The 57,174-nt window shown below is 43.9% G+C and overlaps 2 protein-coding genes across 2 annotated transcripts; one reads left to right on the top strand and one right to left on the bottom strand.

Annotated features, from left to right (window-relative positions):
- Positions 1-3,949: 3,949 nt before the first annotated feature.
- cpxm2 (carboxypeptidase X (M14 family), member 2) lies at positions 3,950-35,439 on the top strand. Its single transcript, XM_008290440.1, has 14 exons — positions 3,950-4,950; positions 7,755-7,856; positions 13,562-13,671; positions 16,360-16,499; positions 23,116-23,200; positions 24,745-24,895; positions 25,675-25,763; positions 27,965-28,088; positions 28,267-28,463; positions 30,300-30,479; positions 31,397-31,694; positions 32,030-32,169; positions 32,724-32,823; positions 34,478-35,439. The coding sequence occupies exons 1-14, from the start codon at positions 4,665-4,667 to the stop codon at positions 34,732-34,734; spliced, it is 2,259 nt and encodes a 752-aa protein (XP_008288662.1). The 5' UTR covers positions 3,950-4,664; the 3' UTR covers positions 34,735-35,439.
- Positions 35,440-47,481: 12,042 nt separating this feature from the next.
- On the bottom strand, positions 47,482-53,166 carry LOC103363607 (G-protein coupled receptor 26). Its single transcript, XM_008290439.1, has 3 exons — positions 52,499-53,166; positions 51,528-51,641; positions 47,482-49,300 (listed from the first exon to the last, which is right to left on the bottom strand). Exons 1-3 carry the CDS (start codon positions 53,164-53,166, stop codon positions 49,075-49,077), a joined length of 1,008 nt encoding a protein of 335 aa, XP_008288661.1. The 3' UTR covers positions 47,482-49,074.
- Positions 53,167-57,174: the final 4,008 nt, after the last annotated feature.

Raw genomic sequence — 57,174 nt, 5'->3', positions numbered from 1 at the left:
TTAATCCTCATGCAAAAAAAAAACAAAACAACAAAGTACTCCATGTTTTAAAGTCAGTCTGGGTTCATTAGCAACTTTAATTTATGTAACACGGCGTCTGGAGCAGAGTCGAGCCAGCGTCTGATCTTGAATTTGCTTTGCTGTCTCATTTTTTTGTTGTAATTATCGCTAGCTGCACGTTGTTTGTCGGGGGAAACTCGAGCAGTACGAAACCACTGCACTCTCCATCCTCAGCTTCTCTTCGCTTAAATCAGTCCCTCCTTTTCATCAATTACGAGGCGACGGAGCAGCGGCAGCAGCAGCGGGGAGGTATTTGCCATTAAACCTCTAACCTGTCACTCTGGGCCACTGACGTCCAATTAATGAGAATTCAGCCGGGGATTTTCTCACCATAAGAGATTATGGAGAGAGGCGGGAGCCATCAGTCTCCTACCTTAGGTGTTCTTCACTGAGAAAGACAGCCATTGTCACAACATCCCTGCCTCCAGCTGCTCTGCTTCACAGCCTGATAAGCAGCTGTTTGATCCTCCTTCCTCAGACTATAGCAGGTGTTTTAATGCGGACACTGCGGCTGTTTCAGGGGTTTAACAAATCATTTCATGCTTTAATAAATGTTGATCTTGTTGGACTAACCTCTAAGCTCCACTATATATGCCCATGCTTCTAGCTGCACAGGTTACCGATCACATAAGTGGGGTTCTGAGCTATCAGGAGGGTTTTGTCCTACAGAGAGTCAATGGTGTTAAGTTCTAAGCAGTTTGGAGGCCAAGACGCCACCATGAAGTCTTGGTCGTGCTCCTCAAACCATCCCTTAGGGCATTATCCTGTGTTAGGCGACCACTGCCATCAGGGAATACAAATACATGGTCTGCAGTAATGCATAGGTGCTGCATGCCAAAGTAACTTAGACTGACTTTATTACTCACCAGAGGAAAATTCAGGTGTTACAGCAGCATGAATGTTCAACAAAGGGGGTAAACACAGAATATTAGGAGAATAGAAAATATAATATGGAAACAAAATTTACAAGAGAGATCCAGAAATGTGCAAATGACATATGTAGGTGCAGATAAGTTTACAGACATAATGAATGGATGTAAAGTGTCTGGTGTGTACAGAGGTTTCATCAGAAGGTAAAGTGATAGAGCCCTTGTGTGATCTGCCTCTGAAAAGTCTTATTACTGTCAGGAGGAATGGCCTCCTGTAGAGTTCCTTGGAGCAACGGGGTTGTGTCAGTCTGTAGCTGCTCCTCAGATTGTCCAGTGTTTTATGGAGGGGGTGGGAGGTGCTGTCCACGATGTCCAGCAGACCAACGTCCACATGAATGCCAGAAGAATGCAAGGATTCCCAGCAGAACGCTGCCCTGTTCTGATGCACAGGTGCACATTGGCATTGGACAGGGTTCAGCGTGGCTAATCTAACTGGTCTGTAGCTGGATGGTTTCAGACGCAGCCAGCTGCAATGCAATGTCTATCTTAGAGGTCCTACATTGTTAAAACTAGTCTTTATTGTTCTCGTAGTTAGTTGACTAGTTGGGAGTTCCAGATGTTTACATCCTTAAGGAGCCCTAAGGAACCCTAATGAACCCCATGGTGTCAGGGGGAGCACTAACGACTCACATAATGAGGGGGGAGGAGCAACAAACCACCAGTTGAAACCGAAACTCAGGTGTTAATGGATCCTTAAGGATACCTGGAACTCCCAACTAGTCAGTCAGAGCTGATGAAGCCTCTTGGATGAGAGGTGGAACATCTTCAAGGAACTCAAGCAAGTCCAGTTGCTACCATTAAACTACGAGAATAACCACAACCTGGATGACTGAGGATCTTCACAGACCAGTTTTCATTGTGTTTTGTAATTGTCATACCCTTTGAGGTGCAAAACAAAAGCTGTCAGGGCATCAAGGTGTTTACTTCTGCTGTTCCTGAAGACTAATTGGCCTCCCAGCCTTACAAGCCAATAAGAATTTAACCAAGGTGCTGTGAACATCTAGCTAACTAATAGTCACCCAGCTAAAGCTACATGCAGAGAGTGTTTTCTTCCTGAAGGGGGCGACAACAGCAGCAGCTCATTGGTTTTCAGAGCAAAAGTCTAGACAGCTCAACAGTGAACCATCTTTAAAAGCTGAAAAACATACTGTGTGAAACTTTGATTAATTCCCCGACAATATGGCACAATACCAGACCTTTAAAGTTTTAGAGACGCACTAAAACAGTCTCTAGCCATCACGATTTGGCCTTTGTCAAAGTCTCTCAGATTCTTACATTCGCCCATTTTTCCCAATACGTCAACTCCAAGCGCCGGCTGCCTAATACATGTCACCCCTTGACAGGCTCCATTGTAATGAGATAATCACCAAACATTATCTGCTGCAGAACCTCTCTGGTTTTTAGGGGTCAGACGGATCATTTTGAAAGGGAGTGAAAAACAACCTATTTTGTCCTTTAAGTATACAAAGGAACCTGTCAGAACTGCCTGAATAGCCCTGCCCAAGGATATTAGAAACGTTTTAAAATGCACTGATAACCATTGAAAAGATGCTAAAATGGTTCTTTTTTCTTTTTTTTTTATTCGCAGCATTTTGCAAAGAAGGCAGGACACAAATGTTTGGCTGAGTAAACAGCATTGTCTCATTAGGGTTATTTACTGCTAGCGTGACTTTTGTTTTTTTGAGATTAGTAAAACCAGTAATAACTGCATTTCAGTTGGAGTTTTGTAAATTGGATGAAAACAAGTCGAGTAATTTAAGGATGGATGTTACGATCCAGTTGCAGCACAAAGCATTTAACCAAATCTGTCATATCAGCATCTTTGATTTGTGGTAAACAGACAGGAAGCTTTGTTTTAACCCTATAACATACTATAAAGTAAGGGCCCTGTAATGCACCTGTCTGCTGGAGGCAGTCGTGCACGTCAGAAACCTAACGCTGAGGTTGTTTTAAGGTGCGCTGTGTCTCGAAGCTTTTGCAGTCAGAATCTTACAGTCCTCTCATCCCTCCTCCTCCTGTTTCCTCCCTCTTTCTTCCTCCCAGACAGTTCAGGATGGGTGTAGTCTGGATGAGGAGTGGGCGAGCAGAGAATGGCTGCCTAGCTGGCGAAGGATCGTGCCAGCTGAACACACTGAGCGTTGCAGCTCCGAGCTGTCCACCCACTCCTGCTCCTGCTCTGCTGCGATTAGCCTGCAGCCTCGGCCCCCCTTTAGCCTCCGTTCAGACGCTCTCTCGGTCTCAGGTGCGAGTCTGACTTCCACGCAACCTTTGATAGACTTTTTCTGTATGCGATGTCCGTCTGCATCAGTTGTGTTTAATGAACCGGTGCATTTAAATTGGGCAGCATCCAGGCAGGCCACCAGGCTTGTTAAGGGATTATTATCCATGCCTCGGTTTGTCTTGCCTCAGGTTGATGAAATGTCAAAAGCTGTACTTATTAGTTGTGCTAGTACTCGGTGGAATCCCCACTCCTCATGACTAAATCTTTTAAGCCCGGGGCTAGACTTTTCTTTGCTTAGCAATAACTTCAAATTCTTCTTAAATACCAGAGATGACACGCTGGGAACCTTACGATTAAACTTTTGTCCTTTTTTTGTTGTTGTTTAATTTAACACGAAGAAACATCTCTTTTAGCTGACGAAAATATGGTTTTAATCAGGACTGTCGGTTTGACTCTGGCTTTAGGCTTTGTTATTGTATTCTCTTGAAAGTGAGGCTCCGTCAGCTGCCGTAGTCGAAACAGAGAGAGAAAGAAAGAAAAAAAAAAAGGGAAAAGCTTCACGAGGAACAGACAGTGCTGATGTGATGAGCAGTGACACACAGGGCAGCGTTTCATCCCTGTGTTGAAACATGCCTGGATGCTCCACAGAGAGTTTGTTTGGTTGAATTTCAGCTGCTTGTTAATGTGTAAATGACTGCAGAGTCCACACACGTCTTGGCTGGAACAAGTTCAGCCTCAGCAAAAAAGGCAGGAAGAGCAACAAGTTAATCATCTCTGCCAGTAAAGGGATATTATCCGGTGTTAGCTGATATAAAACCTCAATAACTCGCCCGCCGATGCAGCTACAAAGGGGAAGACGTCTGCCGCCGTTTGTTTGGGGAATCCAAGTTTGGACGTTAGCTTCTGCCTGGACACAGGTCTGGTTAGGAGCTGTTGAAGTGCCCGAGTTGTTACCCAGGACAGAGGAAACTTTCAAAGCAGCTCCTGCCCCAGACAGAGTGGGAGGAGATGAAGATGAAAGCAGATCCTAACTGTGTCAATTTAAGTCTCTATTTTACTTCTACCCACACCAATAAAATGACTCGGCAGTGTGTCAGCGCCCTGGACTGGTTTGACTCAGACAAGAGATTTCTTTTTGAGTCACCTGCCAGCATCTGAAGAAGACGACTGCACAGTCTGTCTCCCTGCCTCTTCCCTCTCTGCTCCCTCATCTCCTTGCTCTCTCTGCTTTCTCCCTCCCTCACTGCATTTTTCCCAGGCTGAGGCGTCCATGGACCCTCTGGCTCCGCTGCTTTCGTCAGTGACTTGGAGTGCTCCGAGAACTTTGTGAACTCTTCGCGTTGGAGTGGGGAGGGAGAGGAAGGCGAGCAGTTGATGGGACGCAGCCCGGCAGCAGCAGCAGGCTCCTCTGGAGACGGCATCGGGACTCTCAGCTGGAGATAATCCCCCAGGTCATGACAAGACAACGCCTCAGCCTCCTCACCCCCCTGGCTCTGCTGGGACTCCTCGTGGGGTTTGCACACCTCAGCCATGGCTATGTCGCTGAGGATGAGGATTACTACATGCAGGAGCTGCTGACGAGAGAGCAGTACAACCAGGTCCAAGTGCTGGACAAGCCCGTGGCCTCGATACCTGACGGGCGTGAACACTCTAGACAAAACCCCGTCAAGAAGATGCCAAAGGGAAAGGCGGCAGACAGCAGCAAGCAGACAGATAAAACCCCGGCTGATGCAAAACCAGGTAAAAGCGTTGCCGTCTCTGTGTGGGACAACTTGAGAAAGTGTTGCATTTCTTTTAAACCAAAAACTCCATCAGATTCAAGCTGTGTTGCATATACAGCAGAACAGCTTGCTCCAGACAGCCTCCACAAAAGCATCTCAGCGTTTGTTAGGTCAATCAGTCAACAATATGGATTTTTGAAATGCTACAGACTCAAGCTGACAGTTTGTGTTGCTGCAACATCTTGGAAGACAAAACTAAACTTCTGCAGAAACTTTTAAGTAAATCCATAAGTTGGTTTTCCCACAAGACGACAGCAAATCATTCAGATGTTTAAGTTTTGTGTTTTTGAGTACATGAGAGCACTGCATGGATAAAAAAGTTAGAATATGTTTTGGAGAATAAAATAAGCATCGCATTAAAAAATAACACCTGTTTATGAGGCTGTTTGGAATTTGTGGATGGTTGTAAAGTGAAAAACAAACGATTTTTAAAAGAAGTTGCAGCATCATATTGCCTGCAAGGCAACTCTTTCAGTTACTTTTTCTCAACTAACCCCATTTGATTCATGAAAACGGAAAATTCGAGGCATCCGATTGAACCTCGACGTGACTCTAAAGGAGCAGCTGAATTTAATTCACACGTTGATGGATGTGAGGAGAAAAGAAAAAACACACACAACAACAACGACCTTGTGAGGTAGTCGTCCTCCTCCTCCTCACTCCCCAGCATGCATAGATCAGACCCGTGCTTGTGTGTGGCGTCTGCACAGCAGCAGGATTAAACGCTTTGTGCGCTGCAGAGGTCAGGACTGCGTTACACGGAGGTGCCAGAGCACATGTGAAATCCACGCTTGTGGTCCGTGTAGAAAACGCACGGCTCAGATCTTTCACCGGGGGAGTCTCGGCTTATGCAATAGCAGGTTTCGAAGGTATGTTTGAAATGCAGCCAGCCGATTGGAGGATAGTAACGGGCACGGAGGGTTCCTATTGGCCGGTGGCAGATAATGTAGAGCAGCTGTGTCGACAGTGACCTCATGTTTTAGGTATGTGGCTGCACGTGTTTCTGCAGCGATACCTGCTGCAGGTGGAAGATGATAACATGCAGAACACACACAGGTCACTGCTTCCATTTGATTTGTGTGTTTTTTTGTGGAGGGGGGGTTGTATTTATGTTGACATCACTCGTTCTGTGTTAAATGGAACATGAATAATGACTACAAGCACTTTGAGATAAAACATTTTCCAGCATCTTAGTTGATGATAAATGTGGGGACTCTTAATTATCACAAACAGATTAATTAAAACATTGTACTTAAAGCTGCACTAATCTACTTTTTGTTATATTAGCAGTGCATAAAATAACCATATCTAATTTAATACTAGTGACACAAAAACTATATATACTTGGACTCTCCAGTTCCCTTCAGTGATACAGAACATTTTAGGGCTTTTCTGGTTATAGTTTTGGTTTTTACAGTCCACAACTTTTCTTAAAGTACGCATCTTTTTTCAGAAAATATAACAACTCTCTGCTAAACTGACAACCTTTCCAGTGCAGGAAGGCAAAACCCCAAAGGAACTATAGGTGAACAAGGTGTAGCATCAAGCGCTACGAGCTGTTTGTCTCACAGAGTTCCTGCAGAAGTGGTGTCAGCTGAATTTAAATATGCACAATGACAACAATGCACGGCCTATTTATAGCTCCTATCACTGCTCCCAAGTGACCCAAAACACGATTAGTGCAGCTTTAAGTGCAGTTTTTTGCTATTTGGACACATTTGCTGAAATACTTGTGTGTCAGTTTTGAGTCAGCTTGATGATATGATTAATATTTCCACTATCTGAAGAGTTTCAGAGTAGCAGTGTAGAGAAATAGTTTAGTTTATACGGAGGAGAATTTAGCCTTTCGTCTGATGTGAAAGAAATAAAACGGTGGGTTCAGTAGTTCACATACCCACACGAGGAAAACCTTGTAGTTTCCAAAGGTGAAGCTGAGGGTGAAAACCTTTTTCAAACAACACGCCGGAGAAGCAGCCGTGTCGTCGGAGTTTAGTGTTAGACATAAAAAGAAAATCTTGAATGCATTCGCTGGAGTTTTTATTCCTGCTGTGCTGAGCTCAGCTTCTCATCACCGTGAGCGCCGCCTGCACCACGCCAACATCCCAGTGACCATATGTCGGTGCTTTTCTAAATCTGCTACGCCGAACCACATGTGCAGCTCAGAGGAGGATTTAACCTGTCCCCAGAACCACGATAAAGACTTTCAGATGTGAGGAGGGAGGGGTTGTTGTCATGTGGGGGCCTTTCGTGACCTGGAACTCAGTCAAATAAAAAAAGCACGCGTCTCACTTCCATCTTCGGTTCCTGGAATGTGACTCCCTGCCCCCCATCCTGCCTCTCGTGCCGGGTGTTTCCGTGATTGATCTGAACCCAGAGGCATTTATCTCGAACGTGTTATCGCCGCATGAATCCATTTAGTCCCTTCAATCTTTTCAACGAGGGTGCAAATTATTGAGCTAATGTGAGCGGGAGCCACGCTTTAGCTGAATGAAAGGAGCACAAGAGTTAAAAGTTTTCAAATTCTGTGCCCAGAAATTATCTCTTGGTTCAGTCCCCGATCTTGAATCCGTCCATATGTGTAGGACTGAATCCCATCAAAGCTTCTTTTTCTTTTTTTTTCTTTTGTCAACACCATTGCTATTCCTCTCTATCCTGGCTGCAATGAATCAGCACTTTAAAATGAGATTCAACCTTTTGTGGTTCCATTTTCAGGAGAAATGTATACATGCGCTGTTTCTGTCTTAATGTCATTTCTGTCCTCAGCGAAAGCAGCCAACAAAAAGGCGGAGAAGAACAAGAAGAGCCCGCTGAAAAACCCAAACAGCGTCTCCGAGGGCGACGGACATTACAACTCGATTAAAGAGGGTGAGCGAAAAACCAGTGACACTCGCTTGTTATGGGAAATTCATGACCTCATAAAAATTCATCTTTTCTCCGACGTGCACGGCTCGTTTCTCCGCTTCCACAGGAGCCGTTATGATGGGAAAAAAGAACCAAACTCTCTCAGAGATGACAAATATTTTGGAAAAGAGCGAAGCGTTTTCAGAAAGCATATTTTCCCTCAGAGGAAAGGTCTGGCAGCGTGAGATGATGCTCTCAGAAGTGGAGTCGAGCCACCGAGGCACCGATGTCCTCCTCCTCCTCCTCGCCCGTGAAGCATTGTGTTTGGTTTCCATGGATCACAGTATATTTGCTAAACTGAAGTCAGGATGCCCCGGTAGCCTTCCTGGCCTGTCAAATGATAGATTAAACCCGCTCGACTGAAAGCATGATTCAGTGCGAAGCTTTCACCTCAGACTTTCCACCGCTGATACTGCCCTTGTTAGACTTATTTACACAGTGTAAGACAGTTTCTAGCGTTATGAGAAGCTGTATTTAATAACGCCGACGAGAGATTAAGAGCGGCCACGGTGGCCAGCTGCGAATTTATGTGTTTATGTCGGAGCTATTGTAAGGAACCTAGTGAGACAGACAGAGAGGCTGCAAATTTTTTAATTTGGCACCGGGGGAACCAGAGCAGAGAGTCGGTTATTCTTGCATGTTGGAAAACGGGAACTCGATGCCGACACGCCTGACGTAGCTCACACAGTCAAGATGTGGAGGGCTCAGGGTTCCAACATCATGTTTTCATGGCTGACTCAACACCGATGCGATTTCCAAATTTGCCGCACTTCCAGGGCTTTGACGATGTAAAGACACACACTTTCCACAGATAGAGACGCTCAGGTTTATGAACTGTGCCACCTCCAAAGCGTTGTTTACTTGGCTGTTGTCGGAAGTGACCATGAGCAGCTGCCACATAAACAACTTTGGGTTCATTGGACAGTAGATCTAAGAAGAGCGGGCATTTTCAAAGCTTCCACCAGAGCATGCTTAAACAGCCCAATTCATTATTCCCAGAAGATGAATGTGACAGAAATCTATTGAAAGAAGATGTTTTAGATTAAACAGTCCATCATATGCGTACTGTAACGCTGCAGGCGCTGGGTTTAAAAAAAAAAAGCTTTGGACAACAATGGTTGGAAAGAGGCTCCGTCTACAAATATGATTTAGGGTAGAATCTGTCACAGCTAGTTATTAAATGATTTAAATGGTTTAAACTTTGGATAAATGTGTAACTGACAATGCTAAAAGTTAGTTACGTGTCTTTTACACGTGTCAAAAATAAACATTTTAAAGATTTTATTAAGAAAAATAAAGTGAAATGGTGACTGGAGAATATTCAGAAATGTAGGAAAATTAAACATGACTAACGACTAACCTTTGTGACTTTTGCTGCTCTTACACCAAACGTGACATCGTTTTACTTTGATGTTTAAAGTTTACAGAACAGCGCTTCTGTTTAATTTATTGTTACAGGGCTTAAAGCGTTTCCTCCAAAAAAAAATAAAAAAAATAAAAAAAATCAGTGTGTCCAATATAAAACAGTCAAAAATTCTTTGTTTGGAAGCAGTTTAAAGCTCATGATCCATAAACATCACAATATGAATAAATCATACACCTAAACTATTCCAATATTGTACCACCAGATGTGAAATAGGAGCTCGGGACTAAACTCTGATTCCAGAATTGGTTTTGGGCCTCGGCAGCATCGTGGCAAGTGGCCGAGATAGCAACAGATGAGGACCTGACTGTGTGTTTTGTCATTTCTATTACAGTTTAGTGTTGAAACCAGATGCTGTGTTCCTGTGTGGGTCCTCTTGTGAAGGATTGCGTGCAGCTGGTGATGATAATTTAGGGCTTTGCAACATGGCAGGCACCCATCTACGCTTTTTTTTTTTTTTTTTTGGTTCTGCTAACCTGGATCCCTCGGGCTGCTTTGAGATGCTCGGGCTGTCCCTAATACGTCGTGATCGCTATATTCAGAAAGCCAGCGGGTTTACAGTCGGGAGAAGACTGTAAATATAGGAACACAGGGTCACAAGTACAGCAACACATGTTTTATTGCTGTATAAAGTTACTGTGCATACGACACTAACTGGTCTTACCGGCGGTTTTCCCGCCGGCTTGTTAATCAACTTTTACGCTTCAGTTTTACAGCAGGAATTAATTTGGTTTCAAGCTATGTTAGCTTTATGCACCAATCATAAATTGTCTCACGCATGTGTGGATTTTGGATGCTGATCTTTTCTGTCTGTGGTTTCTCTAAAACTCTACGTGATTAACGATCTTCATTGTCTCATACATATCCGGAAGGTACGCAAGGCCAAGTTTCTTTCTGAATTAAATATATGCTTCACTTCAGGACCTTGTGTCCGACTTCACATACATAGATTTCGTAAAAGCGAGTCCAGAGCCGCAGTATTCTTCAAGAAAAATCCATTTTTTTTCATTTGTAAAGGCTGTCCTGGCTGTGTGACAACGACATGTGCAGCATATGCTGCATGTACAAACAACCCGGTGCCCATCGGAAATTCTTGCTCTGAACTTCCATTGCTGTGGTCCAGGGAAGTCTGCAAACAGCTTGATCTGACCCGAAGAGCCGCTGGGCAGCGGAGACTTCACACGTCAACTGTGATTAGTCCATTTGGCCCCTCACTGGACAATATCCCTTGTAGTGTAAAGAGATGAGCCAATCTCATACAAAGAGCTCTGTTTGGTGAAGAGTTTCTGCAACCACTTAAATACAGGCATGAGTTCAAATGAACTGCGAGCCCCCTCCAGCAGCAAATGAAAGTATTTTTAGTGATGTGCAGCTTTGTTGTTTGAAGAATGTGATTTGTGTGTGTTTTTCTAGAATAAAGTGTCTGGAATACGAGTGTTTTCCTGCCAAGCCGTTGCTGCAGCATGACTGGGTATTACTGGAAAGTTGATGGAGTTAATTTCAGCCTGATTATTCATTTTGATGGCTGCTAATTGGGATTATTGACACTGCTAGTAAATGCATTATGGGAGATTATTTATGTTCTCTGATCTGGGCTGTAAGAATAAATGCACAACCATCTGTGATTTAGGCTCTAAATGTTTCTCCATAAATGATCAGTAAACAGGAAAAGTGGCGCCAACGCCGTCCAGTTCCAACAGTTTTTGCGATCGGTTTTATTTGTTTGAGCATAAGTCAAACTGCCTGAATGAAGAAACTTGATTTAAACTGCAGCCAGGCTGATGTTGGATCCTCCTGAAAGACTTTAAATGGCAAAACTCAAAAAAACTGTAATTAAATGAAATGATCCATGTTAAGACAAATACAAATCAAATTGTAGCATTTCTGCATGACTAAGGCCACATCATCACTAATACCGTTCCAGTCTCCGTGCATAGCAGCACGCCTGGAAACACACATCATGTAACAGCTGACGTACGCGTGTGCCAAAGTACACGTGAAGCTGGGAATTGGTTGCTTAGTTGTGGACCAACAGTGGTGAAAAGTGAATCCAAAGATTTTATAAAGTGCACAACAGCTGCTCGCATTGACAGGAAAGTAATAAGAAACATGTTTAACTCGATACCCGGTGCTGAGTTGAGTTCGTTTTCTTGTGATATGAGTCTGACGCATCAGAAAACGACACCTAATGACAGTTAGGACCCAATCAGGAAGCAAACATGGGTAGAAAATGAGTTCTCAAACTAAAACAGCGTCTGCAGAGTTTCCAAAAGTCTCCTTTTCAGGGATCTTACAATGATGAAATTTGCCAGAAATACTCAATGTCAGTGTGGATGCAACCTGTACATGTAGCCACACAGCATGCCGACGAGATCACGTCGACTTCACACTGCCACCGCTTTATGATGGTAGCTTCACTCTGACGTCACAGAGGTTGCTACGCATTCTGAGAGCACGGCTTCACATTGTGTGTCTTCGCTTTGCAGAAAGGCCGAGAAATTAACCCAGATGATGTTGTCAAGGTTATTTTGGCTGTTGCTTAGAGATTTAAAAAAAACAGATCAGTGTGCATTACAAACTGACGAAGTGTGGCTGTAGAGCTGCCATAGACTGTATAAAAGATGGACGTAGCAACCGGCCCTGAAAAATGAAGCCAACCCGGAAGTGTCAAAAACCTGCAATATCACTACGTCCGCTAGCTGCTGGCTCCACAAAGCCCTGGCTCCCATAGACTGGAATTGGAAAAGAAGTGATCACAGATCACCAAATACTGCATTCCTACAGCTCAGGATTTTGTTCTTATTAGTTTTCATGGTCAAACCCAGAGATCAGGTGGCCAATCTGAAAATAAATCAATACTGAATTTTTAAAAAATCATCAACATTGTGCGGGGCAAGGGGCGTGGCTGGCTTGATTGACAGTCGGCAGCGACCATACAGATGAAGCGAGCAGAAGGCGGTAAATGTGGGCGGGGCAGAGAGGGCCCGCCTCTCAATCCGTCTGACCAATCGCTGCTCCTATAGCTCCGCCCCCCTCCCACGATTTTTGCGTCACTGGCTCCAAAAATCCAAGATGTCAACCAGGAAGTAGCAAAACCCTGGCTTCATTTTCTCAGTGCAGAAACCAACGGGTGACGTCATGGCAGCTACGTCCATCTTTTGTACAGTCTGTGGGAGCTGCTGGGGAAGGGGAGGGTGGAGGTTGCATTGTGGGAAATGTAGGATCCAACAAGTTAGGCTGTATCAGGCCTTGATTTTGACCTATGTGCCCCCCAGCTTTATGAACGTTTAGAATCAAGCTATCGATGGATGATTGTTTCGAGCATCAAAATGAAGTTAAAGCAGGTGATCAGGATTCTCTAATTCTGCAGCCTGTGGCGTCTCAAAAACAAAATCCAAATACGAATCATCTGCAAACTCTGTTACATAACACACAGCTCTGGGAGGCCTTCCTTTGATCACATCCTACATGTCTTTTACCTCTGAAACGTGCTTGACAGGTTAATAGACATGGCTGCAGGATAACGATGTCGCTGCAGCCATTTCAACTATTTAATCACGTATTCAGGGTGCCGTTAGATGACTCTGATAGGCGTGCAATGCAAAATGACGGAAAGCAAGCGTTCATAGCGTGCAGTCATTAATCACCCGTGAAGCTTGGCACAGTTCAAAATCCGCAGCAGTTTAAACATCAAAGCCGCCATCACACCGGTAAACCACATTGTAATACCTTTTGTGGTTTGATTTCCCAGATTATGACAAATGAAGCTGTTTACACACAAAAAATGCTCAATGCTGGATGCGTACGAGCTTGTTTTCATTAGTCCCTTTCAAGCTCGATGTATTACGAGGCGATCGAATTAGCTGCAGACCTGCTTGATGAAAGAGTTTACGTGCTGAGGAGGAAACAGCGAGGCTGCAGTCGTCCCGCTCTGCTTTTAATTTGGCATTTCACGTTAGCAAACTGCTCACTGTTAACTACATGTGTCGACTGCGTTGGGTTTTCTCTATAGAGTGGCTATTATTAGATCTTCTCGGGTACAAACGCAGAGTGCCGTCTTCTTGCTTCCCACGTTTGAGCTAACTGTGCAAAGTCTCGCTTGCTCATTACTGTTGAGTCAAGCTATTAACAAATGCATGGCCCCTGACCGAGGAGCTCCGGCACACTGCGCAGGAAGCCGCTCTCCCGGAGCAATGCAACATATAACATTACCATCACAAGCCAATTTGTCATTCTCGTTACCTAGAATGCCCTCCCATGGGACTGGAGACATTGAAGATTGATGATTTCCAGCTCCATGCTTCATCTACAAAACGCTACGGCCTCGGTGCACACAGAGGTCGCCTCAACATTCAGGTAAGACGAGAATGCAAAGTGTTGGCGTAGCTTGGGCAAGCGTTGGAGCTTGCATTGCACCCCGGGCTATGTCGCCTTTAACTGTCTCTTTTCTCCATAAAGCAGCATTTTAAGAGGAATATGATGGGGAGATAGTATCTTTTAATTTCAGGATCAGTTTGAGTTCATGTTTAAGCCTCTTGGAGAGCTGCTGGCAGCCATCGCTGGCTTTTTCTCCGTTAAATGTGGACGACATTATTATTCTGTTTCAGCTCACAGCATATTTTAATACTCTGAAGCCAACTAAACAGAGAAACTAATAGTGCTGCCATCAAATCAGGGGCATATCCCCAGATCTAATAAAAAAGGACTGGCATCTGGGAGAAGAGGTATTTCCTGTTAGCGCAAGCTGTCCTTTGAGGGTATCAGCCGGCACACAGGCTGCAACAAGCCTTGTGCAGGCTGCAGCGCTCCAAAGCCAACTGCACCATTAATGAAACGCACAACACATGCTCTTAATTCGCTCAAGACGGAAAGACACACCAAACAACAAATCCTTTGTTTTGTTGTTTGGTGTGTGTGCACCAGAGATAGTGTCAGAAGGAACAGGAGACACACGTAGAAGGCAGATGTTGCCTGTTGAATCGGGCCGGCGTCCAGCAACCTCGGTTTATTTCCACTTTTATAGCTGCTGTCGTTTGTTTAAGTTACAGACACCAACAGTACTGGAATGAATTTAGCACTCGTGTGATACCGAGGGACGACAAATCTGGCGGGAAAAGCTGAGCAACTGACGCACGAGAAAGAATCGAGATGACACACGCTCCGTAGATCAGCAAGAATCTGAACATAAACGCTTCAAAGCTGCGTTCCTGTTCTGTAAACAGAATATTTAGGGTAATTCCATCTCAAATAATCACATTTTTAGAACAATTTCTGCTCAAGTATCTCTAATTTACTTTTTATTTTTATTCAAAAACTATGGATTTTTAAAGTGGTAGCTGGAAAAATTTGGGAGATGATGACATCAAGTACTATCTAGCATATTTTTTAAAATTTGTTGAACCATTTTTAACCGTTTTTAAACTCCAGAACTCAGTTTAACTTGAATTCAGTTATTAATAATAATAGTTTTTGTTTGCCTGCTCAATCTGTTAGAAAAGTTCACCAGAAATAACTATTTTTCCTGTTTTTCTGACCAAATATTTCATTTTAAAATGCTTTGTTTTGTCTTATTGGGACATGCAGCTACATATAATTCAGAAACTGTCACTAGTTGACTTCTGCTTTATTAGTGGGTCATCGATGGGACATTTTCATGACAGCTTTCGTTTATTCTCATATTTTAAATCACCCACAATCACAGACTATTTGGTCTACTTGTTCAATGTTTCAGATTCTGAATTAAATGAGAACTAACGGTGAAATTTTCAGGCTTTTATCTACAATAGTTCCTCAGATATAATCCAAACATTTAGATTTCAATGTGAGAAAGAACAAGCTGAAAGTGGGTCAATTCATCTCAATAGGCTCCTGATGTATCAACCTAAATATCACCGATTTCATGGAATATCCAAAAAACAATTCAAGCCAGTCAGAGATGTTGGAGCAGAAGGCCCCTGATGGTTTGAGATGGAAGAACCCTGTAGTGATGTTCAGTAATGGGATGTATGTGCCAGATTTTATTTTTTTTCCCCCCATTAAATTCAATTCAGGATCTGCACCTGGATGATCTGAACTGGACACAAATTCCTCAGCCAAAACTTCTCCCATTTTTCATTTCTATTTTCTCCACAAAGACACCCCCCGCTAGCTGACAGACAAACAGAATATAAAACATGTTGGCCGGCTGCAGATCTCATCCATCATTGAACAAAAGAACCTAGAAATGCATGAACCAGGACTCAGAGCAGCTGAACACTTCTGTTTTATGACTGCATGTGAATAGCATTTAGACGTGTACGGATCCAGCAGAACATCAGATGAACCGTTCAGCTTGTTCGACTCACACGCCGACCTTTGACTCATCCTCGAGGTGAGCGTATGTAAATGCGAACGCGTCGAGTCGCTTTCCTCTGTTTGACTGATGAACTGTTCGGCGTAAAAAGGGGCCTAATAAGAGTGCTGTGCTTCAAACAGGCTTGACAGTTATGATAAAGAGGCAGCGATATTATGCACTCAGCATGTATAGTACAGTATGTCACACTGTTTGAGTTGGGATGAGGAAGATAAACAGTGCGGCCTGTCAGCGCGTGAGTGTGACTCTTCACACGTCTCTGGCTGAGCCAAGAGCGTCAGCTGGTACAGTACAGGCTCCATACAGTGGCATTTATTGCATTATAATTAGTTCAACATTTTCAGCTGTCAAGTGAAACGCTTCCTCGCATTACGCTAAAGTTCACAAATGCCTGGGATTTGGAAAGAAGCACTAGACGGCGTTTTACAGATGTGTTCGTTCCTGTAGCTCAGATTCACCGGCTGCAGTTTGAGTAATGCACCTGTATTAAACATTTACAGCCGATACGCTGCCTGATCCTGTCATTTATTAGCTGATTCCTATCTCGACAGCAGATTGTTTTGTTGGCTTTTGCATGCCTCTCTGTTGTCATCACTTAAAAAACAACATCACTTCCCCATACCATACTCAGACTGCATATTCGTGTGAATGTGTACATCTGCAATAAAATCGCTGCTATTTCCGACCTGCAGGCTGGCATTTATGAAGACGACCTCTACGACGGGGCCTGGTGCGCCGGGAGAGACGACCCGCTGCAGTGGTTCGAGGTGGATGCCAGGAGGCTGACGAAGTTCACCGGGGTCGTCACACAAGGCAGGAGCTCCCTCTGGTCGTGAGTAGAAACCCTGCAGACGTGCATGGAGAGGTGCAGATGGTTGCACAGTGAGAATGAGGATTTTCTTTCCTGGGCTCGCTTTAAAGGATGATGTCTGGTGGGGGATTGGCTTCGTGCCTGTTTGGTGCTGGTGGTGTCGTTCTGAAGGTTTGTCTGTGGAGACTTAATATGAAAAGCAACCTCCAGTGAATCTTCTTTTCTTTTTTTTTTTCCCTTTTCTTCTTTGGTTTGCTGTGCAAAGGTTGGTCAATGTAAAGATGACCTGTTGCATTAATCACGCGTCTTAATTTAAGTCCTATCATGAAAAAAAATGGCTTCTTTAATGCTTTGAGTTCTACTAATTACCTGGAATTTGTAGGGAAACTAGAAGTCTCCACAAGAAAATAAACCCCCAAAGAGCTTTATTTTTGCTTTACAACTGTCATTGCTCTGGCTTAATTAATATTAAATCAGCACTTAATTGCAAGCACAGTCTGGCAACGGGTAGCTTATATAAAAACAAGACTCTGACAGCCGTGCCAGTGGGTCTGTTAAACCGCTAAGTGGCTCACAATAACAATAAACTGACCCAGATAGAATTTCCCTTCCTCTAAAAATGTTCTAACAAGGTTCTGCCAGGTTCTAGTAATGTTTTCAGCAGGTTTATTTCTCTCTCTCTTATAAATCCTTAAAGCTTGGATAACTTTAAACAGGTTCTCAACATGTTTGGTGATGACGTTTAATGATCATTATTCAACACTGCAGAGAATGTCTGTCTATCTTGATCACGTAACGCTGAAATAACGTTTTATAGACAATATGTTATATCAGCAACATCCCCAAAACATCCTCAGAAGGGTTCTGGCTTTGGAGGCCTCGGTGACATCTTGAAAACATTTTTTGAATATTGGTTCGTGGTGCTCTTTCTTTGTCATCGTGTTGCATAATGTGTGACCCTGAAGACATCCTCAGAACATCCTCTGAATGCTGCAGTTAAAATTTTAACCTCATAGGACCTTTATTTGATATCATAGATATATTCAAAACTCGTCTGTGATGTCTGCCGGTGTTGTGGAAACACTCGCTGGGAACAAGTTGATGCCTAGCAGGTCTAGTGCTGCACAAATGCTAACATTAGCTAATTAGTACTAAATAGAACTGATACTGATTGGACATGAACGTGCTGAACCCTTTCACTCAAAACCCTAAACAATCCGCCTGATGGTGGCGCTGGAGGACATGTCAGGGGATCAAGTCAGCGGGATTCATCCTCTGGAGGCCATGAATAGAGAGCCATCACACATCTGCTGAAACAGAGTCAGACCAAAGTGATGGAGACCAGCGTTGCCATCGGTGGAGCCACGCCGCCGACGCGACCCAAACACGGTAACCAGCCAAAAAATCTGATTTCATATGGCACAAGTTTCAATATGACTCCAAGGAAAGAAAACTGGAAGTAGACAGACAGCAGTAATTGTTCCAGAACAGACTCTTGGATTTTCCTTTAAGCCCATCTGGAAAATCTGACTTCACAAATATAAACAAAACAAGCTTTTCAATCTTGTCCATGTGGCGCTGAACCCTCCGCTGGTGTTTGCCCTTTTCACGAGTCTTCTCTTATCCCTTCACTGTGGGATTAAGGGTTTATGAATTTGATTGATTGGAGTGCAGCCTAATTCTTTCATATCTCTTTAAAGGTCACTACATTATGAAAATAACGCTGGAGAAACAGAGATCGTGCAGCACTGTGAGCTCGGCCGTCACACCTGGATGAAGAGGGCCAAAGTAGAGATATGAGAAGCAGGGATTCATTTTAAAACTCGTTTAATTATACTTACAGACGATGGTTTGCTTGTAACAGCGCTTTAAAAACAAAAGTATCATCAAGTCTGAATGGCATCGTAAGTCCTTACAAATAATGTTAACTCCCAGCAGCACATTAATCTGTGGCAACACATTTTTTCAAAATTGTTTACTCTAAATTTAGAACCCATTACCCTAATTACTGTTTAACAATGTGTACTGTATTTACCATCATGTTAAAACATATATAATCAACAATCAGAATTGTAGAGTAGCACCTGTAATGAGTCTCGACTGCTACGGTTGTGATAGACGTTATAAGATCAAGATTAGAATAGAATAGAACTTTATTGATCCCTTTAGTGCAAACCTCAGGGATTGACCTCAAAACAAAATTTTAGTGTGCATGTGATATTCAAAGCTGCAAATGTGCACACACAATAAAAACACTTTTATATAGAGCTTGCAACTGGGTCAAAATAACCAACTGGGTGTGGGTAAATTAGCCAACAGTTGTATAAAACTAGATTTACCATCTTGCGGTTGGACGCTTCTGCCAACTTGTGAAGTTGCAGTCGTGTCTGTCCAGACTCATATATTATGTCTAGTGCAGGAAAGAGACAAGAGGGCTCCTTTGATCAGTGTCACCGATTCAGTATTTGACCAAATGTGAAATCTAGCCACGATCTCTCCTGTCGCTGAGTTACGGAGTTCAAAATGGCAAGAAAAGTGTTTTTGCAGATAATTAAGACGTCACAGTGACGCTAACCTTTGACCTTTAGGGTGTAAAATGTCATCACTGCATCTATTAGTATATTAATATACAATAATAATAAACATTTGTAGAAAAAAATTATACAAAAAGCAAATTAATTCTTGAGTTGTGGCCAAAAATGTGTGTGTGACCTTTGACAACCCAAATCAGTTCACTGTTGAGTCCAAGTACATATTTTTGCCAAACTTGAATAAAGTCACGGCAACAAGGTGTGCAGACAACATGGAGACGCAAAAACACTGACGTTTAGTGGCGACCCGACACTTTTTAACTGGAGAAAAATGTTCTACCCTTGGGTAGAGTTAACCCAGTTCCCAATCTGTTTTTTGCATTTTGTGACAAACACACACGTAAAATATAATCGGTCTACATATTTGACTCCACGAGCTCTTGAGAAGTTTCCTTGACCTACAAAAGGAACAAGTGTGTGTGTTTTGCTGTGGATGAAGCTACCGAACTATATGGCCTTGATTTATTAGAACAAGACTGTATTTTCCATCATGTTCTTATTGTGTCAGTCAGCAGCAGAGCAAAGGCCTCCTAACTTTGGGCTCCTGACCTAAATTGGATTTTGGTAATGGCACTTTAAGAATGATTTATAAGCCGCAATTAATAGATTCATTAACGTCCTTGAAATCATTTCCTTTTGCTTTGGAAATCAGCGATTATCCATTAGGAAGAGCAACTTAAGGGCCACGTTATGCCAAATCCATTTGGCTGATGTTAGAAGAAGACAAAAAAGTTTGAATTTTAAAGACCAAAAACAGTAATTAAATTAGTTTCCTAATTAATAAAGTCAAAATACTGCAGCTACACATGCAAGTTAGTCATTAATAAAGGGTTCTTCAGCAACAATAAGGCTGTTACTGTGAGTGTTAAGACATTTCTTCTAAACTTTAAGCTGTAAACTGTCTTTTGGATGAACATTATTCAATAAATCATTTAATTTGTGTAGCACCTGTCAAACAACTGACTTATAAATCACATATTTCTCCTGTAATACCATATAAAGATATAAAGATATAGTCTAAGTGTAAATAAAAAACATAGTCATGAAATTGCAGCTACTGACGATTCTTTTTTCAACCTGGCAACCCAAATGGGGTGTTTCTAATCCATTATCCATATAAAATCTTTCCCTTTTTTTTGTTATTAGAATGACTTTTAAGAGGAATTTTGACAGCAACAAACCGAGCAGGAGAGAGCAGCCTCAGCTCACTAAAAAGATGAACTGCTTCGCTCCACCGTCTACCTCCATCGGCTTTACTCTGTGATAATATTTGAGAACTTTTGGCCTTTGTACTTCGTAATTGGAAAGGGTGACACAGACTTCTGGAAACTGCAGCGTAGTTAGAGAGGGTGGAGGGGAGATCCTTTATCAGGCTGTGTTTGTAATTTCCCTTCAAGGCCGACGTGATCTAAAGGCGCAGAAGACGCCGACGCCTGAGACAGAGTTTCTCCGCAATTAGCTCTGTAGGGCATGTAGCTGTCTGCGGTGCCAGCTCAGGAGCTTCTGTCTATAACGGTGCTTTAATTAGCAGAACTGGGAATTCTTACCAGGCCGGACCAGCTCAGCACTGATGTCTTTATCCAGAAGCACGGGATTCACTGCCAGCCTACATAGCGCACACTTTGGGGTAGAGCTCTGCCTGGGATGATGGGATGTGAAGTCATCAGTGGATTCTTTTAATAGGCAGAAGAGCATCGTGGTGACCGATGCTTCACCTCTCTGTGTTCCACATGAAGCACTTCTTTAGCTCCTTGTTTACATCCCCATTATACTTAAAAGTGTGTTTGCTATTTTACAATTCATGCCGTACCTTTGTTGCATTTCTTTCTGATTTATTTCTAAAGAGTGTAAAAACATTTCGTAGATTTTTCAGATTTTTCTTGATTCTTTTTGGTCGAGTGCTACATCATCACGGCGGAAGGCAACTGGACTCCTATTTTTGGTTTCTGAAAACGTTTCACCTCTCGTTCAAAAGGCTTCTCCGGTTCTAGCTGATCGATGGACGGTCCAGATATGATCATCGAGCGATATTGCTAATGGCCCGTTAAAAATCCAGTGAGCGGCGATAAAACTGCCGGGTCGGGGATGAGGTGTTAATGGCTTTGAAACTCGATGGGGAGATAGTTCAAGACTGCATTATAAGTACCTGATAAGTGGTGTCCTAGACCCTGTCCCCGGCTGTACCAGATGGCCTCCATCACTTCTTACTAGAACCACCCGAATCTTTGTCAAGAATGTGAAAATTGCGAGTTATTTAATCTCCCCTATGTATAGGTCTGTGTGCTCTTTGCTGCATTGGACTGCAGTTCAATAAAGTGAGGTGAGACATGATCAGGAATAAGAAAGAGAACCCAGTTGGGGTTTTATGAAGCTCTTAGGATGACCATAACCTCAGTGACCAAGAATCTGCACATGCTGGATGCAGGAAAGTCAACAGTGTCCTTCATGACTTCTGACTGTTGCTGTTTTTAAAACGTTGGCACCGTGTTCTCTGTGATGGGTTGAACAGCTTAGATTCCTTATGGAGATAATTGGAGACTACGTGATGCCTTGAAAAGTCAGAAATGCAGCTCTTAACATACACGACACGTTCAGTGATGTACCCTGGGGTCATTGGGTGTTTCGGGTCTCGCACCATCACACACCGTCTCCCAGGCAACCCAGCCAGGGTTGATCGGGCCCCAACTTGTGTCTGAGAAGCTTGTGTTGTCCACGGATCAAGCTGCTTGATCCTCAGCCATCTTGACGCCTTTTCAGCGGCGTCTGTGATGTTCCTGATGGCCTTCCTGATGTGCAGTCCCTTTACTCCAAGCATCCTGAGGGGCCCTGATGAGGGACTGGCCAGCAAATCCTCTGAACTCCACCTCAACGGGGTTGCACAGAGTCCTCCAGCCCTTGCTACGGCATTCGCCTGCCCAGCTCCTCGTACTTAGTAGGCCTCCTCCATTCGGTCTTCCCAGGGAACAGTCACTTCCAGCAGGACCACTTGCATTGATGTTTCAGGATGATGTCTGGCCTTAGCGTGGTAACTGCAAGGTTTTCTGGGAATTTGAGCTGTCTCCCTACGTCGACCTTCATCTGCCAGTTCCTTGAAAAGTCGGAAATGCAAATTAAAACGATTAAAACGCAGCACGGTTTTAAAACACGAGACCCATCTACTAGCTAACGTATGAACTAATGCTTTGCCTTCATTACTCATTTAATAAAAGTAGACTTCCAGTGAATCTAAGTTTTTTGGCTGCTTGGTGATCCAACCATCCTTCACAACAACCTGGTTGAAACTCGGTAAAATCTATCGTGTTGGTTTAGTTTAGACTTTGTTTTTTTTAACTTAATTGCCAACAGTTAGATAACTCTGGTCAGATCGCCAGGCAACCAGCCTGAGTTATAAAACACAGCTCCCCATAAGGTTTCTCATTTTTACTGTCTGTTCTTTGCACAGATTAAAAAACAAATTGGATGTAACGTGTTAATTAGCTTTCAACGCGCTGCTGCTCGACTTATTTTTAAAATTTGGGTTCGACTTTTGTGCTCGTACCGAGCGAGTGTAACAGGCTGCCGGCTAGTTTCACATTTTACACACAGCCATGAGAGGCCTTTCAGTCGTCTTTTAACTCTTGGCAGGACAACAAGTAAGTGTGTTTCTCAAAATGTTCTTTTAACATTTACTGTCAATCTTCAGAGGTGGAATAAATTACCCTTAATTGGAATTCATGTTTGTAGAACGCTGAATCATCCGTCGCATTTCTGCTGATTCGAATGAGTCAAACAAACAAAAAAACAAAAACTTCATCACGATCATCGAGCTAAACTCCTGAAATCCTGTTTGAAAAGCTCAGGTGACACGTTGGATGTGAATTCCCTGACCTCCACTCCAGCTGTGCTGTTTGTTCCTCTGAGAATTTAAATGGCCTGGATGTGTGCCAGCTTCACAGTCACCTTGGTGCTGCATTTGCATTGAATTCAGCCTGACAGGATATTCCTTCCTCCCCCTTCCTCCTCCTCCTCCTCATCCTCATCCTGTGATTTTCTCATGATGTTAACAGGAGTGATTGGGTGACCTCGTACAAAGTCATGGTCAGCAACGACAGTCACACCTGGATGACGCTGAAGAACGGCTCCGAGGACTTGGTGAGTGCTTTTAGAACCAGAATCCCCTCACACACACATGTCTACAACGTGGGCAATTATAACCACACTGAAGCTTTTGAGCTCAAACATTATTATTTTTTCTCCTTATTAACCAGCTACATGAGGAGTCTCGTTGCGTGCGTCCCCGGTTGACTGGAACCAGATAGAAAAATGAATTCCTGCTTGAGAGCAATTAAAGAGGGAGATTTAGATGTCTGCTTATTTCCAAGCTTAATGAGCTGAGAGGCAATAGTAAATAATGATGATCCTCAAGCAGATGGGAATCTCATCTTGGCCCTTTTAATACTTGGGCACTTGATGTAATTGAATAGACAGAAAGCAAACAGAGCAATGCCTCGACAGCAAACTGTTCACTCATACATTTGGCTATTTTTTAAAAAAGGCAAAAAAAAAGGGTGAAATATTAATAATCCTATCATTGATGAACATGCAAATCTGATTAAGTCGATAGTTTTTTGAGGAAAATCCTACCCTCGCCGCTCCCTACTGTGGTTCCCGTCCAAGTTAATAACATTTCGGTGTAACTGTACACTCCCTCGGCTGGCAGAGTCACTGATGTGGGAAATGATACCCCTACAGCAATTTAGTCTCTGCTACAAGCTTAGCTCTCACCCACTCAGCCACCTTTTGTGCCAAATGCCAACCCACTGTGTTGGTCTTTAAAAAATGTCAAAAGGTGTAGAAAGGGAACTCCAACAGCGCAGGCTGAAATTTGCAATAAACTCCCGGTGATATCAGGGTTGAATGACGTTGCGCAGGTGCCTGGATGGTTGTTTAGTGTAGGGTTATGAAAACAATGCATTTTAGGCATGATTTGCAGCTTTTTGTACAAGCAGAGCCTGAATACATACTTGTAGATAAGGGAAGACGACGTTTAGGGAATAAGGAGAGAACTCTGGAGGGCTCCGCATAAGAACAAAAAGAGGATGGGCAAAAGACATGTGTTTCTTTTTATAGGTTTCGTTATTAAATAGCTAAAGGGAACGTGTTTGCTTTTATGTTGGTTCTCTGGGACTGGGAAAAGGTCTCGGAAGACAGCCTCAGCTGCCGTTCACTTTACCGAGGGCCTGCAGAACTCGTCCGTCTATGTCGCTCACTCGGGTGTTGCAACATATGATGGGAATTTTGAATTTATTTAAGAATGAATAACCTTCATTGTAATCGTGCCCCACTAGATGAGTGCTGACTGTTTCACCTTCGTTCCCTAAACCTCCCTTCTTGGTCCTGCAAGCATGGATTGGTATTTCCTGTGTTCGTACCTTAAACATACTCTGTAAATTTGGATTAATTACACCAATCTAAAGCTGTTTCTTCATTGTCCGATGCAAGTTGTAGCTAAATTTGGAGTCGTAAAGCCTCTTAAACATGTCCTATGTATCTTCTATCCTTTTATATTTGTTTTTTTAGCACATTTCTTAGCATCTAATGAACAACACTTGATAGCAAACAGCATTCGATAAGCTACTTTTCTCTTGTTCTTGACTGTTTATTCACCATCCCGGTCCACGTGTTTGCCTCAGTAGATATTCAGCGGCAACAGGGAGAAGGAGATCCCAGTCCGGAACATCTTCCCAGCCCCCGTGATCGCCCGATACATCCGAGTCAACCCTCGCTCCTGGTTCGGCAGCGGCAGCATCTGCATGCGGGTGGAGATCCTTGGCTGTCCTATGCCAGGTGACGGGTTTGTATGGACAAAGCAGACGGATGTTAGAAAATAATGGCTAGCTTTGTAATTTCCCTGGAACGTTTACATTTTTAAAACAATAGAAGTTTTGAGCAGAGAGGTCGGTAGAAATTACCCACAGTAATTTGGACACTGTTTCTGGAAAGACGGGAGTTATTAATGCACAACTGTTGAATGCCAGGGACACAAATTATTTAATTAGAATGAATGGGAGAAAATACACCAATCAGCCACGATGTTAAAACCACTGACAGGCTGAACACTGATTATTATAATGCAATGTTCTGTTAGGAAGCCCTCTGACAATCATGGACACCAAAAAAAAACTGCTCAGGAGCAGATCAAGGAACTCTGTAAAGAGCCTGAGGTGCTCCAAACTCCCCGGATCCCCGTCCAATCGAGCATCTACAGGATGTGCCAGAACAAACCGACCCACGGAGGCCCCAACACCTATGACCCCAAGGATGTGCTGCTGACGTCCTGGTGCTAAACGCCACAGGACATCCTTAGAGCTCCTGTTTCCATGCCCTGATGGGTCAGAGCAGCTCAGATCAGAACAACACTCCCCAGGTGGTTTTAATGTTGTGGCTGCTCTGTGTATATTTCTTTGTGTTTTTGCCTTAATCTGGAGGAAACACTTGACATCTCTGGCAGCACCTGGTGTGACTGATCATTCCTTTCCTTCGGTATCATTGCACATAAAAACCAACTAATCCACCTCTTTTAATCTCTGAACATCAACAACAATATGCAATTTTATTCCTCACAGACCCAAATAATTATTACCATCGACGCAATGAAGTCATAACAACGGACGACTTGGACTTCAAACATCACGGCTACAAAGAAATGAGGCAGGTGAGTCACAGCGAGCACATATCAGGACACTTCAGAGGCTCTCCTTTCCTATCCAGCGAAGACGACCAGAGCATGAAGCAGTAAAACATTTTAGTGCAAGCGCGAGCCGACACCAGTCAAGTTGTGTCCTTTGCAAGAACAAAGCGTTCAGCAGAAACAAACGAACCGAGCGCTGCCAGTCGCATAAAGATGCATAAAGCATCTCCGGGGTTGTGTCATTACTTATTCATATAGTTGTCATGAACAGAAGCCTGTTTGTACTGAGGAGGAGGACAGCTGTATTTGTCACCGTGTTCGCTGCGCCTGAGTTGTTGTGACGCCACAAGTGCTGTGAATTGTAATCTCCTGTAACGTAGCAGCACCCCCTCGCCACACAGTCGACTACAGGTGTCCCCGACTGCTGCTTAGCACACCCACGACCAGACGTTCCCCCGTTAACGCTCCCAACGTATGCCGACTTCTTCCTCTGACGTGACAGCACCGAAGCGCCGCAGCAGGAGTTATCAAAGCCACTTGCTTCTCTTTTCTTTACCTTTTCTTTACCTTTGAGGCTAATGCGTGTCACGCGGGGTGTCCAGCCTCAACGGGCCCGCACAAAGAAAAGGACTATTTTTAAAACTCCCTTTTTCTAAAGCCTATTCACCCCTGACATTTCGCTTCTCCACGTAGACGCCGGCGTCTCCCGCTGCATCGGTTTAAATAGTGCAGTGGCAGAACTTTAAAGTGGGAGAAGCCCATTGTGGCTTCTCAAATGAAAGATGGGCCCCGCGAGAGGAGGGAAGAAAATTTCCTCTATCGCTTCTTAAGAATTTCTTAACTTATTGTGATGCTGATATTGCCAGAGTGTAGGCATTTTGGCAGACTTTATAAATTAGGAATCATTCTTTTTATTGCAGCATTAGCCTATACCTACTACATGCACATTAAAGCTTCTTCTGCCCGATTCGGTTCTACGAGAATTAATAAAACACAAAGAAGTAACAGGTGGGGTATGTAAAAAGGTTAATATCCCACATTGGGTTTGGTAAATAACACGGTCCAGGTATATTTGTCAGGGGAACGTCGAGCTTTATTAAACTGAGAGCAGGAATTTCACCGCCGTTATCAACAAAACCAGACATTTGTTTAATGATTCACTAGAAAAGTCAAGATTCAACCCAGTCGTAATTAAAACCTCCTTAACGGCTCCTGGAAGAACGAGCAAACACAGATTTGTGACGCAGTTGCTTCTGCTAACATCTGGTTAGGCCTTTTTTTTTTTTTTCCTGATGCGCTTCTTCTTCTTCTTCTTGCGCTCGTGCCCGTTTGGGTAGATGATAATTGTGACTATTTTAATCAGCCACTCCATGAGGCCGTCTTCATAATTGCCTCGACTGCTTGTGCACAGCCGCCCTCACCGGCTGGAGTGTTATTAAATAAGGTCCATGACACGGCGCCGGCGATATTGTTTCTGAAATTTCCAATAAGGCGGAGGTTGTTTTGTCGTGTTCCGAGGCTACAAGTTCCCACTATTAAAAGCAGAACTGCAAAACTGAAGACTGAAAATGAAAAAATCTGATGTTCATGACTAAATAAGCGGCGGTTACTTACATATTATTATTATATAGTGTAGTTTAATCCTCAAAAACAAGTTTCATCTGCTTGTTCAGATTTGTGGTTGGTGGTTTGATCAAGTCTGACTGATATTAACCAAACAACTCACCTCATCAGATTCAAATATTGTTAAAAACTGAGCGTATAAAATGACTTTTTCCTGAATTAAAGTCTTCGGATGTGCAAAAAGAGCATAAGAAAAAAAAAAGAAGCAGAAATCTGTAATTAAAAATGATCAAAACTGCTCGAACTTTGGCAGAAAATTGCACAAAGAATGTTCTGGTTGACTGATTAACCAGTAAAATAAATGAAAAATAAACTAAGGTACGTCTGCTCACTTGTGTCAGATCTCAGTCGCTGTCCACTTGTCATATTATGATAAATATTCAGACTTTCTGTTGTTCTGAGCTCTTTTGTGACCTCATAAATTGCATATATGGCTCACTGTGCTTTTTATTGTATGAATAAATGTATATTTTGATATTTTCTACCTCTCTAAGAGTCTCACGTTAACCCTAAAGGTGATGTAAATGATTCAGTGTAGTTTTAATTTGAATTTTACACATTTGATCAAAACCTGAGCCTTCTTTTTTTTTTACCTCCTGCAGCTGATGAAGGTGGTGAATGAAATGTGCCCCAACATCACCCGGATCTACAACATAGGGAAGAGCCACAGTGGCCTCAAGCTGTACGCAATAGAGATCTCCGACAACCCGGGAGAGCATGAAGTCGGTGAGTGTTCCCTCGACGCAGCAGCAGCGTGGTTCAATGCAACAGGACATGATCGCACAACTCAATGTGAAAAAATAACATCAGAGACATCACACGAGACCGTTCTTGCAATGACTGTATAATTAATCTCCCTCCATCTCCCCCCTTGTCTGTCCCTTCATGTGAACCTGACGACCAGGTGAACCAGAGTTTCGTTACACCGCGGGTTCCCATGGTAACGAGGTGCTGGGACGAGAGCTGCTGCTCCTGCTGATGCAGTTCATGTGTCTGGAGTATCTAGCTGGGAACCAGCGGATACGGCACCTGGTGGAAGAGACCAGGATCCATCTATTGCCATCTGTCAACCCTGATGGGTATGAGAAAGCCTTTGAAGTGGTAGGTCTGCAGGACAGCCATTAGTGATCCCACATCACGAGCTGGCCTCTGGTGAAAACAGCAGCGTATCTGCACGGCAGGCCTCTTCCTGATAAAAGTGCACGCGGCGCAGGTGCACACCAGAGAATTAGCTTGGACGATCCGGTGGAATACATAAAATTAGCATGCTGTTGCTTAAATCATTTGCAGGCTTGAGATTAAAGGAACGACATTAATGAAGCACAAGCAAATAATAAAGACGAGTCAGAGAGTTCAAAAACAAGTCTGACGGCGCACAGTCGATGAGTTCATGCCGTTTGGAGACTGATGTGTGAGTGCACTATACATGCTGTAACGCTCTGCTTCACAAAAGCTAATGACATGTCTAACAACCGACTTCCGTGTCAGCCGGCGCTTAAAAGTGCGCGTACATGAATAGTTAAAAGAGATGAGCCTGTTCAACCGTGTGAGGCCTATTGAATTGCGGCAGACGGACCATTTTTAGCTCAAGTAATCACATTCTGTGAAGGCTGATGTAGTGATTAATGCTTCTTCTCAGCTATATTCTTTATATTTACTTTTATCAGGTGGCTTTCTGTCATTTGAAAGGGTCAGTAATAGTGCTAATGGTGCTGCACCCACTCAGAACAAAGCTTCGAGCCTCTGCCAGCTCATTGATTTGGTCCTCTGGGTGCACAGAGGCTTTAAAGTTGAGTTGGCTCCCACCACCCTTAAACCCCGATGAAACCATCGCCGCTTAGTCCGAGCAAATATCAAAGTGGACGCTACCAAACTGGCCACACATGGCAAAGAGACAAAGTAAATTGCTCCGACAAGCGAAGGACTCAGATGTGTGTTTTGTCTCTGAAACAGCTGAAAGAATATTGGGGCTTTGCCGGCCAGAAACTGCTGGGTGTGTGCATGAGCTAAAAGTTAGCCATAACAACGGGAATAGCCAGCAATCTGTCCTGACAGATGTGCTATCAAGCAAGATTGTTGGGTTAGCGAGGTGTGTTGAGTCTAAAGCCTGATGCTGCATCGCTAACCTGCTCTGGAGGACTTTAATTGGCTGTAAGAAGCATTTAGCATCTCTTTTCCTGATCATACACTCTGTGAATAACAGATTGTATGAGGAAATATATACGCTTTCAACTGGTGATGTTCATTTATTCAAGCAATAAAATGAATTTCGCTCTGATTTTAACAAGAACTAAACAGATTTCAATGTAGCTTTCATTACAAGAGTGCCCTTGATTGATTATCATGTTTAAATGTAGCTCTGGCAATGAGTCCCAAAACAGCCACATTCACTTTCACAAGTCAGTATTCTCTACCAGCATCCCTCTCTTGCTTCATTTGCACTAACAGTTCTTTTTACTTCAGTAAAATGTTACATTCCTCATAGCTTTCCATTTTAACAACCTCTTGACTGAAGCAGGCAGCATGGGATCAACCCATTTTTTGGCAGAAGAAGAGTCAGGTGACATGAAACGCTTTGTTTCATTGGTACAACGACTGGTGAAGAAACCATGGCTTAACAAAAAAAAGTTGGGTTTTGTTGAGCCAGCGAGCACCAAAAGAAAAAGCCTGGCTATGTCAAACTTGCTTCCTCGGTCCATTTAATCACTCCAAAATGAGCTAAAATTACTTGAAGCAGCTTTTTGGTTGCTGACTTTCCTCCATGTTCCTTGTTTGCATGCATTGCTGAGCTTTGCTACTGGCAGGGGGTCAGCAGTATTGTCATGTCTCTAAATGCTGCTGAAGCGTCATGCAGTCTCTGCCCTTGACGCCTCGGCTGAGGACGCCTTTCATTTTCTCCAGATTTCCCACCAACTGCGTTTCTTTTCTTCTGCTCAGGGCTCAGAGCTCAGTGGCTGGTCCCTGGGTCGATGGAGCAACGACGGCATAGACATCCACCACAACTTCCCCGATCTCAACTCCATCCTGTGGGACGCGGAGGCCAAGAAGTGGATTCCTCGCAAAATGTTCAACCATCACGTGCCCATCCCAGCGTGGTACCTGTCCAAAAACGCCTCAGTGAGTCTTATTGACGCTGTTAGATGGACTGTTTGTGTTGTGTGTTGAGCTCTGTCCAAGTGAAGCCTTGTAGGTTCCTGATGAGGGTTTACAGCAACGCCTCATATCTGTTAGACAGGACAGGAGCACTTTATTTTACTCTTAGACTCTTCTGTGTCTACTTACAGCTTTCATGTGACATTTTATCCTCCATGTGCTGCAATAATGTGATTGCCATTTAGTTTCCAGTGTTTTCACCTCCACATGACAAACTGTGACACTGTTTTCTTGCCCTGCTGCTCCTCCAGCGCCACAAACAAATTTCACAGCAAAGACCGTCAGCCTTTTGAAAAGGGTAAAACAGTCACGAGGGCATATCAGCGACGGCTATTTCGGGAGGCGCGGATGCGTTTTCTATGTGTGACGAAGAGGCTGTGAGCGAAAATATACCCAGCAATCTATTAAAAGCTCATCCTCACGAGTGTTTTGACGTTAGTGGGATCCATGAGTGAGTCACACACAGCCTCCAGAATAGCTGCTGCAGCTGCAGAGCTGGGATCCCCATCTGTGCTCACAGGGCTGTGAACACCATCCTCGCCTGCCTGGCTGACTGGTCTGACTGGTTTGATTGTATGAGCCCGAACAGCAGGGGCAAGTTGGGTTTTTTTAATCAATTTCTCGATTGCAAATACAAGCCTGCTTCCTGTGTTCCTGCTTCTTGATGAAAATTTCCTCACTTCTCAGAATAAATATTAGGCGAGAATTCATTTACGGCGCGGATTCTGTGAACAGCCTTTTCGATAGCTTCGTCATTTTCTCCTGAGAGCGCGTCGCAGTGAAATCACTTTCAGCGCGAGGGGAGTTAATTTTGCAATTATAGTACTGAGATGATTGCCTGAATTATATTATCCTCCCCTCTTCTGTGTCCCCCGCCGCAGGTTGCCTTGGAGACGCGAGCGCTGATAGCATGGATGGAGAAGATGCCCTTCGTGCTGGGTGGTAACCTCCAGGGAGGGGAGCTGGTGGTGACCTTCCCGTACGACAGAACTCGCTCCCAAGGAGTGACCAGGGAGCAGACCCCCACCCCGGATGACCACGTCTTCCGCTGGCTGGCATTCTCCTACGCGTCCACCCACCGTCTGATGACTGATGCCAACCGACGGGTCTGCCACACGGAGGACTTCGCCAAGGAGGACGGCACCATCAACGGAGCGTCCTGGCACACTGCAGCCGGCAGTGAGTGTCCAGATCTGCTCGGGTGTTTTCTGACTGATCCTAACACTGTGTTCTACAGGATTTCTCTGCTCAGCTCTGAGCCCCCTGAGCTGTAGCTTTGTTTAGCACATCTCCATATTCAGCACTGAGCCCCCTTTGGCTCTTGCAAACCTTCTAGGTTTTTAGCCCGAAGCGTCACGAGAGAATTCAGAACACAAACAAACAAAAGGAGTGCTTCAAATCCATTTCGCTCTTAATTATCACCACAGTCTCGGCCAGTAGGTGCACTAAATCCTCACCTAAGTTGATGCTGGCCTACAGATATGTCTCTCTTTTTTTTTTTCTTTTCTTGGCAGGTATGAATGATTTCAGCTATTTGCACACCAACTGCTTTGAGCTGTCGATGTATGTGGGTTGTGACAAATTCCCTCATGAGAGCGAGCTGCCTGAGGAGTGGGAGAACAATCGCGAGTCTCTTCTTGTCTTCATGGAGCAGGTACAGAGGCGAAGTAGCCCCCGCAGCTCACACACACACACACACACACACACACACAACCTCAAACACATGCTTTTTAAATGTTATTTGAGCAACATGGTTCCTGCTTCTTGATGAAGTACTTGCTTAAAAGTGCCTCATCGATACCATGAGATGAGCACATCCTCTACACGGAGCCTACTGAAGGGAAGCTTAATTGTCAAACACTTCAGTGGATGTAATGAAATTTGCAGTAGAAGTTTATAGGAGCCTAATTTAATCGCTAAATCCTCTGAAGACGAAAAACACAAAGCTAAATATATAAAAGTTATGCTGTACTCTCTCCAGTAAGGGTCTGCAGAGGATTGGGCCCCATGCTGAGCTTTTTATTTAAATATTGATGCTGGAGAAGGAGGAGGAAATATATTACAACATCCTTAACTGAGGATCATACATGGTCATGCATTATACATCCTTATCATCTCACCATGCATTATTTATTACATGAATTTATGCAGTAAATGTTGCGAAAATTTAGGGCAGGATTCACACGTGGCGGCATGTGTCGTGCACAGGTGCATCGTGGGATTAAAGGCGTAGTCAGAGACCTGCAAGGCCGTGCAATAGCCAACGCCATCATCTCCGTGGAGGGCATCGGACACGACATTCGCACAGGTAAGTTCATCTGATGTGTGATATCAGCTGTAAATGGTCAATCAGAGCCAAATAAACACGTTCGCCTCAGAATCCTGCTCAGTTTGAGATCGTCTAGACGCCAGCGTTTGTCACCGTCTGCACACATTTTTCCCTTCATCTGAATTTTTATGTGAGTAAGCTGAGATTTTGTCATCGAAGCAGAAGCAGCAGTCTCGGAGCGCGCTGACTTCACCGTCTCCACACTTCTTATTCCTCAGCAATGAGTCACTCTAGCGTTAAGTTAGCGTTTCAGTATGAGACGGAATGGAAGGCATAAACAAAAGCAGGTGATGTGTTTTAGCAGAACCGCAGGTCGGAGTCTGACTCAATTCACAGTCAGAGCCAGTGTCTGTCAAGGCCTCCTGCTCTGAATTTGACTATCGATTGTGAGCCCTCAAGGCTGATGTCTAAAAAAAAAAGAAAGAAAGAAAGAAAGCAGCCTCCAGAGCCAAAGTAGTTTTGTACTTAGAGCGTGAAATCAAATGTCCAAGAGGACATTAGGCATTATTATTCCTGGAACTAAGTATAAGTCACTGCTTCCACTCACAAACCCTCGCTATTCTCAGTTACAGACAGCGAAGATTGGAGGCTATTTATTCTAAAAGTTGTAGCTTTTTCATCTGTTTCGAATTTGCCTTGGAACTGTGAACCTTGAGAAGCAGACGTTTGCGAAAGCAGTTTTTCTTTTCATCAAGATGAATCAACTGCAGTCACAGAGAAGCTTCGTTCAGCCGACACACAGACATGTGAAAGGTGTTTTTCCTCAGTGAAAATTAGCTGATTAGATTTTTACACGTAAGCAGTTCAGGAAACAATCGGATTCCCTTTTCTTTGCCGTCTAAATATGAACAATGTGGATGTAAAACGTTGACTGCAGCAGAGACAGACCTGCCATCATGTTTCGTTTGTCTGTGCGGCTGTTCAGACGTGTCAGGTGGGCGTTTGGATGAGTCAAAGCTTGACAATATACCCACAAGAAGAGGCATTCTTGCAAACCCAGGTTCAGCACAGGGAGTCCAAGAAAATCAACATGACAAAGCAGAGCTATTTTTAAAACATCTAAACAGGAATCCAGAACACCACCCTCCTCAAAAGTGGAACGCGCAGGACTCTCCGACATTTATTTTAGGCTCCAAATTGAGGCTTTTATGATGCGTGCTCTGTTTCGTTTTGTTTTTTTTGCCATTGCTTAGTCGGTTGTTTAGATACAGATTTCTGGGACAATATTTGCATAGTGCTCCTCTTGCAAAAAATAACATAACAGCTGTGCTTCTTGTAATTGAACCTAAATGGTATGTTTACATGCTCCTTCAGAGGCAAACATGTTTTACTAATGATGATGCTCAGACTGGTAATTTGAATTCCTCCACTAAAGGGAAATTAACCCTTTTTTTTTTTTCTTTAAATCACCTCCCTTTTCTAGTTTCTGCTCTCCTGAAGATATTTCATGTCAGACTGGCAGCTTATATTTATGAAATTTCTTCTCTGTTAATATTGCCTGAAGCTCAGTAGGAAAAAAAAGAAGAAGGTCATGCACTTGCACCCAGACACAATGCCCGCTGCTCTTTGCTCGAAGCCCAAACACAAAAAATATTTATTTATTTGCCTGTGCGTGTGCTTGTGTGTTTTCCAGCTGCAGATGGCGACTACTGGCGCCTGCTGAACCCCGGAGAGTACAGAGTAACAGCCAGGGCCGAGGGCTACAGCCTCGCCAGCAAGAAGTGCGAGGTGGGCTACGAGATGGGCGCCACCAGGTGCGACTTCACCATCGGCCGAACCAATCTGTCACGCATCAAAGAAATAATGGAAAAATTCAACAAGCAGCCCATCAGGTTGCCTGTCAGGCAGCTCCAAGCTCGCAGGTCCAGAGAACGACGTCTGGGAACATAATGACTGCACGGGGAAGCCGGAGGAAGAATTCAAAACAAACATCTGCTCTGATCAGACTGGGGTGAAGTCCAAAGCCCCGGGTTTGGACCTGTGTCAGATTCCTCCAGAGTGCTGTCAGTGGAATTAGTGTTTGGAGACTGAAAATGTGGATTAATTTAACCGGGGCGCTTTATTTTATTTTGTTTTTTATTTTGTTTGGTCACGTTCGGTTTCATCCCCAGACATAAGCTCCCGCTGGTGTCATCTCAACTTTTGCTCATATCTCCGGTAAACATTTACGTATTTCATTCTGTCAGAGGCCAAGTTTGTTTTTTTACAAAAATATTAAGACATCTTACCGCCGCTCCTGGTGCCAGCTACAAATACTGATATTTCTAGTAACATTAGAGCTTATTTTTTTAAATAAAAAAGAAAACTGAAAGACAAATTACAGATGGGAAATCTGTGTTAGCATCTCGTTTTAGCCACTGTGAGGAACTGCCATGAATGTCACTATGTACATACCTATTAACTTATATAACACTGTCATGTAAACCTCTACAAAAGCTTTATTACCTGCACTTGTATAATGTTCAGTCCGTAAAGACGACTCGCTGACTTGGTGACCTTTTGTGTGTCATTGATGCATTTTTAAAAAAATAAAAATACATTTTTGCTTTTAGTTATTAAATAAAGACTATGTTTGCACAAATTAAACATCTTTAGTTAATGATGTGATAATTTGTGGACTTTACTCGTGTTCGTATCACACATTTCATACAGAATTTCAGAATAATGTGTTTAATTTACAAGATGCTTCATGGACATTTGGTAAAACACTAATCATCTGATGCATTTTCTTTTCATTTATCAATTAATAGGGCAACCAGGATGAAAAATGTGAAATTAATAACTGTTAGAAATCTTAATGTTTGTCTTCAGGTAAGTGAAGAGTACACCAGTATAACCAGTTGTTTAATATTGTGTGGGACTGGATACAGGACCTCTGAGGGTGTCTGACAATGAGAAACTGACCGTATCATCCTTTGGGTCGTATGGCTTGCAGGGTGGGGCCTCCACGGATCGGGTTTGTTTCGTGCAGATGCTCCATCAGATTGGGATGTGGAGAGTTTGGAGGCTGGGGTAACGCCTCAGGCTGTTCTTCTTGTTCCTTGGGTCATCCTGAGCAGTTGTTGCTGGTGGCTGGAGTTGGGGAGTGGGTCAAAGTAACCTTCACATGAAGGTTCCTCAGCAGAACATTGCTTTGGAACGAGATGATCAAAGTCATTCACCTGCCAGTGGTTTGATGTTGCGGTAGATCAGTGTACATCAGAAAGTTCTTGGTCTCACCAGAAAACGTCACAGGAGAAATACTGTTCTTGCATTATTTTTCAATGCAGTCTCCAATGCACTTGATTCACTGATGTTCAGTCTTCACTTTCCCTTCGTGGAGTAAGGTCACAGCTTGAGCATCCAAATGCAGAATAGCATGCATGACTTTATCATCGCTCTGAAAGTGTTGCACACGGATTTCAGTTTGGGACACAGATAGAAATCAGACGGTACAGGTTGGGTGGGTACATTAGGCAACAGTTCAAAGCCACATTCGGCTGCTTCTGCTATTTGTGCTGTTTGGACATTGTCCTGGAGCAACAGCAGCCAGCTCCAAGCTTTACTTTCCTTTTTTCCTTGAATTTTTATTTCTATTTTTCGTGGACAGTGACATCAGGCTTTACAATATCCAGTTACGCCCAAACATGGGAGTTATGCCGCTTGTTTCCTGGTGAGGTCAAGGATTTTTTAGGCGTACCTTTTACTATACATAAGCAAAGGTATTAAATACAAGGTAGTAAATGCAAATGTATGAGCATTTTTATTAGATTACTTATTATTAGGGGATTATTTAGAAATTAATAAACTGAAGCACTCCCTTCAGAGAACTGCTCTAAACTTCTAACAACAGCACTGGATTGCATGGATCCAATTGCAGAAGATCTTTTAAATTAAAACTGAACAAGTTAAATAAGTGATGTGATGGTGAGTGTAAACCCAAATATGTACAGCAGTTAGCTACACATACAGGAGGAGTTGCTTTAGTGCTGGAAGCAAAGGTATAATCTATAAATACTTTCCTAAATCCCTTTAATTGCTCTCTCCTTTTTTAACGTACAGCTTGTTCTGTGCTCTTTCTAGAGGTGGGTATGACAAAATGCCAACACATTCAGAATATACTGTACGTGTTGACGTACACATACGATATATCCTGTATGTCACCACATGCAGGATCTACTGTATATACATGATGTATAAATAAAGACTCCCTGTCTGTTAAATTCCTTTTATAGACACGGATCTCTAACAAGGCAGCAGAGGCTTGCAGTTTACTGCAGCAGCCAATGGGGGGAAAGAGGATAATCATTTCAGTACAGTGCTGACACACACTGACTGAGCAGAACATGCATTTTTTTTTCTGGGGTGAAACTCGATATTAAAAAAGACCAGGCACTGTACAGTGATTAGACATTTGCACTAACAACCAATTTACTGCAATATTCTATGTCGTTTGTGTGATTCGTTTTTTAAAATTAAGTCTGATTTTGCCTTCGCTCGCGCCTGATTGAACGTCCCTGCTGGAAAACAAACTCCATTTCACTCCCATTACTTAGTTGTAATGACGGTGGTTAATTTTAAGCATCATCTCATTTGATTCCGGCATTATGGCGAGATTGTATCTTGGGAGTGTCGGGGTAGGAAGACTCTAATTATCAGAGCTCTGCTGGGGCTTTTACAGATCACTGGCTTATTCTGACAACAACACCAGCCTTCCCACTCTCTGGCCAACATGCAATTAGAGGAAGACCTCAACCTCTTATCTCTTCCTCCAAAGGTTATTGAACGGAGGCTGGCGCACCTGTCATCATCTCAGAGCAGTGGAGTATAAGACACATGAGAGTTTCTGCAGCTCTGTAACACAGTCAGTAACTTTTAATGCAAAACACAAGAAGTCTACTGTACATGTAAAGAGGTGGGTGTTACATATTAGAATAATCGTGAATGCAAATCACAGAGCATCCAAAAAAACACCACTTTTTACAACTTACAGCCAAGAAATGGCTTTAATTCCTGGAAAACAAAAGCCGCTGATGCTGCAGATATTTGGTTGAAATCCAAAAATATTGGACAAAAAAAGTGGAGGGATCATCAAAGTCATCCAGGGCCAAGAAGTCTGAAGTAACCAACTTACGAATGCTGCACCAATGTTGACTTGGGCTCCGGGAGAGCTTTGAGATTTGAGCCTTTAAAAAAACGAAGGCAGAAGGGCCTTATTCGGAGCTGAGAGGAGAAACAGACTTTGATCTGCTGCACCTGTGAATTCACTCCTTCAGATTTTGGTCTCTTTTTGCACCGAAGCCATTTTAAATATTAATATTAACACCTGTCTTCTTCTCTAGTGTGGAGGAATTCAAACAATGTCTGACACACTGAGGTATAAAATGCAGATGATTTTACTCGATCTACCTGTAAATGCTCACTTCTGATTGTTCGGGAACTTTTGTCGTTAGAAAAATGGTGACCAACACGAGCTTGCAGGACAAACTCGTGGCCAGACTTCCTCCATATGGACTGCAGACGATCCCTGTGAGCGAGAAGTGGGTGTGAATCGCGGTGGGATGGGAGGCTGTACGGTGTGGAGGGCGTGCATTGTAGCCACTGTGGCCTGCAGCTGTGATACCGTGCAGATGTGTGGGAAAGACACAGGCACCGGCTGACCTCGCCAGCAGTTGAAAGGCCAACGCTTCTTCAGAAGTCCGTCCAGCCTTTGAAGTGCTGGAGCGGCAGGCCTGGATATCACAGGAGCGAGTCGCCACGCAGCGTCGGTAAACCAGCTCTTAACCTCTCTCCCCTCCGGTGCTCCGGAGCCTCGGAGACAGATTAGACTCTCCGCGGCTTCGGTGGACATCAAAGACGACAAGCAGTTAAGCAAAGAAAAGAAGGGTGGTTGCAGAAGTTTTGTAATTCCTGAACTGAAGTGTTAAACGCTTTAAGGTCGATATTTGCTCGCTGTTTGAACCTGAACCAAAATTAATTAACCTGGCTCGGGGAACAAAACAGGAGGCCACACACGGATCTACAAATTAATTTCATAAACATTTACAAAAAAAAAAAACAACCTCCAAAGCATGTGGCGTGTAAGGAGGTCGCTAACCAGCGGTGTGTGAGGCCGTGTTGAGGAGAGACTTGTGTGGGAGGCTGCCAGGAAGTCGAGGGAAGGAGGTTAGTGCCCAGTGAGACGCTGCCTTTAAACTGCAGCAGCCCGAGCACAGATGTTGCAGGATTAGGTAATGAGAAAACCCAACCCCACCCACTCGCAGCCTCCACACAGGACAGGGACACACAGCGGAGGGAGTCATCGACACAGCTGGTCCCCTCGCAAGCTCTGGATTTAGCAAAACCTGACACATGGGGCGTCTCGGAGAAAAATAATGACTTAACTTACAAATTGCTTCGGATCCCTGAAAGCTGATGTTGTGCAGAAAGCATACAGAATTCTAAATACATCCATTATCATGCTGCTGTTTTGGCATTTTGCACCTGATTGAAGTTGAAACTTTACAACAAGAACATGGTGGCCGATGGGGGCAAATGATGTGCACATACACAGACGAGCTGCATGAATACGTTGCATAAACAGAAACATGCAAAAAAGGAAACGCTGCATATCCACTTACACAACGGAAGTGCCCCAGGCCTCTAGGGGCAGTAGTGAGCTTTTCACCTGAGAGGCAGACAACGGTGAGCGAGACAAGTAACGTTAGTTGAGGGAAAAGCCAACCCAGTCTCGAAACTTCATGTTATTATTTTGCGCTCATTGCTAAGGCATCGGCGCGCAGCCTCGCCGGAGACCCAGAAGAGATCCGTCCTGCAGAGTCTGTAATGTTTTTGTGTATACACAGAATAATAACATTAAGTTTGTGAGTATGGGTCGGCTTTTCCCTCAACTAACGTTACTTGTCTCGCTCACTGTTGTCTGCCTCTCAGGTGAAAAGCTCACTACTGCCCCTAGAGGCCTGGGGCACCTCCGTTGTGTGAGTGGATATGTAGTGTTTTCTTTTTTGCATGTTTCTGTTTATGCAGCGTGTATATGCGCATCATTTGCCCCTGTTGGCAACCGTACAAGAATGATAAATGATGCAACAAAACTAACAGGATAGATGTCAGCAAAGCACAATCTACGGTAGCTGCACGTACACAAATGCATCTTTAGGGTTACGTCATGGTAACGGCTGCAGATCTGTCACAGTGAGCAAACTATGATTATCCACATGAAAGTCAGAATTGCTACGCGCCCGTCCTCCGCCCCGACCTCCACACCCTTCAGTCGTGTCCATTTTAAAAAGTGACGAGCGAGGCTGCTTATTTCCTTTCAAATCCAATACCGAGCAAAACCTCAGGCTTGTATCCGTGATGCCAATACTTATTGTGAGCAAAACCTTAATGTGGACTGAAAAGGGGAAATTAAAAAAGTAGGCTCTACCAGTTTCATTTCCCATGCAGACTGTGGAGCCGCTGTACGCTGAATCTCATTTATGTATGCAACCTCTCAACATGCACTGACTCCTGGAGAAAAGAAGAAGAAAAAAAATCAACAGGTGACACAGGTTAGCTGTTCAGAATGCCACGTTATTCAAATTGAAATTTTAAAAAAAAGCCACTGAAATACGTAAATAAATATATAAATGCCATAATCAACATTTAAATGAGTGCATAATCTGCTAGCTGTCAGTCAGAACAAATGAGACGGGGTCAGCGAGCCTGAATCTACGGCCTACGTGCTGATAGTAAAATCAGGTTTGCTGCTTGTAGTAAAGACGGAATCATTTAAAACAGATACACAACTGAATACATGCAGAGTGTTGACATGACAACAGCCGCTTTAGCATCAAAAATAATATCTGGGAAATATTTTATAGAATTGACAGCTCTACGCACAACTCTGACCATGCGTACGTTCATAATCTAGCGGTAGAATAGTGACACTACAGATAGGAAGCATGACCACCAGCACATTCCAGTGTGAGGTTGGAGACATATGCAGCGTTTTCCAGCCACCACTGAGCAGCATCACAGTGTTGGATGCCATATCTCCCCTGGCCCCAGCCTACATCCAGCTCCCTTACAGCCATCACCAACTAGCCCAAATCAAACCGGGACTTCACACCATCACTGGATTCCCAAACATAAGTGGAGCCATAGGCTGCACCCACATCGCATTCAAAGCACTAAACAAATTTAATTATGTTAATAGACAAGGGTTTCATTCAGTCAACGTACTGATAATTTGTGATGCACATTTGCGGGTATCAAACATCGTTGCCTGGCGGCCTGGAGGAACACACGACTCATTCATTGAGCAGAACATCTCTGTGGGTCTCCAAGCAGGAGCTGCTGAAGATGGCTGGCTTATTGGTGAGTGTCACAGAGAGTGGAAACGTTTTAGCTGGACTTGGTTATTAAAACACATCTCATGTGTAGTGATCAGGGTCCACTGGGTGGATGCTGGGTGTTAATTCGTCCTCCTCCAGTTGCATCATTTCTCTTTCGTGGGCTGTGACACGTTTTTTAGCACTGAGCTTAAACTGGCGATCTGTCCTCTGACCCAACAAAAATAACTGCAGTGTTTATCTTGTCCCATGCAGTGTTTCCTTCTTTCATTGCTTATCCCAACATTTCACACACAGAGCAATAGTTTCTGGTTTACTTCAAACTCGCTGACAAGGACTTCAATTTCCAAAAACCTCCTCTTTGTCGCCCTCTTTGCCGTGATGGTGAAAGGCGAGGGGGGAAAATAATTCACTTGTTTTATAAAGAGGCGTGTTGTTGCTGTATTTGGTTAATTGGAGGCGTTACTGAAGGCAAATGATCCCGAAAGAGCATGAGCACGGTGGTTAAGAACGAATGGGATTTACCAACACTGAGGACTCACTGGTGTGCAGATTGTTTTGTTCTTACACACATTCTAAATTTCATTCATAAGACAGACTTTAGAACCTTTTCTGATGACAAACGAGGCCTCTGATCTTTAGTTTTATGACTTACTTCATAACTGTGTTTACTCATTTTGTCAGCATATTTACTAGTTTGGATAAAATGCTGTAGCCGTAAAAATGCAGGGAACTCCCACTGTCTGAGCATCGACACACACGAGCCAAGCCCAGACTGACATGAATCACTTTCCCACAGTCAGGGATGCACGTCGCCATAGTTACGTGTAGTCTCTCTCTCTCTCTCTCTCTCTCTCTGTGCTTAGATGCTGCCTGCCGCTGCCACGGCGATAGAAGCCTGTCTCGCCCTCACAGCACCTTTCTTCTTCTTTTGCTTCTTCTCCTCAGACTGGCTTCAGTAACTCACACACATGCGCCAGTCTTCAAAGAAAGTGCAGCGTGGATCTCACATTTCAAACCTTTTTTTTTTTTGTGAGCAATGACGAGTATCACAGATGCAAACATGAACTAAATCTGTATTAGGATCTATAGTTAAGGCAAAGGTAACTAATGTCTGACAGGTAACGTCATATTTGATCCAGTCTGTTAGAAATATTACTAATGCTTACTGTTAGTACAACGTGATTAGCTATAGTTTGCATATGACAGGCTAAAGGAGAAGTAGTTGCTATTGACCTGGTATTATTTAGATTATATCCTGGCTGTAGTGTATTTAGTTACTACTGTGTGTAAAATACACATTTACCCCCAAATTACTGAGCTTACATATTGATCCTTTCATCTTAGAGCTGATGACATAAACGTTGGGATCAGAAGCATCGATATTTCAGTATCAGTCCTCACTTCGCTGCTCTTAAGCCTTCAAGTGGGAAAAATCCTTCTCGTCAGTCTCCGGTAACTCTGAGTCATAAATACAGAGAATTTCTGCCACCAACAATATCACAGTCTTTGTGAAAAGGAAAACAGACATGTTGAAGCTGGATTGCTGGACTTTTCCATAACAATGGAACCTACACCGTTCTGGATCCTAAATGTTAACTCCTTAAATACTCTGAACACACTTGTTTTGAGTTGTTGGGCCTCTGCACTGGTGACCGCCATGGCTGGAAGCTTTATGTTTTGGAGTTGTTCATCCATCCATCCGTCCATCCGTCCGTCCATCCATCGGTCCATCCATCCATCCATCCTCCCATCCATGATGACTCAGAGACACTGTGAGGGAATTTCTTCAAATGTGGTACAAACGTTAACATGCAGCCAAGGATGAGCTGATTAGAATTTGGTCATGGTGACCTCTCAAAACACATTATTTGGTCATAACTCAAGAATCCCTGCAACAATTATGAAATAACGAGGAAGTTATGGCATTTTACCTCCAAAGGGTCAAAGGTCATTTGCACTTTTGCTTTTTTCTGCAAAAAAAACCCTTTTCTGACCATAACTCAGGAACATAAGGATCATCATTTACATTTGCTGAGTGACTACATTGGTGATACTAATCTTTGGTGCTCATCTTAAAACCGTAGTAATCGTATAGATCCTCTCTGTTGCCAGGTAAAGAGGTATAAGGAGCATCCATGTTTGTAGCTTCTCTCCAGTAACATATAATTAAGTGCAAGGTTGCAAGATAATAAAAAACAAAAAGATCAAATGTATTAATTTACATAAACCTTTCAATTTGCAAACTTTCTTTTGATGGGTTGGGTTGACATTATAATGTTGGTAATTGCATCAACTCAACGTTGTCCATCCATCATCTCTACACCTTAATCCTCACCAGGGTCATGGGGGGCTGGAGTCTATCCCAGCTGACTCAGGGTGACGGCAGGTTCACCTGGACAGGTAACCAGTCTATCACAGGGCTACACTTAGAGACAGACAACCAAGCACACTCACATTCACACCTACGGACAATTTACAATCACCAATTAACCTCAACATGTTTCTGGACTGTGGGAGGAAGCCGGAGAACCCGGAGAGAACCCACGCTGCACGGGGAGAACATGGAGACTCCATGCAGAAAGATCCCGGGTGTCCTCACCGGGACGCCAACCGGCGACCTTCTAGCTGCGACGGTGCTAACTCAATGTTGTGTGTAATTTGTGTTTGTTGATTTAAAACTAACTTCATGTTGAGGTAACTTAATGAAATTGGTTTGATAACTTATCTTCTGCTTGAGTTCAGGATAAAATCATGGCAACGAATTCAGCAAACTTCACTAACTCCCATGGTGACATCATGACATGAGCAATAAAACAACATGTAAATGTCCACATGGGTGTCGTCCATCATACGTTTACCTAAATCTGAAGAGCTTCAGACATACGAGAAATTTGACAGTTTTTTGTTTCTCTTAATGAATTTAGACATTCCCTACTCCTATTATGAGCCTGAAAAGACACAGACATAAACTTAAACCTGGCCGATGTGCAGGGCTGTATCACCTTGAGACATGACTGGAGTTATCTTCAATTAAATTTTGCTCAGGCTGAGTAGGAGCAGAGCAATTTTGAAACTCTTGGATGGGAAGCAAACCGCGAAGTCCAACAAAGAGGTCTGGCCAGCCGAACTATTTGAAACACTTGCGGGTCATGGATATGTGAGGAGCTACAACTTAAGCTTTGAGACAATATGCAGTTTTGTTCGGAAGATCCAAACAAAGCCAAACTCATAAATCTCCTCAGTGGAAGTGCAGCAACGACGATAGCGCAATGACAATGTGCACGACACGTTTAGTAGTACACAGTCAAAGAGAAAGCATATGGTGGCGGTAAGTGGAATAATACGCACCACATGCTTTTTGTTTATTCATATAGGAAGCAGATTGTCAGGCGGAAAGCTCCGGCATAATTGATACAAATTCACCTGCGCTGTCATCCAGGATGTTGAGGTTTTTCTGGGTTTGGATGAAGCACAGAGCAGCATTCCTAAACAAGAAGACCGCTTTGTTGGAGGCAAAGGGCCATTTGAAGTCTTTCAGCAGAAAAATATCCGACAAACAAACGTTAATTCTTCGGCTCTTCACACTCTCTATTTCTGTTGGAGTGAAGCTCTCCAAGTACCTGTCAGAAGGGATGCTAATCGTCGACTTTGTTTTACACCAGCGATACCGAATAAACGTGTTACATTCACACATTTAAAAAGGAATTTAACCTTCACCGCTGGATTACATCACTTGAAAGCAGGAGATGTTAAGTTTAGACAGATTTTTCAGACATGCTGTTCCAGTGCATTAAACAAAGACTCTGAAGTTGTCCTCTTCTGATTTCTGTCCCCGGGTGAAAGACGACAAACATTGCTTTTAAAGACCGAGGTGTCTGCTTTTCACTCTGAGTTGTGGTTTATTTCTAACTCGGAGGGGGTCAGTTGACCGAGTGGGTTGAAAGCAGCCATGATTATACCGGTCATTGCCACCCACCTGAAGATAATCACCGGCTCCCGGGGTGGTAATCAGTGTAAGGAATCTCAGCCATTTACAGCCGAGGCCGTCTCGGCGAGCTGTTGATGTTGTTTCATTACCACCTGCATTGTGGTGCGAACAGAGAAATCGTTTTCCGTCAGATTTGGACTGATTGCGGCTGAAAACTCTCCCGAATTTCCAGCAGATACACGAAAGTCATGTAACTCTGGTCCAAACTGTCCTGTTTTTTTGTTGTTGTTTTTTTCCTTTTACTGCATCACACTGATGATGCAAAATGGCCAAAACAGATCGAAGACCTGATTATGGCACTGATTGCACTGATTGCATCCATTGCAATCAGCCAAACCAGCGAAAAGCAAACCCCCGTGGCAGTCAGACCACAGTTGCGAGACATTTTCTCCAGTTTCCACAACTCCAACTTTTCATCTCTCTTCAGAAAAACAACTTTTTGTCCATGAACTATTGGAACTAAGACTCAGCTACAAGGGATTGAAATGATCTTCTTCCCCATTTATCTTCCAAGAGAGGAGCTAGAAATGCAAATGGAACGGAAAAGTTTTGACTTTTTGAAACAACAGCACCAGACCACGTCGATGGAGAGTCTACAGTTTACTTTAATCATCATGGTCAAAACCTAAAAACCGTCATCGTCCTCATTTTCACCAACATAACAATTACAATCACCATCGAAACCGAACATTGTTGCTAGCAGATGGAAACAGCCGTCATCGCCACCTGTCATCACATCAACACCACCACCATCATCATCAGTTTGTCATCTCAGCCATCTTTAGCAGCAGCAGCGGCGGCGGCGGCGGCGGCGGCAGCAGCATCGAGCCAAGGTTTAATAAATTAGAAGGTACATTACAAAACACTTCAGGCAGTCAAGTCAGTCACCAGCAAACAAAATGAGGTATATTACACTCAGCTCACTGCCACCTGCCTGCAAACAGTTAAAACGTAGTTTTGCATTAGAAAGCAGCACATTCTGTAAAACTCTAACAGGTACAGTGTCGTAAATTACACGTGTGTATATATATGTTTATATATATATATCAAAAGAGCCAAAAATACTTTTCACGTCGTCGTTTATCTAAATCTGTCAACATTTAATGTTCGTCACCACAGTTATGAGAAGAACACGGTGTGCATCAGCCGGAACTCAAATCAGAACCGAGGAAATTCTGAGCGATGCTAGTGAACAAAAAAACTGAATAAGGCAACGATCGAAGATATCCGTTTGCCTTTGTGAAGGTAAAAACTTTGAAATTTAAGGCAGCGGTTGTCTCGGGAGTGTAATACAGTACAACGATATCCAAGACAACCATTTCTCCTCTGTGTGAAAACCTTAAAGTCACGGGTACAAAAGAAAGCAAACGTGGATCATTTTGTAATCACATAAACACCTGTCATGTATGTTCTTTTAGATTGTTTTTTTGTTTTTTAGAAAATGAACTGCAGCTGCTAATATGTGGCTCACTGGGCATCGTCGATGGTTTTGGCACTGCTCCGTCTCACCGTGCGTGTTCAGTAGAAACGCACCCAGAATGTCAGCGTAAATCCATAAATAAACCTCAGCAGCACGTTGCTCTCTGAACTAAGGAGCTGAAGCGCTTCTGTCTACATCAGACTCTATAACAAGTGGAGCCCAGTCGAAACCCTCTGATACAAAGCTGCCTGTCTTCTGATACAGAAATAAACAACGTAATGGGCACAGCAATGGGCTGGAGGCTACCGCAGGAACGACGGGACGAGACAAACGTACGGAACGTGTGTTAATTGTGAGAGTGAAAAAGGTCCTTTTTGTCTCGTTAAAGATGTTAATTAATGGTTGCCGAGCAGCTTTCCTACAAACGCTGTTGGGGTCATTTTTTTTGTTCCCATGGAAACATTTCACTATGAAAATGGAGATTTAGCTGTACAAACATTTCTTGTAAGCAAATCTGTCCTGAAAGCAATTAATTAAAACGGGAGACGGATGTAACGACAAGAAGCATCTGCGTGTTCCTACTATGAAGGATTAGTCATCCTGACCTATAACCAAGCTACCGGTTCATATGGTGTCTATGCTCATATGAGGGGAATTAAACTGATTAAATACACAATCTCTAGAACGTCGTAATTTTCTGTAGCTAGTATCAAACTTACCGGAGAAAATAGCAGAAACAATGAGTCAATTCATGGAAAGGTTGGTTGACAGAAAATTAAACTGCAACTATTTTAAGTGAAAAAATTCACCGGTTCAAGACTTTTTTACTTTGTTTGATAACAAACTGAATATCTTTGGGTGTTTCCTGAGATTTTTATGCACCAAACCAATTTATCAAGAAAGGACCTTGTTAGATTTTCTTCAATATCATGTTTTTACCAAGAAAAAAAAAAGGAAATAAGTTTGATAGTGAGGAGAGTTTACTCTTGTTTCACAGGCTTTTGCCCTCCAGCTGTCGGTGCAGCATTGTGGGAGACTCGCAGGTTGTGTGTAATAAAGGTTACAGCTATTGCATCATTTCAGGTGTTACACAATCAGGTAACAACGATCTGAAATGTTCTCGCCTGTGTTTTGTGATTCCTTCAGGAGGGTTTTCAACATAACCTATTGCTTAGTTCAGCTCGAGACGGGCCTTCACGAGAAAGCACGCAAGTCACCTCCGAGGTAGAAACCTTTTGATGATGTTACGCTATGCAATTTAGTGTTTGCAATTAAATTTTGCAATCTAGCCATCACGAGGAAATCTAGAGTCGTTGCCTAGCTGACTTTAATAGCAGTCATGCTAGTCTACAGCTAATGGCAAACCTGCTGAATGTCCCGATGATTCTAGACTTAGGTGTTCTCAGCTATCACCATTACACATGCAACACGAATTGGACGTATAGAAAACAAATCAGACACTTTTTCTCCAGTTTCTCGAGCAAAAACGCCTCCAGAGACGCTTTGTCCTAAGATCCGCTTGTACCTTTTGCACGGATGGCTGTCACGGCTGTTAAATCATTCTGCTAAAGAAAAAAAAAAAAAAGACATCATATATATATCTGCTCTACGGGTCACTCATGTGTGTGGGTACAAAACCCAGGGAAGTACAGTTGATCACGCTCCACTTGACCGAGCAACCTGAGGGGCACAATCAGTCGTGACAGCAAAAGGCAGCCGGTTTGAAGGCTCGGTTTGTCCTATTAAAACTCCGTCCAAATGGGTGTTGAGAGCAAAAATACGTTATGTTGCTGTTTCCTTCTGAATACTACAAAAAAAATAAAGCACTAAATAAAATGAAGATGTTGCTTAATTTGGCCTGAAAACACCTGAGCCGGACGGCAGCAGCACTCGTCGCTGTGATTCCATCTGTAGTACAATTAGGGGAAAAGTGGCGTCTCAAGTTTTGGTTCGGCTAGTTTTCAGTGCTACATACAGAATTATCAACTAGTCACTTGCAAACACTTTGCACAGACTAAAACAGACATCCCATCGTGTTGTTAATGAGAAGATGAATATACAGTGTAATGCGGGAAAAACAAACTGCAAAATCAATACGTGGTGAGCTGTACGTCGTAGCGGACTGAAAGCTACCCTAGTTGGAATAATGAGGCTAGGAACTGGCTGTTCTTCCTGGGCGAGCACATCTGTCTCTCCAGGTGGATGTGAAATCTGCAGTTGTTTATTGTCCTCGCAGCAAGTTCACCGCACTGATCTGCTGTTCTGGGCACTCGGTGCACAAGCGCGGTGGTACTCCTGTGCAGGGATTTGCCCTTGTGTGCAGTGACTCCTTGTTTTTTTTATGTTTTTTCTTTTTTTTTTTTTCAGCATGTCAGACCAAATTCAAGCAGACGTGAACAGGAACAACCAATATTTGTCCTCATCGACGATAAATCGGGTTCACATTTCCCTGACGGGTTGCCGGGTCAACCTCTCAGACCGTATCCCATCAGCCCGCTCTCTCCCCGTCACTCGGTCGGTATGCTGTTGACCTGGTTCTGCTGCCCGCGGCCCGACGCGTTCAGGGAGCTGCGCTTCAGCAGCCTGTTGATGATGTCGGTGCACGTCTTCTTGTACTGGTGCCGTAGCAGGGAGTACACGAAGGGGTCGCAGGCTGCCTTGCTGTAAGCCAAGCACTTGGAGACAATTCCCCAGTGAGGGTTGATAGGCACCGCTGGAAATAACTCCACGATCCTGCAGGCACGCATAAAGAGAGGGGTGGTGAGCGGGAGAGTGGCGGAAAGGCAAGTCAACATGCTGGAAAAGACATGCATGCCCTAAGCTTATTATGCAGAAATAGAAATACATTTGCAAGACTCTGTTGCCCATAACCTCCTTTTTTTTTTTTCCTTCATTGCAAGTAGCGTGCTTCTTCACTGATGCAGCTTCAGTTTATTTTTGTATTGATAGATTCATCTCATTAAGTAATTATTCACACACGGTTTGCAGCCGTGCACGAGATAAAATGCAGATCAGCTGTCAAAGGGAACTACACGAAGAGTCTCGACCTCGTTCTCTCATGCGTGTGGATGTAAAGTGTGAGGCTGCAGCAGCGCTTCATGTTGGGAAAAAGGCAAAAGCAGGAGCAGCAACGAGTTTCCGGAAACAAGAAAAATAACTTTGATTGTTATTTACAACTAGAACAGAGCCAAGGCAGGGAAGGACAAACAGAGAAGTCATCCAGCAATCTTAGGGGGGGGAAAAAATGCTAATTTGTACTTAAAATGCTATTTATTTGATTTAAAGGTGCACCTAATGAGCATTACAGTCTGCATCTCAACTCAGCTGATGTCAGACCTAAAGACATAACATTGGTAGTTACTTACTTTAAATATCTTGTTTACTTTCACGCTAATTTTTGTCAGGTGTAAAAAAAAAAAAAAGAAATAAAAAATACTCCTGTTGTACGTGGTGTCATAAAAGGTGCGTAAAGATTGCTGATCCTCTCCTCTTGCACTCTGTATGATTAGTGCGTCCACAGTTGAGCTCTGTCAGCACATTAACGCCGGCCTCGCATGGGCCGGTAGCCATCAGTGACATTTGCTCACACACTCCACAGAAACAGCGAACAGGAGGTTAAGTCAGCTGCCACACGGCTCCGACTGCACACGCTCGGACATCAAATGAGCATCAGAGAGGCTGCGGAGGGGCTTTTAGCGTAATATATTCAGATTTTTAATTAGTACGCTGCCATTTGCGGGATGAGAGCGGCGCGAGTGGGCCCCGTAATGGTCATTCATTACTGACAGTTTACTGATAACACAACAAATTGCCGGCGCCCGTCGTCCGAGTGTGGAAAGCTCGCTGTCAGAGCCTCTGGTGCATTATTTATGTCACCTCGTTTCAAAAAGTCTCACAATTTCAGATGTTTTTAGGCCAAAGTCAGTCAACAAAATCTTCATCTAACTCACCCCAGCCTTTTATTAGCACGATTAAATCACACATAAGTTTTAAAGCTACGAATATTTTGGTCAAATTATGTTTGAAATGACAAAAGGGGAACCACATTCTAACTGTATACTATATATTCTGTACTAATCTTGACAGTAGGATTGGAAATGAGCCTATTTATTACACAATACTTGTGATCTCGGATGCCAATCAAGTCGTACAAGGCAACTGCCAATTAAAAACAGGCAGGAGGATGTTTTTTTTTCCCAAATTATTGTTTTGTTTTCTGAGGTGTTTCTGGACCTGCTTCAACACAAACCTGTGAGCAGCTTCTCGGTTTCATGTGCGGCTCAGCGTCACAGGAGGTCAGTGCCAATCAACAGAGCATTTCGGAGTATTTTTAGTTTGTACGCTGGCTGTTTTAAGTGGACTTTATTTTCTTGCCTTTCACGTGGTATGTAGTATGAGTCTGAAGCACTTATTGGCATGCAGCCACGCAGATAATGTTGGTTTTATTGTGTCTAGGTCTCCAGATGGGCCTGCCCGTCTCTTCGATTTCTGCTCCCACCAGCGTACGAAGGAGGTGAACGGAATCTCAACAGCATCTTCTTCCCAAAAACTCTATCCTGGGTTCCCTTTCTCTCCCTAAACACTGTATTATTTCACATTCTTGTACCCTTTTTTTAAAATAATTTTTCAGCTTCTCTCATCGCCGTGCGTCCTTCTCGCTCCGGGCCTCATTTGACACCCTCTCTTTGTCCGGTGATTGATGAGACGGGATTCAAACAAACCGAGATGCACTCGGCGAACTTGAGGGAGAAAAGTGCTAATGCAGCAGCAGCAGCAACAGCAGAGCAGAGGCATATTACTTATCACAAGGTCAGCCAATCTCATCTTCCAACTCTGGCCAGTGTCGAGGGGAAGCGGCGAGGAGGCAAGGGGGGAAGAAGTGGGGGAGAGGAGAGGGGAGGTACGTGGGTGGCTGGCGGGAGGTCACCGTGCACGCCGGCGTGGCCTCCCCGGCACTCACCTCGTGATCACGTAGGGAGCGAAGCAGAGCATGAAGGTGCCGATGAAGGTGCTGATCTTCCTCGTCGCTCTCTGCCTTCGCCTCTTCTGCTCCTCCAGGCAACGCTGACGAACGCTGGAGGCAATGACAGTAAAGCCGGCAGTTTAAATTAGTGGGCGACATTACCACAAAGTGTCTCGTAAAACACGGCAGGGAGGAGGCGTAGCTGTGCTCATCTGAGGTGTGAAGGGGTTAAAGGCAGGAGGAGCCAGCAGAGGCTGAGCCGAGGTACAATAAGTAAAGACAAAGTGAGGATTCCCACTTTTAGACTTACACTTTCTCCCTGTGTGTGTGTGTGTGTGTGTGTGTGTGTACCTGAATGCACCACGGCTGTCATGACACACTTGCTTTAAGTAATATTTCATGAAATGGGGGTCATCAGTGTCAATAAAGACAGGCAGGATTTAGAACAGCAGCACCTCAGCTGTGATCTACAGCCGGCTGTGTGACCAGGCGCACACTGATTGATCTTCTACACACACTCTCTCTCTCACTCTCTCTCACACACACACACACACACACACACACACACTCTACATCCATTTTAGCTATACTATATGGAGGCAGAGTAAATCAATCTCTGTGCGTGACATTTCAAAAGAATTAGATTCAGCAGCCCCTCTGAAGCCACAATTCAAATGTCAATGCAAAGATGGCAAAGCATCATTAAGTGCACTGTTCTGCTCCGAGCACAGGAACACCACAGTGTCGTTTACAGCCTTACAATCAATGTGAACAGGAGTGATGGCACCAAGTACAACAACTGCTCCAAGGAAGTGCTGATTTGAACAGTTTGTTCTTTTTCCTGAATCCTCACTTCTGGGTAATAATTTGAAAATTGCTTCTCAAATGTGATTCTATAAGTCAGATAGTCAGGATGTATGATGTAAAGTAGGAACACAAAATGGAATAAAAGCTTGAAAACAGCTCACCTGGGGTGTATATCCACCAGCAGCACCAAAGTTTGCATTGTGATAACGTCGATCCTCTTACAGTGAAACCTTGCCACTTTAAGGACTTTGAGGTATGTAACACACAACACTATAAAAGACAGCAGGAAGGTGAAGGAGTGGAAAAACACGGTGAAGATAACAAACTGGGTCCGACTGCTCGCCCTCGGGTTGGACAGGGTGCAGGACGCGTAAAGCCGGTGGTATCCCACCCAGGAGAGGCAGGTGGCCACCGTGGAGAAGGACATGGAGTGCGCCCACGTGTACCCGAGCACAAAAGCCGCGTCCTTGTGGCGCATTTTGGAGTGGTACCTCAGGGGGAACACCACCGCGATCCACCTGTCGATGCTCAGAGCTGCCATGCTCAGCATCGAGTTGGTGGACAGGAAGGTCTCCAGGAAGCCCACGATCTGACAGAAGCCGTCTCCCCCCGGCTGAGCCTTGCTGATGAGTCCCACCAAAGTGAGCGGCATGTTGGACACGGTCAGCAACAAGTTGCAGAAGGTGAGGTTGAGGTTGAACAGACCGGGCACCTGCTTGCGGATCTCCGGGTTGTACAGAAAGCAGATCAGCACCAGGATGTTGGACAGCAACGACACTATGATAATCACAACCACCAGCACAGAGAGAATTACCTCCGCAGTGTCCATCCTGCGCGCACCCCCGAAACTCACTTCTCCTCACTTTTTGTGCGCATATCCAGCTTTGTTTAGTCGGAAAAATGGCATCAAATCACCCATAACCGTGTCCGCGCATCCCCAGATCTCTCCAGCCGGCGGAGATCCCCCTCTTCTCCGCTCCACTACATTGTCACTGCACGGCGAAGGTGGATCAGCAGGATTCCGGCATGATAACAAGAAGTATGTTTTTAAAGGTTAGAGGGGGAAGAATTCGCTGGAACGAGCTCCTCCAGCTTTTTTTTCTCCTTCTAAACTACACGAAACAAGCTCTCAAGCCAAAGCTGCTCTATCCTGGCGCTGCGTCTTGCAGAGGGGTTTTGTCGTCCTGTGATGCGCTCTCGAGGCATCACCCCTCCGCACACACCGCACAGTGTGTGGGCTACTTGATCTCTCCCCCGTCTCCTCTGAGGAAACAGTAAAAGACACAGAACAAGAGTTAAACTGGGATTCTTGGAAGACAGAAGAAAAAAAAAAAAGGAAGATTGCACTGATTCCCCACAGTCCCGCTTCCTGTCAAATAACTCAAACTTAATCATTGCTGAGGAACACATTTAACATCTGTTGTGTATAAATGTATATTGTTCAACCAGACACACTGTTTTCTTTTTGTTTTTTACAATTAATTCATTATGGACTTCATGCATATTAAATAATGCCAGAATTGTCTGATGCATTAAGGTATTTTTCTTTACTTTTCTTTAATCTCTCCTTTAAGAAAATCATATTTGGATAAAGAGAACTGCCACAGAAGAGCACACACAATAGCCAGAATGAAGCATGAATTTCCAGCTTCTTTTTTTTTCTCTTCCACTCCAGCTCATGTAATCAAACCTTATTTTTGGACTCAAACTGACTCATGTTTAGGTGGTCTCATCCCTTTAAACCATCCTCGCATCCCAGCAGCATCTCCTCCTTTTGCTCATTACGTCTGCTTCGTCAAATTGATAAGGAGCAACATCTTCCCTCCTCTCTCTCTCTCTCTCTGCCCCCTCCTCCTCCACCTCCTCCTCCCTCCTCCTCCCATGGAAGCTGGATAACGCCCCCACACTCTGCTGCCCCTCTGGACTTCAGCGTGGAGAATTTTTTTTTTTTTCCTCTGAAGCGTGGGACTCATCCGAGTGTGTGCTGCGGCACGTGAGCCACTGAAGGCGCTGGAGCAGGGTGAGGTGATGGTTGTGGTTGCAATAAGGATGGGGAGAGGAAGGGGGGAGAGTCAGAGCGTGTGGGCGGAAAGAGTTATTGTTGCTGCAACACACACACACACACACACACACACACACACACACACACACAAGGACTGAGGAGATGGGACACTATGCAGGCCACACTGTGTCCTCCTTCTTCCCTCCTCAGTGGCAAAAGGTGAAGAGACTTAAAGGCGAGGGGGAAACAAAGAGGGGCGACTCGCCTTGTGAAAGCGAGGCCTGTTAAAAACCCCCTCCTGTAATGGTGTGTGTGGAGCACAGGGGTTGATATTTGCTCTTGATGCAAAGAGAAAGCGGCTGCAGGGGAAAGGACAGACAACCCTGCCAGCTGCCGGGTGTTATTTCGCTGAAACGCAGCTCCATCTTGGCCCAGAGAGAGACTTAGGCTATGGTGGATGCACTTCCAGCACTGCATGTTCCACATGTGATGGGCCCTTTGGTGAGCAGGCACGCTCCAGCGCTGTCATGCAAGCTCGCTTCTGTCGGTTCAGAAGCCTTATCAGCACAGAACCACCGGTTGATCTCGGGTACAAGTGCAGCTTCTTTTATTGTAGACATGAGTTTAATTATTCTTTTCATAATTAAATGCCAGCTCCACAGAGCACAATGTGTGTGGAAAGAAAACAAAAAAAAACAAAACCACCCCTCTAAAAATATAGCTTGGAGGGGACTGAGTAATACGGACGGATAACAATGTGCATGGGTGAGAAGAGAAGATAGTCATGTTCATGAATATTTGAATATAAATCTGGTTTAACAGTGAGATGTTTTTGATTGGGAATTGAGATTTGTTGCTAATGGTGGTATTAGTCAGAACAAAACCACACAAACAGTCCCACTGAGCACCATGCCACATTAGACACATGTGCAGGGAAATGGCTTCTGATAAATACAGATGCTGTTTTCAGAATGTCATCTACAAATCCACCTGAAAGAAGCTTCACTTGAGGAGTGCATTACGTCCATGCAGATCCGTGCGACGAGGGTTTTGACACCTCTGGGCTTCAGGTTATATCACCTTGAATGACTACAGCTCCTCTGTGAACAGGTTGACCAGCACCACACAGACACAACATGCTAGGGACTGAATAATATTTTATATTTTTTAAAACATTACTGAGGGTCAGTCCAGGTAAAACCCACCATCCTTTGGTGATCTCATCATGCTTCCATCGCAAAACCCTGATGAGTTACAGAAGATATTTTTAAGATTGGAGACTATGATAATCATAAAAATGAGTCTTTGCTTATTCTGCATGTAGCAGCAAGAGATTCATTTATTTCAAATCTCTCATTAAAGGGTTTAAAAATAGTAAAGATTTAACCATCATGGTTTCCTAGAATCCAACAGGATGTATTCCAACGTCTTTTGTCCTGTTAACCCCCCAAAATATGAACATTATTAAGATATAAAATAGTGTAGCTGCACATTTAAGAGGCTGAAATATTTACCATTTTCTCTACATAAATGACAGCTATTCCATTACATGAATTACTGGCTAATAAAGTTGAGTTGTTTCATACTAATAATTTAATTATCTTGTTTTATAGACGCTTCCTCAGCTCATTTAAATCATCATCAAAAAAAAAATCATTCTCATTTCTCCCGCAGGCAGCAGAGAGGCTGCACCTCTGGCTAAATCTTACTCCAAGTGGAGGACTCCCATCATTGTCATTATTGATCATCTTCTTTTCAAAGATGGCCGATGAATCATCTAAAAATCTCAATTTTCGGCGAGGGGGTAGGGGGGCGGGATCCGTCATGTTTACCGTGGCTGAGACAAGATCTCAAGTCTGCAGATCTGCGCTTTGAAGATAATACCTCTTGTCAGAAGATTTAACAAGTGCAGGACTTGACTGTGAGAGGCGGCAGGATGAGAGAGAGCCCGCAGCACTCCTCCTTTACGCTGTGACAGTGTGGGTTTGAATTCACTGCCAGTTCCAATTCCACACTCGACTTCCCTCCGATTGGCAGGCCGGGCGTAAATTTAAAACCTAGATGTATGCTTTGGCCGCCACGTTTTCCTCCCTCTCCCAAAATATAGGCTCGTCACTTATATTTTCGACACGTCTCAAGCGCGGTGACGCAGGAATTCTGTGCCGAGAAAAGTTTGGGAAATTTGTTCGCCAGTGTGACAAGTTGGAAGAAGAAAAAAAAAAAGTTGTACAACTCCGACTGCATTATGTAACTCAGAGACGTGCCGATATGAGCAGCACAGCAGCAGCAGTCTCACGAAGGTTTCACAGGTGAAGACAGGAGGGACACTCGCTCAGACAAAGGAGCTTTACACAAGCAGAGCGAAATGCCAACCTGCAAGTAAGGAGAAGGGAAGGTGTTGACACTGCTAACAATAATGCTGAGAGGCCAGTTTCCTGCTACTCCTGACTTAGTCATCGCCGCTGCAACCAGTCGATGCGGAGCAGAGCTTGTAGGCCTGTGAGCCTGCACATATGTTAAAACACGCAGGGCCAAAGTAGTCATCCCAAGCAGCGGTGAGTCACCGTGTGAAGGCGGTGTTACAGTTTTGAAGGCTTAAATGATATCATATTGTGGAAAAAAGTTTCGCTTCGATACTGGATCTGTGGACTTGCTGAATGGCTCGACATTACAGGAAGTTAATCAGCGTACGATACGCAGGTATCTGCTTTCCTGTGTGCTTTCAAAGGTGCTGGAAATGCAGAAAGAGATAAAATCTGCCTCCCAGCAGCTAAAAAGAGCTGGTTTTGCTTCATCCATCCATCCATCTATTATCTCTACACCTTAATCCTCACT

The sequence above is a fragment of the Stegastes partitus genome, unplaced genomic scaffold (genome assembly GCF_000690725.1).
Source record: "Stegastes partitus isolate 25-593 unplaced genomic scaffold, Stegastes_partitus-1.0.2 Scaffold673, whole genome shotgun sequence".
In the NCBI taxonomy this organism is placed as follows: Eukaryota; Metazoa; Chordata; class Actinopteri; family Pomacentridae; genus Stegastes; species Stegastes partitus.
The sequence above is the reverse complement of the archived record's forward strand: the minus strand, read 5'-3'. Positions and strand labels throughout refer to the sequence as shown.

Coding starts and splice junctions, on each gene's coding strand:
- cpxm2 (XM_008290440.1), top strand. CDS start 4,665: ATGACAAGACAACGCCTCAGCCTCCTCACCCCCCTGGCTCTGCTGGGA. Junction 28,089..28,266: donor CCCGGGAGAGCATGAAGTCG/GTGAGTGTTCCC, acceptor CCTGACGACCAG/GTGAACCAGAGTTTCGTTAC. Junction 32,824..34,477: donor CGGACACGACATTCGCACAG/GTAAGTTCATCT, acceptor TGTGTTTTCCAG/CTGCAGATGGCGACTACTGG.
- LOC103363607 (XM_008290439.1), bottom strand. CDS start 53,166: ATGGACACTGCGGAGGTAATTCTCTCTGTGCTGGTGGTTGTGATTATC. Junction 51,642..52,498: donor CTGGTGGATATACACCCCAG/GTGAGCTGTTTT, acceptor CATTGCCTCCAG/CGTTCGTCAGCGTTGCCTGG. Junction 49,301..51,527: donor GCTCCCTACGTGATCACGAG/GTGAGTGCCGGG, acceptor GCGTGCCTGCAG/GATCGTGGAGTTATTTCCAG.